This window comes from Lepisosteus oculatus, chromosome 14 (genome assembly GCF_040954835.1).
Source record: "Lepisosteus oculatus isolate fLepOcu1 chromosome 14, fLepOcu1.hap2, whole genome shotgun sequence".
Taxonomy (NCBI): Eukaryota; Metazoa; Chordata; class Actinopteri; order Semionotiformes; family Lepisosteidae; genus Lepisosteus; species Lepisosteus oculatus.
In genome coordinates this window covers 27,417,954-27,490,042 of record NC_090709.1, presented here as the reverse complement: position 1 = coordinate 27,490,042, position 72,089 = coordinate 27,417,954, and the positions used below count along the sequence as shown (strand labels likewise).

General features: G+C 44.6%; 2 protein-coding genes and 2 non-coding genes across 4 annotated transcripts; 1 reads left to right on the top strand and 3 right to left on the bottom strand.

Moving 5' to 3' along the window:
* The first annotated feature begins 10,035 nt into the window (after positions 1-10,035).
* On the top strand, positions 10,036-10,128 carry trnar-ucu (transfer RNA arginine (anticodon UCU)). The gene is made up of 2 exons: positions 10,036-10,072; positions 10,093-10,128. It is a non-coding gene; the product is annotated as a tRNA-Arg (tRNA).
* Positions 10,129-13,388: 3,260 nt separating this feature from the next.
* LOC138242538 (apoptosis-associated speck-like protein containing a CARD) lies at positions 13,389-16,231 on the bottom strand. The gene is made up of 4 exons (XM_069198071.1): positions 16,223-16,231; positions 15,064-15,211; positions 14,660-14,695; positions 13,389-13,663 (listed from the first exon to the last, which is right to left on the bottom strand). The coding sequence occupies exons 1-4, from the start codon at positions 16,229-16,231 to the stop codon at positions 13,389-13,391; spliced, it is 468 nt and encodes a 155-aa protein (XP_069054172.1).
* A 14,993-nt stretch (positions 16,232-31,224) lies between these two features.
* LOC138243015 (zinc finger protein 665-like) lies at positions 31,225-40,136 on the bottom strand. The gene is made up of 2 exons (XM_069198511.1): positions 39,522-40,136; positions 31,225-35,743 (listed from the first exon to the last, which is right to left on the bottom strand). The coding sequence occupies exon 2, from the start codon at positions 35,655-35,657 to the stop codon at positions 32,670-32,672; it is 2,988 nt and encodes a 995-aa protein (XP_069054612.1). The 5' UTR covers positions 35,658-35,743; positions 39,522-40,136; the 3' UTR covers positions 31,225-32,669.
* A 17,581-nt stretch (positions 40,137-57,717) lies between these two features.
* On the bottom strand, positions 57,718-57,789 carry trnah-gug (transfer RNA histidin (anticodon GUG)). The gene has a single exon. It is a non-coding gene; the product is annotated as a tRNA-His (tRNA).
* Between the last annotated feature and the right edge of the window lie 14,300 nt (positions 57,790-72,089).

Below are 72,089 nucleotides of genomic sequence, written 5' to 3'. Positions count from 1 at the left end.
TGTCCTAACTAATTGAAATGACCAAACTAATTGAAATGGTCTGATTCAGAGCCTGTGGAGTTTGTGCTAAGTAGAACGACACTTGAACCCTCAGCACCGTACTGAGCACAAGTTGAGCTGCTCTCCATCTTTGCTACCCACGGGATTTCATTCCAATGGAGCTCAGAGAAGGAGCTGATCTCCAGACAGTAGTGTTAAGTTGTCTGCAGCCTCATGCGAATTTCGACAATTTACCCAAAGTGTTTTCTATAGCTTTAAGGTGCAGTTAATTTATATAAAGGAAGGTAAGTCGTTTTAATGCAACAAAAGCCAGGCAGGAGTCAAACATACAATTTCCTGATCTGAAGTCAGATGCGTTATCCATTATGCCATTGGTCTTACATCGCTCAATTGCACCATAGTGACCTCAGTGCCACTAATAGTAATACATACTGTATTTCTGATTGAGCGCTGAGTGCAAAGGTTGAATAAGCTTTGCTCCTGCCATCGATTCGGCGTGAAAAAACACAGCATTAAAGTTTCACAGACAAATGCAGCATGCCGACAAAACCAATTTTAAAAACAACTATGGCACACTACAATTCGCACTGACTCTGAAAAGTGATCACGGCAGATGTTGTTCCCTGCATAACGCTGAAGGGACCAAAGAGCATTGCTGTTGGGAAGACAAAATGAGGCTTTTTTCTGCCTTGATGTTAAGCTAACAAAGACTATCTTGAAACACCTAATTCAGTCTCTCAACAGACTGTCAAGCAAAGTTTTTACCCATTGAACTCGCAATAGAAGGATGGTCTTAACCCACAAACACTTAGCAGCAGCAAAATTCAAAACTACCCCTGCGAAGAAATTACAATCAGAATACTGTTATTTTGAATACAATCAGAATACTATATAAAACACACCGCGAAGAAATTGGAGCACAAACCCATCACCTTAGACCACCCAGCCACACTCCCAACACCTTACTTTTTTCAGAGGACGCCGGGTTCAGCTCTTGGTGTCCGACGCTTGAAAACTACAGCACCTTCGTTTTCCGAGATGTTTCCTATCACTTCTTTGTCAGCTCTGAATATAGTTCTTCTTTGGAGCAGGCTTCAGACCTTTTATTTAATGTATAAAGGAGGGCGCATTCCTAAACGTGTAATTCCTGTTTTAGAAATGTTTTGGGCGGTGTGTTTTATATAGTATTCTGATTGTATTCAAAATAACAGTATTCTGATTGTATTCTGTAGACCTGTGTAGCAATCGTACTGGATGTGACATGGATTCTGAAATGTTTCTTGAAAAGGTATTTAGGGTTGCTTGAATCTATAACAAAAAAAGTGACCCGAAACTTCCTACAGATGCAGCCATTCAAAATGGGTGGGGTATTTCGCGGTATAAATTTTGAGCTTTTAAATTTAAACTGTGTATTACAGCATGTTAATCATCAGTCATTAAAAATTTGGTATATTTTATGAAAGCAAGATTGCTCAGTTGGACAAAAGTACACAACCTACCTTTATCAGAAATATTTATACATCAAAGCCTTTACCGAAGATATTACTAATAGTATTAATAATGAATGACTTTGGACAAGCTGTAAACTCAAAGTATAATTTCTTTAGCACATTTGTACAAGCACTTGGAATCTGTCCAAGCCCTACTTTGTCAGGCATTCTCTTTTACTGCAACGGACATAAAAACTCCCTTGCTTTTAACAGGGCGTTTCATAATTTCTAACTACGAAAATTATTTAAACTGCGACACTTATCATTCAACCAGAGCTCAAAATATCACAAGGATCCTCAAGAGCACAGCAAAGACTGTATTAAAAGATACTTGTATCAGATACATGATAATCCAGGCTTTTTTATCAACGCTTTCTTTTCCGTATACCAGATATTATGGAACCACTTCAGAAGGATGTCAGCCAGCCAGATTCCAGGAATCGGTACTTTAAAGAAAAAATACACACCGGTATTCCATTTCTCCCTTAACATTTTAAGCATCGAAGTCTTTAACTAACATGTGAAATAGCATGTTAAAAAGTGGTAGTTTTAAGCTTTTCTGCTAATATAATATGGAATCGCGTATCTAAAGAAATTGATAACGATATGATTATATTCGTGTACTGCGACATTTCTTTGAAAAAATAGAATAGCAATATTATGGATAATTAATTGACTTTTATATTTCTAAATATCACAACATGATCGAATTTAAGTCATTTTAATAACAATGAACAGTCACCTATGTGTTACAATATAAACATTTATATTGATTTAAATCGCGTTTTGATTTAAATCGCAAACGCGGGTTTAAATATATGTGTTTTTTGATTCACAATCAGACAAATGCAACATAAATTGATATATTTATCTTCTAAGTATCTTAATAAACTTTCAGCATAGCTTTCTCCCCGTTTAGATTTATTTTTCTTGGGATCTTGGGATCAAACGTGGAAAGATTAGATTGTAATCGTTTTTATTTTTTAAATACATTTTAGAAAAGTGTAATCTATACTAAAAAGCTGTACACCACCTGCTATAAAGATACATATTGTAATACTTTCGGGCTCAGATAGGACGGACACAAGAACTCAGACTTGCGGAGTTAAATCTCAACAAAACCACAACAAATCTCAATCTCTAGTATGAATTATTTGTAATACAAACCAAAAATAGCCCGCAAACTCACTCAAATTCCTCCAATTATCATAATCCTTATGCAAAACCAAACCCTCCTCCCATCCCTGTTTATCCTCTTTATCATAAACTAAATCCATCTCAATTTTCAACATAAAGCATTACACAAAATCAATACCTCAACACTCTATACTCAACAACGATAATTCACAAACAACCAGAACATGTAACTCCACATTCCCAAATAGACCTAATTTCCATAGCCCCATCCCCTAATGCAAAACCAACATCCCTCCCCTGTTCTCTCTCTCCGCTGGCGTTTGTAATCGTTTTTATTTTTAAATAAATTTTAGCAAAGTCATGTATTTTTAAAATCTTAAGATTTCTATATTTATGTCTTTATTTAGTGGTTTCATTAGTGACAAAGGCTAAACTTTCTTGGAAAAATGTCTTTTATGTAAACCATGTTTGCTATTAATTCATTTAGGGCTAGAATATGTTCATTGTTTTCCAATGAAAGAAGGGTTCCTTTTGCCGTAGTCGGGTTGACATTAGAAGCTTGCCACGCCCGGACTGTTACACCAACGCATTAGCATGTTAAAGCGATTTCATTGAGGAGCCTAGCTTTCTTAACTAGTAAGTAATGTACTTTTGGAGGGGGGAGGTGTCTTTCGCTGGAAAATCTTGCCCCCTTCTACTTTGAAAATACCTGTGAAACCGGTTAAATTCGTCACAGCCAGCACTCCCTCAGAAAGGGGGGTTGTACTTGTTAATGTCTTAGCCGGAACACATCATTATATCTCATTTTGTATTTCTATAAAAAAATCGTTTGCCCAGCCTAACACTATTGTTGTTATTGTTTTTATCCTGTAAAGCGCTTTGAGCAGCACAGCTTTCTCACCAGTTAGATTACTTTTTGATACCATCCTTACACAAAGTAGAAACTTCTTGTATTTTCCGATGACATACAAGTGGAAAGATTACAGATTTTAATCATCTTTTTTCTGAACCAGGGAAAATCTGATCATGTTTCTCTATAACAATAATAAAAAACTTTATTTTACATATCACCTTTAAAAGTGGCATCTCAAAGCAATACAGTAGATGTAAACCACAGATTACAAAGTAAATACCCAGACAAGCGCAAACGCGTTTTTAATAAAATGCTTTTATTCATTCAGCAGAGAGAGCATAAAACCTGGGCATAACAGCTGTTCCTTTTTCTGATCACCCGCTCTCTGGATACACGTCTCACCTGTCCTGTTCTTTGTTTTCCTAATTTGCTGATTATGCCTTCTGCGATCCACTCCTGTACTCACACCTAAAGAAGACTATTTTAAATTTATTTGCACGGTCCATTGTGCAATTAACACTTGTATGTGCTGTCCTTAAGGTGATATCACATAAAGGTGATATGTAAAATAATGTTTTTTTTATTGTTATAGAGAAACATGATCAGATTTTCCCCGTATAAGAAAAAAAAAGATCTAAAGTATACTAGTTTGTCACTAGTATACTTTTAATACAGTCTTTGCTGTGCTCTTGAGGATCCTTGTGATATTTCGAGCTCTGGTTGAATGATAAGTGTAGCAGTTTAAATAATTTTCTTAGTTAGAAATTATGAAACGCTCTGTTAAAAGCAAGGGAGTTTTTATGTCCGTTACAGTAAAAGAAAATGCCTGACAAAGCAGGGCTTGGACAGATTCCAAGTGCATTTTTGCAATTTACGTTGCATTGTGCTGCTATAATACAGTTTAAAATAATTAAAAGTCTAAACAGTATCAGCTTTATTTATGGGTTGCAATTAAAAAAAAGTCAAAAACCGCACTCAAAATGCAATTTACAGCTTTCTGGCAAGAGGAGACACCCAAATTAATAACGTAACATGCCACTGCATGAACAAGGTTATACTGCTATTTCCTTAGATACGCGATTAAAAAAATATTTTTTATTAAATTTTTAATAAAATGCTTTTGTTCACTCATAATCTGACAATTTCAGGAAGACTAAGGAAGGACTAAGGGAATTGTCATCTGTTGTGAAAGGTCTGTGAGCTCTGTGACTTTGAGACCACTTACTATCCCAGGTTGTTTGAATTGCCACAATTCAAATAGAGAAAAAAGAGCTGACTGACAAGATTTAAGATGTGGCTGTCAATGTTGGATTAAAAAAAAACACATTGCCCGACGTTAGTTGCATTGCTTGAAAAAAAAATTTATTTCGAGAGACTGGATAAGTAATTCAAGTGTTTTTTTTAACTTCCTGAAAAACAAATAATAATTTAACTATATGTGCAAATGTTTTATGATATAGTTCAGGTGGGTAGCTGCGTCAGCATGCGTAGGCTGCAAAGGAACAAGTAATAGGTTTATTCCATGCTGAAAAAAAGAAGAAAGAGAACACAACGTTTCGGCCGTGGAGCCTTCTTCAGGTGTCAAGTGTTAGGTGTTTTATGATATGTCGCTGTTGTGAATGTCTGTGGAGTGTATCTTATTTGCCTGTCTGTCCTGGCTGTGCTCTCTCGCTTGCTTGCCCTCCCCTTCTCTCTCTCAATTCAATTCAAGGTGCTTTATTAGCATGACAGATTGGTACAATCAGTGTGGGGTATTTACTTTGCTTTGAGATGCCACTTTTAAAGGTGATATATAAAATCAAGGCTTTAACTTGCTTTAACTCCGCAAGTCTGAGTTCTTGTGTCTGTCCTATCCGAACCCAAAAGTATTACAATATATATCTTTATAGCAGGTGGTGTACAACTTTTTAGTATAGATTACACTTTTCTAAAATGTATTTAAAAAATAAAAATGATTACAATCAAATCTTTCCATGTTTGATCCCAAGATCCCAAGAAAAATACATCTAAACGGGGAGAAAGCTATGCTGAAAGTTTATTAAGATACTTAGAAGACAAAGATATCAATTTATGTTGCATTTGTCTGATTGTGAATCAAGAAACACATATATTTAAACCCGCGTTTGTGATTTAAATCAAAACGCGATTTAAATCAATATAAATGTTTATATTGTAATGCATAGGTGACTATTCATTGTTATTAAAATGACTTAAATTTGATCATGTTGTGATATTTAGAAATATAAATTTGTTTGGTGCGAGTGAGGTTTTATTTAATCTCTGACACAGGGAAATGTTTTATTTTTTCAAAGAAATGTTTGTTGAAAAAAAAGTCATGATTCCAGCGGGATTCAAACACACAGCATGTGAGGTAGGAGGCAGGAGCCTAACCCACAGTGCCACCAGCAAGGTCACATGCAGACTGCTGAAAAAGCACTACAGAAACATTATCAACAGACAATGTACAGCGTGTACTATTCTTGTGTTGCGGTACATGAATATAATAATATTGTTATTAATTTCTTTAGATACGCGATTCCATATTATATTCCCTTTAAATCAAATTCTAAAAGTATGCTTGTTGACTCCAGTATCACATTAGTTAAAGACTTCGAAGCTTAAAATGTTTAGGGAGAAATGGAATACTGGTGTGTATTTTTTATTTAAAGTACAGAGAACAGCCATATACTGTATGTTTATGTTCCAAAATTAATATCGTTTATGGCCTTCACACACGTTACAGTATGCTCCTATTCTTTTTATGCTCAGGTACTAAGATTTCCCTTCAGTGGTAAAATTCCATATGAATATTCAATGCTAAAACGGGCACAGTAAAGACATTTACTGTAAATCTTTCTATGACCAACCAACGGACCACAAGTGCCCCTGTCGGTCAACCAATCACGTACCGCGGTATTTTGCGTCATCGCGCGTCACAATGCGCGACACCGTAGCCAATTACCTCCGGTACGTGTCTGTACCGCACACTTTGAATGGCTGCATCTGTACCTTCCAATCACTGATGTCGCTCTCCCTAAACCTTAACGTGATGTTTTGCAGATGTGCAGTGTGCCTTTACTCCTGTATTAAAAACGACCTCTGTTGTCGGGCGGAGTTGAAGGAGAACTAACTGCACAGAAAAAGTATGTAATGATAAAATGTTTCTACACTTCAGAATGTCCCTTTAAATCCCTGCTCACACACGTCGGTGTGGGGAGCGGGCAGGTAGAGAGCTTTTCCAGAAACTCATGATGTTTCTCATGGGGTGTTACCTGCAGTAGTATCTCTCTCCACGCCTTTGGAAAGAAAAGAGTGGCTCCAGTGCAAGGTAAGGTCAGAACAGCTGGTCTGATTGTCTTAGAAAACAAGAAATTAAAATCAACAGGGAAATTGAACAATACAGAAATCAGCTCAGTATACAATAGGAAGCAAGCAAACAAAATGCTCAGCAAAAATCGTAGATGAGTAAATTGGTGTAAAAAAAATATTTGTAAGCAAAGGAGAGCCCGTGCTGCGTGTGAAACACATCAATAGTTCAGCATTTCTGAAAAGTTTAATTGAATTGACAAAGAAATCCTCTCCTTAAACTTCAAAAAAGGATTATCTGTGGAGCCAGCAGGCATAACACTGCAGTTGCCCGTTTCTCACAGGTGTTTGAAGTTGTGGTAACATTTAGCAGGTTTGGCGCCGTGGCTTAGCTGGTTAAAACACCTCACTAAAAACCAAGAGGCCCTGGGTGCGAATCCCAGTGGTATCTATTCGTAGACAACAGGCCACTCATTGTCAATATTTATGGAGCTTAATTTAAAGACAATGGGAGAAGCATGAGTTACAGCTTTCTGTAGCTGTTTTATATAGCTATGAACAGTGGTGTGAAAAAGTGTTTGCCCCCTTCCTAATTTCTTATTTTTTGCATGTTTGTCACACTGAAAGTTTCAGATCATCAAACAAATTGAAATATTAGACAAAAATAACACAAGTAAACACAAAATGCAGTTTTTAAATGAAGGTTTTTATTATTAAGGGAAAAAAAATCCAAACCTACATGGTCCTGTGTGAAAAAGTGATTACCACCTAAACCTAATAACTGGTTGGGCCACCCTTAGAAGCAACAACTGCAATCAAGCGTTTGCGATAACTGGCAATGAGTCTTTTACAATGCTGTGGAGGAATTGTGGCCCACTCATCTTTGCAGAATTGTTGTAATTCAGCCACATTGGAGGGTTTTCGAGCCTTAACCGCTTTTTTAAGGTCATGCCACAACATCTCAATCGGATTCAGGTCACGACTTTGACTTGGCCACTCCAAAGTCTTCATTTTGTTTTTCTTAAGCCATTCAGAGGTGGACTTGCTGGTGTGTTTTGAACTTGAACTTGAACTTTATTGCCATATGTAACCGGTACTGGTACAATGGAATTCTTACTTACAGAAAGTCTCTCGATTGTAAAACAAGTGTAAAAAACAAGACAAAGTGCAAACAGTGCATCAAGACAATGTACAAACAAACAATAGACAATGTGCAAGTAAACATGTAGACAGTTTGAATGTAAACAATACACACATGTAAACAATGACTGGAGATGTGCAATAGATAAGAAATCATAAAGAGGTAGATGGTGATGGTGTAGGTGTGGTCCGAGGGGGATGGCTAAATGTGTTCGCCAGTCTCACTGCTTGTGGATAGAAGGTATTGAAGAATCTAGTGCTAAGAGCCTTCTTCATGATAGAGTCAGTGTTCACAGTCCAGGTTAGATCTTTAGAGATGTGAATTCCCAAAAACCTAAAGCTGGTGACTGTTTCCACTTGCGTTCCATCAATACTGAGTGGGCTGTGAGTGTATGGCCTGTGTCTCCGAAAGTCCACTATTAGCTCTTTCGTTTTCTTTATGTTCAAGTCCAGGTTATTGCTATGACACCACCTAAGCAGGTGTACAACTTCATCCCTGTAAGTGGACTTGTCATCATCACTGATCAGTCCTATTATAGTGGTGTCATCGGCAAACTTAATGATACGGTTGTTGCTGTATCTTGCTGTGCAGTCGTGAGTAAATAGGGAGTACAACCTTGGACTCAGACAGCAGCCTTGTGGGGTTCCAGTGCTCAGGGTGAGTGGTGTTGATGTTTTATTGCCTATCCGCACCACCTGTGGTCTCTCGATAAGAAAGTCCAGCAGCCAGTTGCAGACAGAGTTGCACAGACCTAATCCCCTGAGCTTTGTCACCAGTTGACTGGGTATGATGGAATTGAATGCTAAACTGTAGTCCACAAACAGTATTCTCACATACGAGTTCTTAGTGTCCAGGTGTTCCAAGGCTGTATGCAGAGCCAGGGAGACAGCATCATCCACTGATCTGTTATTCTGGCAGGCGAACTGCAAGGGGTCCAGGGACTCTGTGATGGAGGAGTTGATGTGTGACAACACCAGCTTCTCCAGGCATTTCATCACCACAGATCATTCAGAATCATTCAGGCATGTCACTTTTGTCTTTTTGGGGGTTGGAACAATAGTGTTTTTTTTAAAGCAGGTGGGGACCATGGACTGTGACAGGGAGGAGTTAAAGATGTCCGTAAACACTGTGGTCAGCTGGGCTGCACATGTCCTCAGGACGTGAGGTGGTATCCCATCAGGCCCTGCAGCCTTACGGATTTTCACCCTGCTCAGAGTCTTCTGCACATCCTGCTCTGAGAGTTTCAGAACAAACTCGCCCTGCACACTTGGGGTCTTCTCAGCATTGCCCGTGTTCAGAGCATCAAAGCGGGCATAGAAGTTTGCCCGCTTTGGATCATTGTCCTGCTGCAGAACCCAAGTGTGTTTCAGCTTGAGGTCACGAACAGATGGCCGGACATTCTCCTTCAGGATTTTTTGGTAGACAGCAGAATTCATGGTTCCATTTACCACAGCAAGTCTTCCAGGTCCTGAAGCAGCAAAACAACCCCAGACCATCACACTACCACCACCAGAAAAGGAACAACATTGGTATGATGTTCCTTTTCTGAAATGCTGTGTTACTTTTACGCCAGATGTAATGGGACACACACCTTCCAAAAAGTTCAACTTTTGTCTTGTCAGTCCACAGAGTATTTTCCCAAAAGTCTTGGGGGTCATCAAGATGTTTTTTGGCTCATCAGTGGTTTTCGTCTTGGAATTCTGCCATGCAGGCCATTTTTGCCCAGTCTCTTTCTTATGGTGGAGTCATGAACACTGACCTTAACTGAGGCAAGTGAAGCCTGCAGTTCTTTGGATGTTGTTGTGGGGTTTTTTGTGACCTCTTGGAAGAGTCGTCGCTGTGCTATTGGGGTAATTTTGGTCTTTAGAAATGGCTTTATAAACTTTTCCAGACTGATAAATCTCAATCACTTTTTCACACAGGGCCATGTAGGTTTGGATTTTTTTTCCCTTAATAATAAAAACCTTCATTTAAAAACTGCATTTTGTGTTTACTTGTGTTATCTTTGTCTAATATTTCAATTTGTTTGATGATCTGAAACTTTCAGTGTGACAAACATGCAAAAAAATAAGAAATCAGGAAGGGGGCAAACACTTTTTCACACAGCTGGCTCTGTGGCGCAATGGAGAGCGTGTTGGACTTCTAGGCCTCGATAGAATTAAGTCATTCAAAGGTTGTGGGTTTGAGTCCCACCGGAGTCATGTATCATTTCGATTGAACCTTTCGAAATCCTCTAGGGATTGGTGTTGATCAAGTCAAATACAGGACTTCTTAAGAGTCCACAGTTGAAAATGAACCAGCAGCCACAAGAAAGAAATTAGCACTGGACTGTGATCACATCACTCCTGTCCTGGAGTCCTTGCACTGGCTTCCTGTCAACTTCAAAATCCTCAAGCTCACCTATAAGGCTCTCCATGGCTTGGCACCTCAGTACCTGTCTGGGTTATCGCCCTACTCCCCACCTCACAACCTTCGCTCTTCTAATTGTGTTTTCCTATCTGTCCCCCAGTCCATCTACACTCTATGGGTGACAGGGCCTTCTCCTGTTTTGCCCCAAAGCTCTGGATCTTTATCCCCAAGGATATCAGAGAGTCACCTTCTCTAAACTCCTTCAAATCCAGACTCAAAACCCTCTTCTTTAGAAGAGCCTTTAATGAACTATTCTTTACCCCTCTGTTCCTACTGTATTTAATACCACCATATATTGTCTCCTCTAACTGTGTATTCTCATCCTGCTTATCTTGTGTATTTTTTAACTTTATTGTTGTCATTCTGTAAAGAGCTTTGAAAAGCCACCTCTAAAGGTGCTATATAATGTAAAGATTATTATTATTATTAATAATAATGAACAGTGCCTTTAACACTGAGCACATGCGGTGCTTCCTTGCAAAGGATTGCAAAGGTTGGGAATTAGCTTTTCACTCGTGTTGTTGAAGACCGTATCCTGGCTTTGTTGCAGGAAATGTCTGGATGCCATCACCGGATCAAGGAAAGGATCAGGGTTTTGGGAAGTCTTTTTGATGCCTGACACTGTCTGAACTCTTCACCATAGCTGGCAGTAGATACTAGTTACGAACTACAATTTCCAATAAACCCCCTAGGAGACTTCATGGGGGCATCTGCATCTGCCTGGCCGTGGTGACGTTACACAGGTCCCTTCCTGTGCTGGCTGCAGTCAGAGACACGTGCCGAGATGATGAGATCATCTTTTTTAAAGGATTATTTTCTAAAAAGTTAGTGAAAATATAGGGGTGTTTCCACAGGTTCTTGCATTTCGGGGGTAACTGCAGCTGGTATCGCGGATCTTCCTCTCAGCCTCGTACATCTTTACACTCATTACAGCTGATGTCACACTATCCCATTTAAAAACTGTCACACTCTGTAACACACACACAGGACTGAACAGGACAATTCCCCACACTGCAACTACACTTCACTGAACTCACACCACTTTGACACACGAGTGTGTTTTTCCATTTTCACTCCACGTTCCTGAAAGCTTCTTCAATTAACCCTTTATATACTTTATAAATACAAGTATGAATAATTTTGCACAGAAACAGGGGAACTGGCTCCATTACTGGAGACTGTGAAACCAAACAAACTCTCTCTGACTGCTGGACAGTTTCTCACTTGTGATCCCTAAGGTACTAAGGTGCCAAGCCTTGCTTGTATGTAAGCATGAGGATTTAGAAGTCGACAAGAAATGTGACAGGAAGCCAGTGCAGGGACAGTAATGTGATCACTTGCACTAGGCCTGGTCAGGATTCTGGGTGCCAAATTCTGGTCATACTGAAGTTTGTTCAGTGTGGATTTAAATACCCCGGCATTACTGCAATCAATACGAGAAGACAAAAGCATTGACCAACTTTTCAGCAACAAAGACAAAATAGAACATAGTCTGGTGGTATATCTGAGATGGAAGAATAATGTGTTTACAATATTTTGCACCCGAGAGTCAAAAATCAAGCAAGGATTGGATATAATCCTAATGTTCTTCAGTTTAGATTGAAGCTCAAGTACAGTACAATTCACAGACAGGGTTACTGCATTGGCTCTACAGAGTTCATGGGGCTTGTCTTGTGGCAGTTTTTAAAGGAAATTGTAAGTGACGAAGGGTTTTATATCAGAAATACTATTTAAGAGTGCAGAGACAGCTACTTTACTGTCAGGTTTAGTGTGGGCATACTGTAGGTTTAAGTATCAGAAATGGTAATTCAGTCCATGGGAATTTAAAGTTCACTGTGGTTCCTCTCTCTGTTACAAAGTGGTTATTTGCAGTGAGGTGATTGTTAAGTGGAGCTGCAACAGCACGCACTCAGATTTTCACAAAAAGGCAAGTTAGATAAATAGGGTGACAACTGTTTAGGTTGTTCAGAGCTGAGCTTGTTTTTAGGAACAGTTGTAGCTGAAGTGTTTAAAAGGCCCATTTCTTATGTCAGGCAATTAGAAGCAGTAAAACAGGTGTGATTGGTGGAGTGGTGGTTTTGGTAAGTTTGTGCAGAGAATTTGTTGCAAAGTGGGGATGAGGCAGGTAATGTGGTAGGGCAGTTAGGCTTGAGCAATCAGTTAATGGTGTAGAACAGCTGTCCAGGATTGTTATGGTTGTTCTCAATGATATGGGAGAAGTAGCTGGATCTAGCAGACTCTACTGCATCCTTGTACTCAGTCAACTGCTCCTTCCAGGAATGTAGATGTACATTCAAGCCAGAATGATGCCACTTACTGTACTTTCTAGTTTGTGGGAGACTGCCTTCATTGACTGCAGCTGGTCAGCCTTTATCAGAGCTAGTTTTAAAAGGTGCTTAGGTGTAAAGAGTAGTTAAATGAGAGGCATTAAAGGTTTGCTCCTTGTCATTCAGAGTATCACAGACAGGACAGCAAGAAAATGTAGATTTGGCCTTTTCTGGTCTCCTGTTGTGAAAGTGCGAGAAGAGCTGAAGAGTTGAAGAGTGTGAGACAGGGAATTCCAATCGAATGAAACAGCCAAGTGATCAGAAAGATAAGAGTGAAACAAAAGACACATGTGCAGTGATTCAGACAAAGGTACTTTTTTGCGAGTGGGATTGATAACAAGCTGTGTGAGACCAACGCATTTCAACGTGGCTAGTTAAAAATGTCAAACTGTAGAATATAAATTGTATAGAAATCAAACTAATTTGAAACAGAATAACAAGTTAAAATATAATCCTAGGGTGTTTCCAGAGCCACTCCTGCTCTCTCTCTTGCCTGCTGGGGAGTATAGGCTGGTTTTTACATTGTGCTGTCCTCCCTCCTCCTGGTCAGTCGTCAGGGTCCGTGTTCAGCTGACCAGGGTGTTTGTACCTTCCTCCTGCTCGAACACAGGATGGGGTCCCTCCTCTCAGCTTTGGTGGCTCCACAGTCGACAGCGGGCCGGGTGGGAAAGGGTTTCCTGTAAAGGTTTGTTCACCTCAGACCCGCGACTCTCACAAAGAGGGTGTTATGAAAACTCCTGTCCCTTCAGGTCTGCCATCAAATAGAGATACTCCTTTGCCAAGATCCTCAGGAGCTCATCCTTCCTCCTGTCCCCAGAGGAGACCATGGGACCCAACAGCAGCTCCCTCATTTTCTCGGAAGGGGTACCTCTGGAGCAGATCGTACTGTACTCCTCGTGGGTGATGATGTTTTTTTGTAGCAGGCTGTCCAGGATGGGCTCCACCCTGGTGACCCTTCTGACCAGCTCTGTGTGGTGTCTGTCCACAAAGTGACCTCCTACTGGAGGAAGAGAGGCGACCACAAGAGTCACAGTTTATTAATTAGTCACAGCAAAATTAATCTATAATTGTCATCAGCTTCAGATATGATCTCACCCTCTTAAATAGACTGTGCTACTGTGGGCATTCCAAGTGACTCAACAGCAAGACAGCTACTTCTGAAAACACCAGACTCAGGATGGGTTGTGAATGACAGGCAGCTTAGCGACTTGCAGGCTGCAAATACAGCAGGATGTTGCCCAGTGGAATTATGGGTAGTGTAATTTGCCATGATAGCACAACATTTTTGAGTTGTGTAGACACATTCCAGCTGCTTCTCTTTACCCAGTTTCTGTTAACACACTCATACCCAGGTATGTTTCTGTTCGGAAGGTGGGAGATCATAAATCAAAAATAAAAATGCCATTATTTCTTATGGGAAAAAATCCACCCCGTTCTGAACCGAAGCCAAGTTCACTCAAAACCCACCCTAAACAACTAATACCATACAGACCATTACATAGTTCAGTGAATAATGCAGTTCTACTCAAATAAGCCAACTATAGCTGTAAAATAATTAATGATATTATATTTACATTTTTCATCCTTTCACTATAGATCGCTATCATAGTGATCGGCTAAAATGATGTGCATACTGTTGTTGATTATTATACTAAATAATCTTTTTCTCTTCCTTAAGACCATGAACAGCAACTACAAAACAAACACAAAAAAAACTGGACATGCAGGCAAGTAGGGCTCAGTAACAGCTATCGCTCCGGGAGTCAGTGGGCTAAAGTAGCAGAGGGTGATTTAACATGGGTTCCTCATGGCAGGAAGCTGTATCTTTCATGTGACAAGTCTTTGTTTTATTCAGAGAAAGTCATGCCCAAGACACTGACAACCGAGCTTTGTATAACTTGCATAACGCTTGTGCTCTTCAAGAAGCAGGCTGGATTGTGTTGAACGCTCACTAGTTCACACTCAGCTCCCCAAAGAGTTAGGAACTGAAACTCACCACGGGCTGTTGGAGGAGCCACTCCTTCTACAGCATCTGTGAAAGAAACGCAGAGCTTGAAGAAACTAAAACAGCTGAAAGTGAAGTTAGTTTTTTCCTCTATGTTTTAAACATTATCTGTGATAGGAGGCTGTTAAACTGCTTGGATTGAACAGGGCAGGATGACTTATTCACACACCAGACTCACGCAACACAACACACCAGACACACTCGCAATATACCAAACCTATTACACACCATATCCACTCAACAAAACACACCACACACTCACAATATACTATAACTATCATTGAATCACTACCCACTGAACACAACACAATACACACTTCACACACTCAATTGTAGGACCACGCTTATGGAAAAAAGGGTCATTTGTGGTCAATGACCCACCTGGAAGGTCCCACCTTCCAGCAGCACTTTCCCAGACCAGACTCTCAGTTCTTTACTCTCCGATCTAAACAGCTCCAGTTCCAGCTCCTTCACCTCCTTGGAAAGTATGACTTCAAAGGTCCTGTGGAAGTTAGGGTCGTAATCTAGGAAAAACAAGTGTTTCTGGAAAAGAAATAACATGCCTGATGTAAAATTCACACACATGTAAATCTCTATATGGGTCATAGGAACAGTCCATGATATATCTCCCCCTGTACTTGCAGTGGTCTCAATTAATTTTTTTAAAAACGTATTCAACTTTGAAAGAGTCTTTTCTTTGTGGTTCATGATAGGGAACATAGCAGCTCCAAAAATCTGTTGAATGTTAGTGCAACTCTCCAATGTCCAAGAAGTTTAAGATATTTGTGTTTGGATCAAGTTCACATGTCAGCCTCTGTGTTTTTGTACTGAAAAACATTTCATTACCGTTAATAGAAAGGAAAAAAAATTGTCCTGAAGTTCAATGTGGCCCCTAAAGTTTACAGGAGAAATGTGCAAAATGTTATCTTTGTGCTCAAGAGTGTCCTGTCCTGACAGATCAGTTGTGTTCGTGTGCAGAGTCATGTCTGCAGGTACAGAGCCTACCTTTGGCTGGACTGTCGATCCCTCTATCCCACATGATAGGCTGTATTCCGTTGACTCCAGGACACAGTTTGAAAAAGTGGGAATGAATTTGTACCCAGTGTACTTCGATTTCACCTTCGTAATGAACATGTGAAAGTGTCAGTCTTAATGGCAACATCAGGAGAGCTGACAATGTTTTACAGTTGTTATTTGAAGTCAATGGATTTGAGAAAGTACACTTTCTGACATTGTGTTTGATTTTTCAGTTAGAATCTTTAGACTCTACTGTTATATATACTGTATCCCTAAAAGGAGCTCCATGGGCTAAAACACCTTGTCTTGTTTGTAATTTTTCTTCTTTGCTTATGGACTCATTCCACACATCCCACTAGACAAAAGGACACCAGGAGGAATCCTTAGAAACGCTCACTGACAGACTGTAGAATAAAATGCTATCGAGTCTCTTTCTCCCTCTTCCAGACTGTTGAGGTAATAATTTATTTCTGTCTGGGATTGAAGATCAGGACATTAAAACGCTCCGTGTGTCTTTGAAGAGCTGCCTGGTCTCACCTCTTCCATGTTGACATTGGAGGACAGTAGCAGGACAATGAGCTTCTGCCTGGAAGATAGTTTCAGGAGCAACAGCAGCAGCTGACCTCTCACCTCCACTTTAAACCCAAGGATTTTCAGTACGATGGTGAAAGGAGAGAATCTATCCACTTTGACTTCAACATGGGAATCTGTCACTCCCGTGGGCTGAATGATTTCTGTATTTCCATCCAGTCTGTGGGCCACCTTCAGCTGAGCCCAGATATCTGTGACAAGGAGGAGACAGGAAAACCCCACATTAGACTCAGCTTCTTCATAAGACACAACCCCTTTCTGTCCAGAGAAGACTCAACTGTGTGTGATCTACCCCAGTGTGCAGTGGAGCCCCAGCTGTGACTGATCTACACCAGTGTGCAGTGGAGCCCCAGCTGTGTCTGATCTACCCCAGTGTGCAGTGGAGCCCCAGCTCTGTCTGATCTACACCAGTGTGCAGTGGAGCCCCAGCTGTGTCTGATCTACCCCAGTGTGCAGTGGAGCCCCAGCTGTGTGTGATCTACCCCAGTGTGCAGTGGAGCCCCAGCTGTGTGTGATCTACCCCAGTGTGCTGTGGAGCCCCAGCTCTGTCTGATCTACACCAGTGTGCCGTGGAGCCCCAGCTGTGTCTGATCTGCCCCCAGTGTGCAGTGGAGCCCCAGCTGTGTGTGATCTACCCCAGTGTGCAGTGGAGCCCCACCTGTGTCTGATCTACACCAGTGTGCAGTGGAGCCCCAGATGTGTGTGATGTACCCTAGTGTGCAGTGGAGCCCCAGCTCTGTGAGACTGTACCCCAGTGTGCAGTGGAGCCCCAGCTGTGTCTGATCTACCCCAGTGTGCAGTGGAGCCCCAGCTGTGTGTGATCTATCCCAGTGTGCAGTGGAGCCCCAGCTGTGTGTGATCTACCCCAATGTGCAGTGGAGCCCCAGCTGTGTGAGATCTACACCAGTGTGCAGTGGAGCCCCAGGTGTGTCTGACCTGGTGAGGTTTCAGAGTGGGGAAAGCAGACGAGCTCCAGCACATTACTGACGGGACAGTTGATGTTGTAGGTGGGGCTGACAGGCTGCAGGCTGCTGAGGAGGGAGGGCTCAGCTCTGAAAGGCTCAGTCCAGTACTGCACTTCGGCTGGCAAGGCCATGACAAACCTCAGGCCTGTGATACTGCACGCGTAGCAGCCTCTGCTGCTGAAAGCGAAACTGCAGAGAAAACCCGTGAGCTCCAACTGCACGTCAAGACCTCCGGACCAAGCAGAGACGTTGAACAAAGAAAAAGAGCCTTCATTGGGTGTAAGCAAAGATGGGAAAACAAAAGCCAGGAGAAAGGAGGAGGTGGGCAGGGGACAGGCAGAGTGGCCAATCAAGTGGTGCGAGGTTGAGAGAGGTGAGGGCAGGTGTGAAATGAAATCAGCAAACCAATATAGAGAATTAGAAGCAAACAACTCTGTAGACTTGTGGTCTGTGTAGACACCAGTGTGCATTTTCAGTTTCAGAAGGGAAACTTTACAAGGCGCTTTCCAGCACACAGAACAAACAGCAGACAGCACATTGCCTCTGTACCTGCATCTCACACAGCTCCCGTCAAGACTAGTCTGAGGACAGAAACTGGAGTGTGGAAGCACAGGAGGTGTCTGTGAGACAGAGTAGGAAGAAACATTGGCTACTGAGTATAAAACAATGGGTACAGAGAAGGGTCTGTACTGGACCACTGCTCTTCTTAATTATATATGTGATGTAGTTAGTGGAGTACCACAGGGGTCTGTACTGAACCACTGCTCTTAATTATATCAGTGATGGAATTAGTGGAGTACCACAGGGGTCTGTACTGGGACCATTGCCCTTAATTATATCATTGATGTAATTAGTGGAGTACCACAGGGGTCTGTACTGGGACCACTGCTCTTAATTATATCATTTATGTAATTAGTGGAGTACCACAGGGGTCTGTACTGGACCACTGCTCTTCTTAATTATATAATTGATATAACTCGTGGTGTACCACAGGGGTCTGTACTGGGACCGCTGCTGTTCTTAATTATATATGTGATGTAATTAGTGGAGTACCACAGGGTCTGTACTGGACCACTGCTCCTAATTATATCAGTGGTGTAATTAGTGGAGTACCACAGAGGTCTATACTGGACGACTGCTCTTAATTATATCAGTGGTGTAGTTAGTGGCTTACCACAGAGGTCTGTACTGGGACCACTGCTCTTAATTATATCAGTGATGTAATTAGTGGAGTACCACACGAGGCTGTACTGGACCACTGCTCTTCTGAAACAAGGTACTACATTACAAAAATTGTGGTGGGGATGTGGAACAAGCTGCACATCCATGTTGTTGAAGCCCATACCCTGGATTCTCTTAAGACAGAGAAAAATGATAGAGTGCTAAAAAATCGTTAGGAAATGGGTTTATCAGGATATATAAACACTTACCTTGACTGTGCCATCTTCAGACATAGCTACCCCAGCCTCAAATCCCGCAGTGTGAGATCGCTCAGTCTCAGGTACCCCGGACAGAGGCAACTCAGATGTCCAACTTGTGGAAACTGAGAACTGAGCAGTGACAGGAGTGAGATCTACCAGGGAGGACGATCACAGCACTTCAGTTGTGAGACAATATGTAAATTCCAATGACCTTGTAGGGAAAACCGGTTCAGGGACGCCAAATATGTAATGTAGTGGCTCTCTGAAGGCACCAGTTCTGTAGGGTTTGGGCATTTACTGAGACAATTATTAATTGTAGCAGTAAATCACAAAGTTGATTCTTTTGATGGCTTTAGAATCCAACCATGCGACATAACTCAAACAACGCGCACACACAGGTACTAATACACGAGGATACATTTATTAATACATAGAATATGCATGTAAAACTAACAGATCTTATCGAGAGGGTTATCAGAATACAAAAGATATATATTCAATCAGTTACAAAGTGTTATACATATCAAGAGGACATACGTTCAGTATATCATCCATTTAGACCGTTTCGTAAAGTGAACTTGGTTACAACTTCTACATTAGATACTCAAAACAAGTACATAACTCTTAGGAATTAAATTGATATCAACTGGTTGGGATAACAATTGAATTCTCGAGCTGTAATGCATTGAAGTTGAATACTCATCCAATCTTTGGGGATTCAGATCTCCTGCGGACTCAAAGAAACAGTTGCAGGCTGTTGCTGTCCAATCCGCGCTCTCTGGCTCCGTGCCAGGCTGTGCTGTGCGGCTTGCGACGGTGCGCTGCTGATGCTCACTGACCGGCTAGTTGGTGTTGTTTAACTAGCACAGTTTGTGCACAGGAGAAAAGATGACTGTGGGTCCTAGCAAGTCAGGAAGAGGACCGGTTCGTTCCTGATGAAGAGCTAGTTCTGAATAGTGATTCAGCTGTCCACAGTTCCGACCTGTTCAGGAGGCCTGCTGCTGGTTACTCTCTGGCAACCTCCACTCTAGACTCTTAGAACAAAGGAAAGTTCTGGCACTCGGACACACTGGCCGTTCCGTGGTTGTCTGGGCTGAGTCTCAGGATGGTCAGGAGGCGCGCTGCGAGAATGTCCTGCCCTTGGGAGCCTCCTGCTCCTGGGCCGTCCTGCCCTGGAATTCTCCTTTGAATTCCCTTTAGAATTGTTGAATCTGAATCTGAATCTGAATCTGAATCTGAATCTTGTCTGAATCTGAATCTGAATCTCCCAGGCTCTCTGTGTTGCCTGTTTTTACCTGGAAGAACTTCAGCTCATTGATTGGCTGAAAGTTCCATGGGCATCAGAGTCCCACGTGGGTTACTCGGCCCTACCAGTCCCTGATTGGTTGATCAAGGTGAGATATGAGTCACTTACTCCTGACACTTAGTAATGCAGTCCAGATGTCCAACTGGCACTCCCTAGACAGAAAGGCGCCAATGGGTGACCATTGATCATGATAGCCAGGCTTAGCTAAGTGCATCCCCCTTTGGGAGCTGTCCTTGGACCTTAAATCACCTTGCATGAATGGTTTCTCTGTGGCTGCACCACAGAGATGAACAGAGAAATGAGGCCTAATTTGGGAAAGCTCAGAAACACTTAATTCTGCCTTATTATTAAGCCTCGCCGCTACAACCTGCTCCTCTAAGACTCTGTCTGGGTGGGGGGGATCTGTCTGTAAGGTGTCTCTTTTATCATGTTTGCAACGTTTTCCATAGATACTTCATTTCATACCCTTTTTCCCCCCAAATGTCCTCTTGATCTCATCACCCCCCTGTCCTCGAACCCACCCAATCCTAGATGGCCAGTATCAGGGTTTCAACCCAGTAACTCTAGGCTGGCGGCAGGACCACAGGTTATGTTATGTAGTTTACAGTCATCTCCCAGAGTCACCTGGGAGCCGAGCAGTAGACAGCTCCATTTTTGCTACGTCAGGAGCCAACAACTTACCGGCTGCCAGTCACATGTGACTCTTTCGGCGGTAGTTACGGCAGCTGACTGGACCCTTTCTTGTAGTGTTGTCAGGCCAGTGGAGGTGTCGAACATTACATGATACGGCAGTCCTATTAATTGATGCCAACATTAATTCACCTAAGTAAATTATCTGGACTATGTGTGATCATCCTCCCCCTTCTATACTTGGCCCAAGGACAGCCATGTGGTTAAAGGGGAGCTGCTGTCCCAATTCTCAGACCAGTTATTACATCTCGGTAATAAAATATACTTACGATGCAGAACAACAAGTCGCCGTGTTGTTGCAAACTCGCATTCAAGATCCCACTGTAGCGGCAATGCTTGTTAATAAGACAGAATGAAGCGTTGGTATGCTTTCCTAAAGGAGGCCCCATCTCACCCTCCATCTCTGTGGTGCAGCCACAGAGAAAGTATTCATGCAGGCTGATTTAAGATGTTTTCTTTTGATAAGGAACAAGCTCCCAGACTGGGATGCACTTAGCTAAGCCTGGCTATCATGATCAATGGTCATCCATTGGCGCCTATCAGTCTAGGGAGTGCCGAATGGACATCTGGACTGCATTCCTAAGTGTCAAGAGTAAGTGACTTATATCTCACCTTGACCAACCAATCAGGGACTGGCAGGGCGTGGTAATACCACGTGGGTCTCCAATGCCCTCCAAACTCTCAACTAATCAGCACACATCTGGGTCTTGGTCAAAAAGGGAGCGCAAGCTCAGATCGGGGTTCTCCTTGGCCATTTTCGCGCATCCTCAGAGACAATCACGTGACAACTACTGTTGTCTGCAAAAGGACTTGGACTTTGTTCTAAGCGCGAGGCCGAGGATCCCGTACGTACTAAGAATTCTACCAACGTGAATGCTCCGCTTGATCAACGACAGCCTACAGTTGGACCGTCGTCGACAACCTGAATAGCTTATTCAGAAGCAGCGCTGGACCGGGAACGAACCAGCTTCTTCCCAGGCAAAAGAGTGACTTGTGAGGACTCGCAGTCACACTCTGTGCTTAGAGACTTTCTACTACCCAGCCGGACTGCTGGTAGATCCCCTCGGAGCAATGACTGCCCTGCACGATGCAGTCAGATTCCTCCGCCCATCCTACTCCGAGCTGCACCTTGACTGGTTGGCCAGTAGCCAGAAGACGCCGACACAATGCCCATTGGACAACCGCTGGAACAGAGGCTGCAACAGAGCCTGTCAGCTGGTTGGGTGTTCGTGCCGGGAAATTCCAAATCCAAACACAGTGGATAAGTAAACCCCATGTTCTACATTGCGTCTCGAGAATGTACAATTGTACCTCAACACAAGTTGTTATCAATTTAATTAATGAGTAATGTATTTACTTCCGAGTTTAGAGTAACAGTGGGTAATAACACTGATTAGCGATTTGGTAACCGAACGATATATATTGACATATATTCTCTGTTGTGTATCTCTTTGTGTTTGCATCTCTTCGAGATTATATACCTTGTATATTGATAACCCTCACAGTAAGGTCTGCCGCTCGTATCCAGGCAGAGTAGTATATGTTTGGTGCACAATTTATATTAATAAATGTATCTCGTGTATTGAACCAGTGTGTGTGCGTTGTTATGTAACGAACAGTTCTTTCCGGACCCTATGCGGACGACACAGTCCAACGGAGTGGGGGAAACACTAGGGAAACGTCATGCAGGAAAACGGGGCTGAAGACAGGGGGGCGTGTCCAAGGTGCGCTGGTGCACGGGGGAGGTGTGGCCGAGGCGAACAATCCAAAAGAGTAGTCCTTAGGGAATATCCAAAACATAAGGGTAAGTCCAAAACCAGGAGATCCGTCAGAACAAAAAATTAAAAACCACGAAGACCGGGTCGGAACCGGCGGACGGGGAACAGGAACGGGAACAGAGGTTTAAACCTTAACGGGACCAGGCGCTTCCAGGTCCCGGACTCGCACGATATGGAAATCAGATGCAGAGCCCGGATGAGCGTCAGCGCCTGGCTTTTAAGGTGGGCTGGGAATAGGGAGCAGGTGCATAGAATAAAGTCTTAAGTGAAAGGGCTGGAGCACCCTTAAGGAGGGGGAACTATAATCGTGACATGTTAGTTGTTCTGACGATTGATTTCCTAAAAGCCCCAACAAACAACCTTGTGATTACTGCTACAATTAATAATTGTCTCAGTAAACCCATCAAACCACTACAATGTACTGGAGTGTCCAGTCAGTGTGTCTGTATGAACCCCTCTCTCTCTCTGTCTTACAATGTTAGTGAATAGGGAGGACAAGTTAGGCCATGAATCAATTAAAAAAATGCATGTCGAATGTCTTATAACCCCTCTAACATTGACACAGGAGCAGGATTTGTGGCTGCTGAGGTTCAGAGCCTCACATTGTCTTACAAAAGTGCTCATCTGTGTGACAATGAACCCTTTCTCAGTCTGTTTGGGGGGTGGGGCTCAAGCTACTGTCTCCCTTCCTCAATTTAACATCTGATTCGTCCTCACTACCAGACAAGGCTGAAGAGCTCATGGATTTAAAATGAATATTTAACATGCTGTGATATGTAAATATAACTAATATAAATGTCAATATAATATACATACTCATGAGAAGTTATCATCAGTGAATGATTATAATTATAAAAATCTATTGTACATAGTGGCTTTAAAATCTTTGTATATACAGTTTCAGATTAAAACAAAGTTTTTGCATATTTTGTTCTTTATATATGGTTAAGTCGGGGAACCAGAAGAGCGGGTAGGGTTGTAACCCCGGCATCCTGGCCAAATTTCCCATTGGCCCTTACCCATCATGGTCTCCTAATAATCCCCCTCTCTGAACTGGCTCCATCCCTCTGCTCTCCTCCCCACTGAGAGCTGGTGTGTGGGGAGCGTTCTGGCGCACTATGGCTGCCGTCGCATCATCCAGGTGGGGGCTGCACACTGGTGGCGGTAGTGGGATTCCCCATCTGTGGAATTCACATCTCTAAAGATCTAACCTGGACTGTGAACACTGACTCTATCATGAAGAAGGCTCAGCAGTGTCTTTATTTCTTGAGGTGCCTCAAGCGATGGGGGATGCCAATACATGTGTTGGTGAACTTCTACCGCTGCACCATCGAGAGCGTCCTCACCAACGAGATCACCGTGTGGTATGGCAACACCTCTTCGCGAGAAAGAAAGGCACTGCAGAGAATGGTCAATATGGCCCAGAAGATCATCGTCTGCGGTCTCACCGAGATTAAACAGCTCTATGAGGACCGCTTCTGTGGTAGAATTCTGGCCATCACAGTGGACAGTCACCACCCCGGGCATGAGCTCTTCACCCCAATGCCCTCAGGCAAGAGATATAAGAGCATATGGACACTTACCACTAGATTCTTCAATAGCTTCTATCCACAAGCTGTGAGACTGGCGAACACATTTAGCCATCCCCCTTGGACCACACCTACACCATCACCATCTACCTCTTTATGATTTCTTATCTATTGCACATCTCCAGTCATTGTTTACACGTCTGTATTGTTTACATTCAAACTGTCTACATGTTTACTTGCACATTGTCTATTGTTTGTTTGTACATTGTCTTGATGCACTGTTTGCACTTTGTTTTGTTTTTTACACTTATTTTACAATCGAGAGACTTTCTGTAAGTAAGAATTCCATTGTACCAGTACCGGTTACATATGGCAATAAAGTTCAAGTTCAAGTTCCATTACCTGTAAAGCACTTTGAGTGGAGTGTCCAGAAAAGCGTTCTGTAAGTGTAAGCTATTATTATTATTATTATTATTATTATTATTATTATTATTATTATTATTAAAGAAGCAAGATCACAAAGGAAGTGACTTAATTCCAGCAAAACACATATAAATCAAGTACGCTTATAGCGAGGGCTTATTATATTATTACATTTTCTGAACGAGATGTCCCAACAACTTCTTAACAGAACAGATTATTGCTCACCACACAAATCACTTTTTTTTCCCCATTAACCACGCCTAATAAATGCTAAAACATCGCATTTTCTGTCACGCCCTCTGCAGCCAGAGGGAGCTCCTTCTCTATCCTGTCCCTTGTTTCCGGCCTGCAGTCCTTTCTGTCCCTCTCTTTCCCTTGGGCTATATATTTCCGGGTCTTGCACTCTGTCCTCGCTCAGCATTGACGTTCGGATGTCCTGAGACCCGCCTAGCACCAGGGCGCCCCACGTCTGCTCCCTGAGGGCATAGGTTTCTATACGGCATTCCTGAACTCTTTGCACTAATGAGCCCGGGCCTTTTTCCCGTCTCGCCGCTACGCATATGGGTCTTTTTCTGCTCTCCTGCTCCCCACAGTTAGTCCCTTTGGACATCCGTGACATTTTCACAGGAAAATTAGTTAAGTCTTCCCGGTCGCACAGAGACGAGCACATATCACATATCAAAAGGCAACATTCCGTTAAAACAGATACCAATGATGAAAAAAACAATCCAGTATAATGTATAATGTAAATGTATATCCAATAAATGTATAATCCTTGCTAATATTCCCAAAAAACATCTAAAGCGGACCACCATAACGAGCAGTTGACATCAGTGATGTGCAGTGTTTCTCTAATATAAGTACACATTTAAGTCGATGTTAGTCCGAACGACATGTTTTCAGCCCTGTTACTGTCTTGCAGATGTTTTCAGCACCATAACCCGTTGCTACCTCACACAATAATAATCAACTTTATTTTATATAGTGCCTTTAAAGGTGGCATCTCAAATCATGGCTGCCTATTTCAAGAAATGCCCTGGGATTGTTAATGACCACAGAAAGTCAGGACCTCGGTTTAAGTCTCATCTGAAGGACAGTGCCTGTTTACAGTCCAGTGTCCCCCTCACTATACTGGGGCATTAGGACCCACACAGACCACACGCTGAGTGCCCCCTGCTGGCCCCACTAACACCTCCTCCAGCAGCAACCTTAGTTTTTCCCAGGAGATCTCCCCTCGAGGTACTGACCAGGCTCATACCTGCTGAGCTCTAGTGGGGGCTGCCAGTTGTGCTGCAGAGTGATATGCCTGCTGGTGTGAGTAACCTCTCCAAAGAGATGGTAAATGCAATTAGTGTTATACAGCAGATTCACACAGGAAAGTTCTAAGTTCCCATATTTGGAGTTGTTTTTTTCTTTCTACTATAGATTTCTTTGTAATTGACCACGTTCTTCTTAAGAAGCAATTTTATTTTATATAGACAAACAGAAGTAAGAGAACAGAAGATGTGAAATGAGCTGGACATTTTGCGGTTGTAGCATTCATGTCAAAAGGTCAATTCATATGCTTGAATTATCCTTTAATACTGTTGCTAAGCAAAAGGCATATGAGCAAAGGCAGATAGTTCACTGTATTATATACTTGATAAAAGATAAATGCTAAAATTCTTCCTCAGTTGCCAAACCAGCAAGGGAAGCAATAGGTGAAGACACTTTCAATGAATGACTTGTTGAAAACGGTGAGAATAGTTGTCTCTACCTTAAAGTAGCTTCCTAAGAAAGAAGAGTCTCTATTGGCCTTTTTTTATAGATCGTGTCACAACATTTGTCCCATTTTAGGTTTTTGTCAATTACCAGTCCCAGCAGCCCTATCACCCTGCCACTCACAGCTGGCAGCCTCCCCCACTGGAGCTCAGCACGTGTGAGCCTGGTCAGTACCTGGAGGGGAGACCACCTGGGAAAAACTAAGGTTGCTACTGGGTAAGGTGTTAGTGGGGCCAACACGGGGTGCTCACCCTACGGTCCATGTGGGTCCTAATGCCCCAGTATAGTGACGGGGACACTATACTGTAGACAGGCGCTGTACTTCGGATGAGACGTAAAACTGAGGCCCTGAAACTCTGTGGTCGTTAAAAATATAAAAACAGTAGTGTCATATAATACATACCTAATGTACGCACAGAAGATGGTAGTGTTAGCTAAATATAAAAAAAGTACACAACCACCTTTCACAAATATTTTACACGTCGGAGTCTGTAAAACCATCTGTAAAACCTTCGGATGAGATGTAAAACCGAGGTCCTGACCTTCTGTGGTCATTAACAATCCCAGGGTGTTTCTTGAAAAGAGTAGGGTGTAACCCCGACGTCCTGGCCAAATGTCCCATTGGCCCTTACCAATCATGGCCTTCTAATAACCCCCCTCTCTGAACTGGCTTCATTACACTGCTCCCCTCCCCACTGAGAGCTGCTGTGTGGGGAGCGTTCTGGCGCACTATGGCTGCCGTCGCATCATCCAGGTGGGGGCTGCACTTTGGTGGCGGTAGTGGGATTCCCCATGACCTGTAAAGCGCTCCGACGTGTAAAATATTTGTGAAAGGTGGTTGTGTACTCTTTTTTATATTTAGCTACCACTGCCATCTACTGTGCGTACATTAGGTGTGTATTACATGACACCACTGTTTTTATATTCAGCTACCAGAATTGCCCTTTAGATTTTCTGTATGGGTGTAAACCTGAAAGAGGCACGTTCACAAGCTGCAGTGTTATAATAAACTCTCTTTTCTTTGCACAGAGCTCCCCGCTGCAGAGGGGAAAGAGACTCTCGGGGGAACAGCACACAGAGAGCCGAAAGAGACAGACTGTGCCCGCGATGAACATAGATCCTGAGAGAGAGAGACACCTGGACCCTTAATAACTGGGGACTTTGCAGGCCAGTTTAATAATGTGCGTACGAAGGAAATTGCCGAGAGGTTTATTGAACTGGATTCTGTCTCTCCTCGTGGGCCCCAAGAGAATGAACTGGCTGTTTCGAATGCTGTAGATGAGAGACCCCGAATTACTTCCACTGGGGGTCATGAGGGAGAGAACGCAGGTCCGTTTGGGGGGAGAGAGCAGGATCGTCAGGGGGAGCGTTCGCAGAGTGAGAAACCCCAGTGAGGCCTGAGGAGCCAGGGGAGTCCTCTGAAGCCTGGCTCGGAGGGGTTGGACAAAAATTCATTGCAGCAGATACTGCGTTTATGTCAGTCCAACAATTCAAAAGAACACCAGCACCTTCACGCAGGAGAGAGACCATTCATCTGCGGTCAGTGCGGGACCAGTTTTATTTGCTCGAGTGACTTAAAAACCCACCAGCTCATGCACGCAGGAGAGAAACAGTTCAACAGCGGTCAGTTGTTCACGTGCAGTCAGTGCAAGAAGAGCTTTAGTACACCAAACCTGTTAAGAAGTCACCAACGCGTTCAAGCAGGAGAGAGACTGTTCGGCTGTAGTGAGTGTGGGAAGTCGTTTAATCATTTAGGATTCTTAGAAGAACACGAGCGTCTTCACACAAGAAAGAGACCATTGATCTGTAGTCAGTGTGGGCAGTCATTTCATTGTTTAAAAGCCTCAAAAAGGCACGAGCGTCTTCACACAAGAGAGAGACCATTAATCTGTAGTCAGTGTGGAAAGTTATTTAAATATTTAGGAAGCCTAAAAACTCATGAGCGTCTTCACACAGAAGAGAGACCATTCTTCGCCTGTAGTCCATGTAGGAAGTCATTTAAATATTTAGGAAGCTTAAAAACGCACGAGCGTCTTCACAAAGGAGAGAGACCGTTTATCTATAGTCAGTGTGGGAAGTCATTTCAATATTTAGGAAGCTTAAAAACACATGAGCGTCTTCACACGGGAGAGAGACCTTTCATCTGTGGTCAGTGCGGGAAGTCATTTAAAGTTTTAAGAGCCTTAAAAAGTCACGAGCTCTGTCACGCAGGAGAGAGATGGTTCATCTGTAGCCAGTGTGGGAAGGCATTTCATTGCTTAGAAAACCTGAGACTCCATGAGCACCTTCACCCTGGGGGGGAGAGACCATTCGTCTGTGGTCAGTGTGGGAAGTCATTTAAGACTTCAGAAAACTTAAAAACTCACGAGCATCGTCACGCAGAGGACGGACCACTAAACTGTAGTCAGCGTGGGAAGTCGTTTAATTGTTTAAAAGCCTTAAAGAGCCACGAGCGTCATCACACAGAAGAGAGGCCATTCGTTTGTAGTCAGTGTGGGAAGTCATTTTAAGTTTTAGGAGCCCTAAAGAGTCATGAGCTCCGTCACGCAGGAGAGAGACGGTTCATCTGTAGCCAGTGTGGGAAGACATTTCATTGTTTGGAAAACTTGAGACGCCAAGAGCGCCTTCACACGAGAAGGGAGAGATCACCCGTCTGTAGTCAGTGTGGGAAGGCATTTAAGACTTCAGGGAACTTAAGAACACACCAGTGGCTTCACACAGGAGAGAAACTGTTCGGGTGCATTGCGTGTGGGAAGAGTTTCTCCTGCTCGTCTACCTTAAAAAGGCATCTGCGCACTCACACGGGCACCGGAGAGAGACCATTCAGCTGAAGCGCGTGTGGGAAGAGCTTCCGTGCAGCGGGGGACTTAAAAGTCCAACAGCACCTTCACACGGGAGAGAGGCCATTCAGCTGCAGTCAGTGCGGGAGGAGTTTTACTCGGTTGGAGCACTTGAAAACCCATCAGCGCAACCACACGGGAGAGAGACCTTTCAGCTGCAATCAGTGCGGGAAGAGGTTCACTCGGTCAGGTAGTTTAAAAATGCACCTGTGCATCCACTCAGGAGAGAAGCCGTTCAGCTGCAGTCAGTGTGGGAAAAGCTTTACTATATCGATGCAGTTAAAATGCCACGAGAGGATTCACACAGAGGAGAAGCCCTTCAGCTGCAGTGAGTGTGGGAAGGCATTTAGGAAAGCAGTCTCCTTAAGAAGGCACCAACACATTCACACGAGAGAGAGCTATAGTTGCAGTCGGTGTGAGAAGGCCTTTAGTACATCAGAGAAACTGAAACAGCACCAGGTCCTTCACAGGGGCTACATATGCAGTCAGTGTGGGAAACATTTTACTCAGCCAGCACACTTAAAAGCCCACCAGGTCATTCACACAGGAGAGAAACCATTCAGCTGCAGTCAGTGTGGGAAGAGGTTTCGTGTGAAAAATAACCTTGGTAGACACCAGTTCGTTCACAAGAAGAGAGACCATTCATCCGGGAAGCGGATTAGATAGTCAAGGGGCCTAAAATCCACCCAAGAAAGAGAGTACATCAAGCCGGTTTAAAAAAAAAGTGCCAGCACCTTCATACAGGAAAGCCTTCTGTAGCCAGTGTGGGTTTTAGATCATCGAGCCACTTAAAAAGTTACCAAAGCAAGAAATTATTTTATGTTGCCAATAAGGTGTGCAATCCTAATAAAAATGGGTCAAAGAAATGTTGTGTCCTATGTTCATTTATTGTTTCTCGTCTTTTACATTCACACAGAACCTGTGATGTTTTATAACAAGGTCATATGGTGTTACTGAGCAGTAAAATCACTATGAGGTTTGTTAAATAATGCAATCTTATAATATTGCATCGTTACCCAAAATGGCTGAGGTGGGATCTCTGTTCTTTCCGTTACTGTTTTTTTTTGACGGTCTTGCGCGGAGCGTTCCGCACAGGAACTCGGACAGCGTTTGGATCGTCTTCCGGCTCGTCCAGCCTCCGGTGAGCGCTCGTGACTGGTGAACAGGGTGGGGGGAGTATCGTCATCCTGGAAGATTCCCTGCCCGTCACGCCCGAAACGCTTCACGTTAGAATGAACTTGGTTCCCCCAGCATGCCCTTGTATGTCCTGGTCTTGGCCTTGTCCACTAAGGGGTCGGATAGACCCCCCAGCGTAACATGAGGTGGGGCTGCACATTGGTGGTGGTAGTGGGATTCCCCATTACCTGTAAAGCGCTTTGAGTGGAGCGTCCAGAAAAGCACTATATAAGTGTAAGCAATTATTAATTATTATTAAAAGTCCAGTAAGACGAAATGAGGGGAGGAAAAAAATGTTCCTCGTCTTTCTGGGCCCTCTAGAGGTGACGATCAGAACCGCAGGATGAGGGATTCCTCTGCTCCGTCATATAAATCTACCAATTGTCCGATTAAGTCCTGCGGCGGAGCCGTTGGCTTGGTGGCTCAGGATCTGCGCCTGTGGCTGGAGGGTTTGCCGGTTCAAATCCCGCGGCCAGCAGAGGAATCCTACTCCGTTGGGGCCCCCCCTGAGCGAGGCCCTGAACCCCAGCTGCTCCAGGTGGCACTGTACAATGGCGGACTCTGCGCTCTGACCCCCAGCTTCTCTCTCCCTGTCTGTGTGTCTCCTGGAGAGCAAGCTGGGGTCTGCAAAAAGACAAATTCCTAATGGAAGAAATTGTATAGGGTTAATAAAATGATGTTATTATTATTATTGAACCCTCCGACTGTGACTCTCTCACCTGCCGAGATGGTCTCAGGGCTCTGGTCTCATACAGGGCACAGTCACAGCACGCAGTACATTTCGGCAGGTAAGAGAGTGTGGAACACTCCATGCAGACTGTCCGTGAAAAGCAGTAACAGAAAGAAAAAACAAATCCCACCTCCGCTGTTGTGGGTAACGATGCAGTAGTACAATATTGCATTATTCCGCAATCTCCCAGTAATGCCACTTCATTGCCATATAACACACTATCGCCTTATAATAAGACAGCCGCATTTTGACATCTGCGAACATAAAAGAGAAAAAGAAATTAACACATGGCACAAACAGTTATTTGACCCATTTTTATTAAGAGGAGGGCGGCAGGTAATGTGGACCTCACGGCGACTGGCAAAATAAAATCAGTTTTTTTATCAAGATTTAATACATCTTGCACGACCGAGCCACGTTATGCGATGCGTAGCTTTCTCGAAGTAATGGAAGAAAACTAGGAAGAAAAGTTAAAATAATTACAGCATAAAAGGTAAAACTACTATACAAACAAGAAACACGTCTAAAATGATATAAACCCAAGAGACGCATACATTTGAAAGACGAGACATTTTCGACATCAGGAAAAGCGAAATTGGTGCCTTTTATTTGAACGTGGAACACAGCGTTCTCTACTGTTGGTATAAGGCGATATAAAACGTTTACTCGGGTTACTACGGCAGAAAAAGTCCGGTCCGTTATCGATGTTCTCCAAGACTGTCCGAGGCCTCAAAGCTAATCAAATTTGTAGATGATACCAAATGAGAGTTGCAAACATTTTAAATAAAATTCAAGACTAAGCCAACATTTTCCAGAGGATGTTTAATGTAGACAGGTGCAAGGTATTGCTTGCAGGCTGTGAGAATAGAGACTGTAAACTATAAATACAAAACAGGACACACTGGTCTAGAAGAGTCCACTGTACTTATGCAGGAGATGTCCTGTAGTTTTTTATGTTCCGATATATTTACATCTTCAAGACAATGTGGGGAGGCAAATAAGAAAGCTAGCAACATTTTAAGATATAGTTGAAAGGATGGAATTTAATCAAAGGATGTTAAGCGAAAATTGCCTGATTAAAATGTTAAAATGATAAAAATTGTGGTCAATGCCATATATAAAAGATATTGCTGCTCTGTAATCATTTCAGAAAAGAGCAACCAGATCCATTCCAGGGCTTAAGGGAATGTCCTGCCCTGAGAGGTTGACATAACTGAATTTCTTTAGTCCTGAAAAGAGATTATCGTGATGGTCTCCAATACAAACATTCAAAATCATTAAAGACGTTTACAACCCAACGGATTTCTTCAGATTAAAACAATGAAACGCAAACTGGAAATTGGACACAAATGTAAATTACATGGACTTACATTTCAATTGAGAACAAGAGGCGCTTCTTTAATTCTTTAACAATCTACCAATAGGCCTCCTCTCATTTGATGAAGGGTTAGTTCTTTGGCTGATTCATTTATCCATTTATGCAGAAGGTGTTCAACTGAAACAATCTGATTGCACTTTCTTGCTTAAGCAGTGTCCAATCCAGGATTTGAACCCCAAACCTTTCAATTATGAGTCTGGATCCCCGCCACAACTCGGCGGTCTCCCCGTGTGAACGGGCCGCTGCTTTTTCGATTTTCCCGAGGCTGCCCACCCCTCCGCCGACTCCAGCCGAGCGGTTCCACTCATGCGGAGGAATGTGCCGTGGGAAACCGCCCCCCACCCTGACCTGAATCCAGCTCTCGTGCGCGGACACGATGGATTGACGGTTCGACCCTCAAGTTGCCGGGCTGCCGCCAATAGCCAAACGGGCTCTCTTCTTGTGTCTCAGAGAACCCTGGTGGCGCCGGAGGTCAGCGGGCCGCCGGAAGCTCTTCCCACACTGCTCGCAGCCGAACGGCTTCTCCCCCGTGTGGGTGGTCTCGTGGGACTTCCTGTGGCTCGACTTGGCAAAGCCCCTCCCGCACTGCCGGCAGCTGAAGGGCTTCAGGCCGGTGTGCACGCTCTGGTGGGCCTTCAGGTAGGCCGCCTGCCCGAAGCCCTTCCCGCACTGGTCGCAGACGTAGGGCCTGCCCCCTGTGTGGAGGCCCAGGTGCGTCTTCAGCCGGCCGGCGGTGCTGAAGAGCTTCTGGCACAGGCGGCAGGCGAACGTGTCCCGAGCGTGGAGGCGCCGGTGCTTGTTGGCGCAGGCCCGCCGGGTGAACCGCCTGTCGCACAGGCCGCAGGCGAAGGGCTTCTCCCCCGTGTGGCGGACCTGGTGCTCCTTCAGGTGGCTCGAGGTGAAGAAGCGCTTCTCGCACAGGCTGCAGACGAAGGGCCTCTCCCCCGTGTGGGCGCGCCGGTGGGCGCGCAGGCCGCCCGCCGTCGAGAAGCTCTTCCCGCACTGGCCGCAGCGGAACGGCTCCCCATCCCCCGCGTGGCGCCGCTCGTGGCGCCTCAGCGTGCCCGCACTGCCGAGCAGCTTCCCGCACTGGCTGCAGACGAACTGCCGATCCACCGCGTGGAGCCGCTCGTGGCCCCTCAGCCCTTTCTCGCTGCTGAGCCTCTTCCCGCACTGGCCGCAGACGAACCACCGCTCGCCCGCGTGGAGCCGCTGGTGCGCTCGCACGTGGGAGGGCCGTGTGAAGGCCTTCCCACACAGGTTGCAGCTGAACGGCTTCTCCCCGGTGTGACGGAGCCGGTGACTCTTCAGATGGGTGGCCGAGAAGAACCTCTTCCCGCACGCGGCACAGCCGAACCGCCTCTCCCCAGTGTGGCGGAGCTCGTGATATTTTAAGGAGCACAGAAAGGCAAACGTCTTCCCGCACTCACCGCAGCTGAGCGGTCTCTCCCCCGTGTGAACGCGCTCGTGCGACCGCAAGCCCCTTAAATCCAGAAACGCCTTCCCACACTCGCTACACATGAACCGTCTGCTCGTGTGAACCCGCTGGTGACTCTTTAAGTCCCTCTCGCTGCAGAACGCTTTCCCGCACTGACTGCAGCTGAACGGTCTCTCCCCCGTGTGAAAGCGCTGGTGGGCTTTCAACCGGCTCGGTATAGCAAAGCTCTTCTCGCACTGATCGCAAGCGTGACGCTTTCTGGGGGGCGCGGGTGGGCGCGCCGCCGAGCCGTTTGACGGAGTTAAACTCTGCCCGCTGCTGAATGCTTTCCCCCCCGTGTGCTCGAGCTGGTGGGCTTTTAAGTCACTCGAGCAAATAAAACTGGTCCCGCACTCACTGCAGCCGAACGGTCTCTCCCACGTGTGAACGCGTTGGTGACTTCTTAACAGGTTTGGTGTACTAAAGCTCTTCTCACACCGACTGCACGTGTACAACTGGCGGCTGCTGAACTGGTTCTCTCTCGAGTGCATGAGCTGGTGGGTTTTTAAGTCAATCGGGTAAATATAACTGGCCCCGCACTGACCGCAGACGAACGGTCTCTTCCCCACGTGAAGGTGCTGGTGTTGTTTTGAACCGTTGGACGGACATAAACCCGGTAGCTGCTGCGAGGAATTTTTGCCCACACCCTCTGAGCCAGGCCTCGGATCACCCCCCTGGCTCCTCAGGCCTCTCTGGGGTTTCTCACTCTGCGAACGCTCCCCGTGATGATCTTGCCCTGTGCCCCCAAACAGACCTGCGTTCTCTCCCTCGTGACCCCCAGTGGGAGTCGTTCGGGGTCTCTCATCTACAGCATTCGAAACAGCCAGTTCATTCTCTTGGGGCCCACGAGGAGAGACAGAATCCAGATCATTAAACCTCTCGGCAATTTCCTTCGTACGCACATTATTAAACTGGCCTACAGAGTCCCCAGTTATTAAGGGTCCAGGTGTCTCTCTCTCAGGCTCCATGTTCATCGCGAGCACAGTCTGTCTCTGTCTGCTCTCTGTGTGCTGTTCCCCAGTAGTCTCTTTCCCTTGTGCGCCGGTGAGCTCTGTCTGCTGCATCAGACTGGAGCCCCACCCCTCCTCCCCTTTTAGTCTCTGCAATGACAGTCTCTCCACTTGAACAGAACAAGGCCTAATTATCATCATGCGCTGTAGGTGCTGCTCTTGCCCCTCCCTGTCCTGACTCTCCTCTGGGTGCCGTGACTCAGTACTGTTCCCTTCACCAGGTACATCAGTCTGCTGCTCTGCAGTGTGAATCAACTGGGGCTCCCTCTCCAGCTCTCCGAGACTAAAACCGTCCAGATCATTCAGTTGTTCCTCTCTGTGCCCAAGAACAGACACACACCCCAGTTCATTTAATCTTTCAACACTTTTCTCAGTGACCAGATTATTAAACCTACGTGTGAAGTCATCAGATACTAAGGGATCATATGAATGTTTTAGACTCTGCAATGAGAGTCTCTCCACTTGAACAGAACAAGGCCTAATTATCATCATGCGCTGTAGGTGCTGCTGTTGTTCCTCCCTGTCCTTACTCTCCTCTGGGTGCTGTGACTCAGTACTGTTCTCTTCACCAGGTACAGCAGTCTGCTGCTCTGCAGGGTCAGTCAACTGGGGCTCCATGTCCTGCTCTGTAAGATTAAACTCACCCAGTTCTTCCTTGTGCTCTTGTACAGAGACACGGCCCAGCTCATTACAACCTTGTGTAATATTGTTTGTGTCCAGATTATTAATCTTCTCTGTAAAATCAGCACATACGAAGAGCCCAGGTGTCTCTCTCTCAGGCTCAGTCTTCATCGTGGGCACAGAGTCCAGATCCTCCACCCTCTGTCTGCTCTCTGGGTGCTGCTGCTCACTGAGTGTCTCTTTCCCTTGTGCTGCGGCGAGCTCTGTCTCCTGCATCAGACGGGAGCCCCCCTCCTCCTCACTGTGCTGCTGTTCAAGAGGAGCCCTGTCCCCAGAGTCAGGGAGAGCGCTGACCTCTGACCCTGCAAACACGGGACAAGAGAACAAGACCTTTAACACCAGCTTTGCACAGGGTTCAAAAGCCAACATCCCATTAAAAAAAAGCTGAAAAACATAAAATCCGAGCTAGGAAAGAAACTTACTTTACGGATGGAGGCTATATTGGCAAGCCTGATGGCCACAAAACAGTCAAACAACACATGAGCTGTTCGATCCCAGAGAAAGTGAATGAAAATACAAATAAAAGGAGGCAAGGAGGCACACCTCTGCCCAAGTGAGGTTCTGGGAACTACAGGAAACCCAAAAGGTTAGCCCTAAACACCAAGAACGCCGACATGAAACCCCAGTGTCTGTAGTCAACTTCCAAGGCAAAGTTATACTCTGGGAAGGACAGATTACCCTGTAAGCACATTGCAGGAAAACAAAGATACACCTTGCAGGACATTTTGTCTGCTCAATTTTCCTGCCATTGGAATTTTTTGGGGACAGAAAAGGCACCTAGACACGGTCCAGACAGACACATCAATAAAAGAGACTAGGAGGAATCACAAATTGCTCATAAATTACAATAAAGGAGGAAATGCCCATTAATTTGAATACAGTAACACCATGGTACAAAATTTCACTGAGACTTAATTGAGTAGAATTTCGTTATTCAAGATTTCTAATCATCTTTGTGCGTCTTGACCAAGGCAGCATGGTGCCTCTCTCTAAACACAGGGAAATGTAACTAAAGAGGCCCCCTCTGATAAGAGACATCACAAAGATGTATCAAAGCCGAACAATGGAATAATTTATTATGCAAATGGGCTCCAGCCAGTCTGTTTCCTTTCCTAGACCATGCATTGCCCAAAGGAAGGCCAATTGGTGATGCGGTCTCTTAAAAACTGTCAAGGAGCTCATTTTTGTTAGGTTTACTCACTGGCTCCTCATCTCTCTCCAACTAAAACTGGCAATCAGACTTTTCCCCAACCATGTGACTGCAAGCAGTCCTACCCAGGACCTTAACTCTTCAAGACTCCAGGCAGGGAGTGAAATACAAAACTGAGGCCAAGATGTCCTTTCGGCAACAGAAGAAATCTTGTTTTCGCCTGATGAACGGAATTAGACAGTTGGGACTCTTTTGGTCAACATAGCTCTCTCTCTCTTCTGTCTGCAGAACCCTCCCAGATTGGGGACCCTCCCAGAATACAGCCACTGCCATCTCGGACCCTGGACCAACCCTAAGTTCCCTCTTATTTAAGCCCAAGCAAAGACTTGTCCAATGGATCTTTGAGTATAATACTTCTTTAATCACTTTATAACTCTTAAGAGTTGAACTATGATTCCAAACCTGTTTAATGTTTAGTTCACGGGAGTAAAAGCATATTTACTTGTAGTTCAGGCGGGTAGCCGTGTAAGCATGCGTCAGCTGAAAAGGAACACAAAGTGAAACCCCGCCCAAAGAAGGCTTCACAGCTGAAACGTTGTACTTCCTTTCTTCTCTTTTCAGCATGGAACAAACCCAGTACTAGTTCCATTGCATATTAACTTGTATTTGAGGATACATGTGATAGAATTATATTTGTTACAGCTACGGTTACGGGGGACTAGGATATGTCTGTAAGAAGTCAAATAAAGCATCTGAGGCCTGACAGAGTAAACATTTCCCATTTCAAAGCTGAGAGGACGTCTGCTGAGATGTGGGGGTCCTCTGATAAAAAAAATGAATTGGAAATTTGACTTTGGTGTACCTCAATTAAATTGTGGGCTAATGACTGACAATGATCAGTCCACAAGGCACACCACATAACATCCCATTTAGAAAAAGAAGAGAAGAGAGAGGAAAACAGAGGTCAGGAGAAGGTGGAACTTGAAGGTTGTGCCGTGCCCTACATCATGATCATCCAAACCCACATGAAACATAAATATTTGAACCTTGCTAGAGAAAGACCGCGTGCCATTCTGTATTTCTAGGGAACTTGGGTTTCCTTGGTAAAAGATACCTTAGAGTTGTCTTTCCTTCTTATGGATGCATTTATAGAATAGCGAGACAGTCTTCCATGCATTTTGTGGCATTTGGGTTTGCAGAGAGAGAGATTTAACTACAAGCTCTATTACATTTACTGAGAAGCCTGTCTGTTACGGTGGCCTCTGTGGGCATTACTTAAGAGCTCAATACTAACAAGAAGTCTGAGGTTATCTCAGTGGTTAGGATGTAAGGCCTCTGAAACGTCTTGTTTGTACATACTGTAAATATATTAACGCGTGTGTGGAATTGTTGTGTGTAGCGTATAGTTTGATTTTACCACTCAGGTATAATCACTAACAAGTTTGGGGGTGATGAATAGTTATTTGACTTATTGACTAAACCACTTAGTCAATTTCTGAAATTCACCATTTGGATCAGTGTTATACAAGTAGACCGTAAACAGATTTAATTTCCGATGTTCAATTGCTGGCTAAAAGTAATCTCAGAATCTGCCGTTACTACTTCCAATTGTGACAATCAAGGGGGGAAAAAAGCCCACATTACCGACAATGACACTTAAAATAAAACCCATAAACCATATTTAGGAACTGAAATCTTAACAGCATGAATAACTTGGGTTGTTAATATCCTGAACTACAAAGTGCACGGTGATATGCTGCTTTATTAAATAGCTGACATCCCTTAAACCTCCAATTATAATTAATATTATTCACATTCCACCTCTAAAACACAACACGCTATGGTGCGAAATGCTTCACATTTAAATGCTGTGAGTAAACCTCTTCCCCCAACCAGTGGCTTTTACACATTTGCTACATACTTTGTAAAGTCACATGGGCCGGCCCGGGATCAAATCCCACTGGAGCACTATTCCATTCATGTCATTTTTATATAGCGCCTTTCACAACAAGGGTGCCCCAGGGTCGCTTAACCAAGCAAGCGCCCATCCGTGTTGTGGATACAGAACAGAAGACCTGAAGACGACAGAGAAGAGGCACCAAAAACTCCTTAGTAAGGAGAAACAAAACCTCTGGGGGTCCACCCTTCGGGCATGCTAACATTATAGAATTATAAAAAAAAGCCCCAACGTGGGCCCATGGCCCCCAACACACATGTGGGCACTTGTCTTTAGCAAGGGGTTTTCAAGCATCTACTTTGTTCTGCAATCTTAGTTTGCAATCTGAGAGAGAGGGGGGTTCATACAGACACCCTGCCTGGACACTCCAGTACATTAACACTACACTGCACTGAGAGAGAGAGGGGTTCATACAGACACACTGACTGGACACTCCAGTACATTAACACTGCACTGAGAGAGAGAGAGGGGTTAATACAGACACACTGACTGGACACTCCAGGACATTAACACTGCACTGAGAGAGAGAGGGGTTAATACAGACACTTTAATGTACAATTGTCACTGTTTTAATGTACAATGCGGTACATTAACACTGCACAGATGAGATAACGACCTGGCTTTTGTGTTAAATGGATACATAATCCCCCTACCAACGTCTTTCCAATTCATCTAAGAAGTTTAATTGTTTTCACATCGAGAAAGCGTGTAAATGGATTAGAAAACTATAAAAATAAAGACAGCAATAATACTTGGGCCAATCTTAACAGAGTTTCTGCCCAAACGCACACAACAGCAACTATTATCATATTACCAGACCACAACAGCTCAGTCTGCAGCAAACCAACCCTCTGCAACATCACACACCTCTCCTACCTCGTTCTGCATCTCTCCACTACAGTTTCAACAGTGAGGAAGTTAAAAACACCGTTTTTAAACACAGACACTACTACATACAAGCCACTGCACGTACCTGAGAGCTCCGTCTCTTCTTTTATCTCTGCAGTGATTTCACAGGGAAGCGTGTGTCCAACACGATCTGTCTGTCCCCGATCTCCTCCTGCTCCTGGCTCCTTCTCCCAGAACCGCAATCTCACCTTCAGCCTCTCGTTTTCCTACTTCATCTGCGCCATCTCAGTCCCGAAAGTCTCCTCCACACACTGGGTGATCTTAAACACGGCCCGTCTCACCAGGATCTGGGCGACGCCGCGGAGTTTGTCTTGAAACTCGTCCTCCGAGTCAGACACCCCGTTTTGGAAAACCTCCGAAACTTCATACACTATCGATTTGAGCAACACCTCTATGAGACAGCGAAGCTCGTCTTCCTGCGTTGTCTGCGCGACTTCGGTTCCGAAATCGTGTTCGACAGACGTGATTTTAATCACGACCCGTCTCGCCAGAACCTGGGAGATCCGGCGGAGTTTGTCTTCAATCGACTTGTCGGAATCATCTGTCCGGTTTCGGAAAACTCCCGAAACTTCGTGCACGATTGATTTAAGCACAGTCTCCATGAAAGAGTGCGCCTCAGTCTCCAGATTAAGCAGCAGATTCTCCATCTCTTCAGAGTCGATCCGGACGACACAGACAATTGATGCAGCGGCTGTACACACGTGGGTTTAAACTCAGAGGAAGCGAAACTTGGTCAAACAGGAACAACAGAGGACTTCCTGTTTGTCAGCGTCACTTCCTTAATGACTGTTGCTATGAGCGACAAAAAATCAGTTCGGCTAATAATAATAATAATAATAATAATAATAATAATAATAAAGTAACCTCTCAAAGCGCTTTACAGTAACAAAAAACATTGATAGGAAATAAAAGAGTTTGCTCAATTACAAACAAGGGTTTAGAAAGCCCTACACCCTACATTGAGGCAGACAGTAAAAGGCTTTACTGCTTATTACAGGGCACACACACACACACCAGGGCCTATGTCCTCAGAAGCCCGTTCACACTTCGGTACCAGTATGTTTTTGGACCGCGGTAAAACTTGAGAAATGGTCTTTGGACTGTTTGGGGTTCTTTTAGAAACAAAGGTGAAGCCTGCATCCAGATGCGATTTACACATTGTGTACAGGGGCAGTGTTGGGCCAGCGGTAAGTCTCTGAACCCATGACAGATGGGTTGCGGGTTCAAGTCCATGCCACAGTCATCCCCCCCGTTCCAGTCAACCCAACTGGGACAAATATTTCTATTTGTTACAAGGAGTTTTTAAACAGGTGTTGGAGAGGGGGGCCGCATACTGGTCTCTCCAGCGTAAATAAATCTCTCTCCTACTGAGCCCCTTAGTGTTGATGTTATCGTACCCTTACCTCAAGATCTGTCTCTGCGGAGAGAGGAGGGAGGAGGGGGGAGTCCTGTAAGACTCGTCCTCACGAGTTCTCTCAGCACGAGACTTCAAGTTGAAAAGGACCAGAATTGGCTACTTTATTGATCCCCTGAGGGGAAATTGCAGTGCAAGAGCAGCACTGTCAACACAGCGACAGAGTCACGAAATGATACAATAATACAACAACACAATACAGTCAGTGAGAAGCGCACTGAGAAGAGTCGCTCACAGTCCAGAATATACAGAAAACAGAACAGTACACAAAAAGTGTATCAGAGTGTCAGTCACTGCACTGTCCACAGCTTCAGTCTTGTTACAGCCATAGAGCAGGAGACTGTGTTCAGTACAGCTGAGATTGTACTGATAACACTGTCTCCTGTCTTTCAGCTGCTGCTGTCAGTAATTCGTACTTGTTGTGTTTTTACATCCTAGGAGCCCAGACTCCTGGCTGTAGAAGCACTGATGTCAGATACACTGCAGCCCAGGGTAAGTGTGTGTGTGTGATGGGTCCTGACAGGGGTGGGAGACCTCTCTGACTGCAGAGATCCAGTGAAGTGTAAATTCTCTACTGTGGGAGTTCGCCCCTGCCACCCCGACTGCACGTTTGTCTCTGCAAAATCAACGCAGAGAGTGGTGGGAGTATGGAACAAGCAACCCATCCATGCTGTTGAAGCCCAAGAAACAAGTTTTAGGAGACTGCCTTATTCATCACCTACTACTTACCAGACAGACTGGATAGGTTTTGACTGGCAAGAGGCCTTTTTCCCTCCTCGACATTTTCTCAATTGCAGACACAATTGCTCGAGCACGTGGGCCAGTCAGACCTGAATTAACAAACCAGTTTAAGGGAGACCTTTTTCGACACGTGATGCCGCAGCTGGGTAGAGGCCAGCTGCGGGCGAAGGGGTGTCTCTCTGACCTCTCTGCGACCTCTCCTGTCCTGTCTTTCAGGAATCAGAACAGATCGACGGTCACGATCGCTAAACCACTCCGGCCCTTCCTTGTTTGTGTCACACCCAACATCCCTCCCTAGAGGGCGCTCCACTGCTCTCATTATTGTCTGTGTGATTAAGCTCTCCAGGTGTACCCTTTTAGAGTTATTATTTAAAGACCAGCTCCTCCAGTCCTCGGGGCTCATCATTAGGGTAAGATGTCGCGAGGCCCGCCTGGCACCAGGAAACCCTACGTCCGTCTCCTGAGGGCGCAGGCCTCATCCCCGACACCTCCCGCTTCCTGAGCCCGGGGTCTGGAGGATCTCACCCCATCACCCTTGGACCTCCATGTTTTGTTTGTCCGTGTGCTCCCCCCTCCCGGAGATTTTAACTTTGTCGCATCCCAGGATAGATTCCTTGTTGATGGACTCTCAGACTGTGCCCTGACCTGCCCTTGGACCTGTTTGGATTTGGATGCCGTTTTGTCTTCCCCGTACACTGTCTCACGGGCTGTCACTATTATTTTGTGCACTATTAAACCCCTGTGTGTTCCCTTTTACCACACCTCCTGTTTTCTCCAGCTCTTACCACATCACATAGGGTCTTCTATAAGATCTGACACGGATTTCAGTCCGTGTTCGTGACAGTTTGCCTCATCTCCCCCCTTTTCAGTTCCCCCTTAAAAGCCAGACGCTGACGCTAATCCGGGCTCAGCATTGGTTCCGGCATCATGCGAGCTCGGGACCCGGATGCGTCTGGCTCCGTTGTGGTTTTTAGTGCCTGCTCCCGTTCCTCCCCTGCCGGTCCTGACCCGGTTCTGGATTTTAATCGTCTGTCGCGGATGGATCGCCTGGCCTTGGACTCATGCCCTGTTTTGGGATTTCTCGTTTGACTCATCGACTGGATCGTTGGCCTGGGCCACACCTCCCCCGACCACCAGCCCTCCTTGGACACACCCCCTGTTTTTATTCCCCATATCCTGCATGACCCTTTTGCCCCAGTGTTTTCCTCACTCAAACCCGGATTGTGTCGTCTGCATCGGTTCTGGAAAGACAGCGACACGCCATCAACCAGCTCTAAAGAGTAGAGACAGGTACTGAAGGGAGTCTGGACTATTGATGTGTGTATTGTAGCGTTTACAGGTTCTTCTCAGGACAAAGGACCAGTGGAGACGCGCTTCACGAACCAAGCGATAGCTTTATTCTTTTATCAACCGCACAAAACCAAACACGGGATCTACACGCACATGAGGAGACTGACGGAACACGTACACATCGTTAGGGTGGTAATTACTTAACAACAGGCTATACGCTTATGAGGCTACACAGGACACTAGAACTACTATGACACTATTTACACATGCAGGGTCAGCTGCTGGTCATCGTGTTGACCCTCAGACTCTCCCCGGCTACAACTCCCAGCCTGCCCAGCGGTACTATGAGCGCCTAGAGGTGCTTCCTCCTCACCACCAGGCGAGGGCGTTACAGTATATATATATACACACACACAGATGGCACTGGATCTGATATTCTCTGGCCTTGAATCGTTCTTTTTCAGTTTTAGATGCTCTTTGAGGTCGATTCACAGGGTTGTGTCAGCTGGCAAAATGAGGGAGTTTCAGACCGTGAAACATATCGCTCACATGCATGAGGAATGAGAACGGAATCTGTAGTGGCACTTTTCCCTACCTTTTCCTTCGTGTCTCAGAAAAAAAAATTAAAATGGACTTCTTTGATTGCAGCTCCAAATGCTGCATACGTTTTTTTCCGTTCTCTGTGCTTTTAAGTCATATATTCCAGCAGCCGTATCACCCTGCAGCTCCCAGCTGGCAGCCCCCCTCCACTGGAGCTCAGCAGGTGTGAGCCTGGTCAGTACTTGGAGGGGAGACTCCTGGGAAAAACTAAGGTTTCTGCTAGAAGAGGTGTTAGTGGGGCCAGCAGGGGGCGCTCACCCTGCGGTCTGTGTGGGTCCTAATGCCCCAGTATAGTGACGGGGGACGCTGGACTGTAAACAGGTGCCGTCCTTCGGATGAGACGTAAAACCAAGGTCCTGACTCTCTGTGGTCATTAAAAATCCCAGGGGGTTTCTGGAAAAGAGTAGGGGTGTAACCCCGGTGTCCTGGCCAAATTTCCCATTGGCCCTTACCAATCATGGCCTCCTAATAGCCCCCCTCTCTGAACTGGCTTCATCACTCTGCTCTCCTCCCCACTGAGAGCTGGTGTGTGAGGAGCGTTCTGGCGCACTATGGTTGCCGTCGCATCATCCAGATGGGGCTGCACATTGGTGGTGGTAGTGGGATTCCCCGTGACCTGTAAAGCGCTATATAAGTGTAAACAATTATTATTCTTATTCATCTTTTCCTATTTTCTGCTCTAAAAACTGTTCTCTTCCTTTAACCTGACAGGTAGTGTTGAACTCGGAGGTTATCGTTTTTGCTCGTTAATGCTTGTATCTCTGATTTCTCATTTCGTTTCTAAATCTGAGCATTATTGTCTATAGAGAATGCCTGTCGTCTGTGAGCGGCTGTGCCTCTGTTAGTTAGCAGTAAAGTTCAATGAAGGCATCTTTGGACTCTATGTAAATAATTTGCGGATAATCAGGTGTGGTTTCTAATTATTGTTAATAAAATTATTTTTGCCTGATGTTTGTCTCCAGTCTTATTACTCTGCGATTAGTCTGAGCCTGGAAAGAACTGGTGAACAGCTGGTCCAGTGGTTCAGGTCCAGTCTCGTTAGACCAGGAGGACAGCTGGTCCAGTGGTTCAGGTCCAGTCTCGTTAGACCAGGAGGACAGCTGGTCCAGTGGTTCAGGTCCAGTCTCGTTAGACCTGGAGGACAGCTGGTCCAGTGGTTCAGGTCCAGTCTCGTTAGACCAGGAGGACAGCTGGTCCAGTGGTTCAGGTCCAGTCTTGTTAGACCAGGAGGACAGCTGGTCCAGTGGTTCAGGTCCAGTTTTGTTAGACCAGGAGGACAGCTGGTCCAGTGGTTCAGGTCCAGTCTTGTTAGACCAGGAAGACAGCTGGTTCAGGGTTCAGCTCCAGTCTTGTTAGACCAGGAAGACAGCTGGTCAAGGGTTCATTTCCAGTCTCTCTACACCAGGAGAACAGCTGGTCCAGTGGTTCAGGTCCAGTCTTGTTAGACCAGGAAGACAGCTGGTCCAGTGGTTAAGGTCCAGTCTTGTTAGATCAGGAGGACAGCTGGTCCAATGGTTCAGGTCCAGTCTTGTTAGACCAGGAGAACAGCTGGTCCTGTGGTTCAGGTCCAGTCTGACCCCCAGTTTCTCTCTCTCTCCCTGTGTGTCTCACGGAGAGCAAGCTGGGGTCTGCGACAAGACAAATTCCTAATACAAGAAACTGTACAGGGCCAATAAAGTGATCTGATCTTATCAGTCAGGTGAGGCGTGACGGAGCAGAGAAACTTCGGTTCAAAAATGTACTTGTCGTCCTGCGATACCGCTGATCCCCACTAGAGGGCCACCCAGAACCAGCACATGCAACCCTCTGTCTCTCTCCACCTCCGATATCCGCGTGAGAATGCGTCTCATTTCGTGAGCACCACCGGTGCCGCTAATTCAGTAAATACTCCCGCAGCTGCGTGGGCGTGGGGCTCAGAAACATGCCAACGGCTCTTCTAGCTCAGGCGCAGAGTTTCCTTTCCTTTCCTGTCAAATAGAGAATGTGTTTTTTTTTTCTCTTCTTCTCTTCCTTGGAGTTTTAACGTTCGCTGTTCACGGGAGAAGAATTAAAATCCTCTCCAGCTACGCGGGACGATATGATGTCGAGCGACGTTGACGCTGAGTGTTAGGTGCAAGGGGAACCCCCGCACCGTTACAGAGCATACGGAGGAGAGAGAGCTTCGTGATCGAAACGCTCCTTCTGCTAGGTAATTCTGACCTGCACACTAGACTTTACTGTGAGACTGTGGGTAATTCTGACCTGCACACTAGACTTTACTGTGTGACTGTGTGGGTAATTCTGACCTGCACACTAGACTTTACTGTGAGACTGTGTGGGTAATTCTGGCCTGCACACTAGACTTTACTGTGAGACTGTGTGGGTAATTCTGGCCTGCACACTAGACTTTACTGTGAGACTGTGTGGGTAATTCTGGCCTGCACACTAGACTTTACTGTGAGACTGTGTGGGTAATTCTGGCCTGCACACTAGACTTTACTGTGAGACTGTGTGGGTAATTCTGGCCTGCACACTAGACTTTACTGTGAGACTGTGTGGGTAATTCTGGCCTGCACACTAGACTTTACTGTGAGACTGTGTGTTTCCTGTGTGTCTGTCACTCTGTCTATCTTACCAGCTATCCTTAGAACTGTGGCTTACAGCCCTCAGACGTGAAGGTGATCTTTTCATTTTTTGATTCTGTTTAATGTTGTGTTGCATTGTGAAATTCACGTGGAGGAGTGGCGGAGCTGAGCTGGAAACTGTGGTCGGAAGGTACCAACCGCAGCGTGTGAAGAGACCGAGATTAACCGCTGAAGCTCACAAATGTTCACAAGATGGGGGGAGAGCTGTAAGATAGATTCAGCAAAGGAGAAATCTATCACTTTCCACTGCAATTTCTTTAGGAGACACTGTCCTACTGTCCCCAGTTACTGTCCTTCTGTCCTACTGTCCTCAGGAGACACTGTCCTTTTCTGCTACTGTCTCCAGTTGCACTGTCCGCAGAGGACACTGTCCTACTGTCCTCAGGATGTCAAATGTCCTTTTCTGTTCCTTAATTCCTCTACCTTTTAATACTCCAAAGATTCTTCATTTACTTAAAATGAAGTTAGCGTTATGCACAAAACAACGGCATTTGACCACGTTTAGCTGTTACAATTGATCTTTAAAAGAAAATACTCGGATGCACAAAATGCAAACATTTAAAACACGAATAAATACATTTACTGTACCGTTTGATCATTTAAACAGAATCAGAATATTTCTTCAGTTCATACAAAATCTGTTACGAGTTATACATGCTGCATTACGTCACTGAACATATTGTGTATATGATATTTTTTTTTTGTATTTCCCTGTTCTTTAAGTTGAGCTCGTCTTCCAATGATGAATAAACCTAATATTACAATTATGTTCAAAAACAGCAGTTTTTCTATTCTAGAAGACCGCCTGTTAAGTTTGGTGGGTACTGTATTTCTTGTATGTCTGTGATTAGTAAGAATAGTTAATAGTTTTTTATAGTTTTAGTTTCACTGTGTTCTACATTTTCAGAGGACTGCTTTGAGTACACCTGAAGGTGATTTGAGTTCATATTATTATTCATATTAGTGAGCTGCAGCTTCCTAGCATAATAAGTTCTCTTTAATGGGGAAAAAACGGTCCTCAATCGTCTATTATTTGTTTGTCAAAATGACAGCCTGCGTGCTATGTGTTATGTTGAATATTTTCAAGCCGTAAGTAACTTTGTGATCCGAACCGCAGGTGAAATTATTACTGTACATGCGGTTTATTGATGACATTAAAGTTCAGCACGAGTGACGTCTTTGCCTCTAGAGAATTCGTTCCGTTGATCTGGAGAACTTCGCTTTTCTCCGTCTCCTGTTTTTAATGTTTGGGAACTATTGAATGTGGCGCTACCTATCATATTCTTTTCACAAGTAGGTGTTGAATTGCGATATTATTATTATTATTTTTCTTTTCAGGAAAGCTTTGCTGAAAGTACACCGTCTGAAAACATGATCAGTTTTGATATGGCCTGGAACTGGGTGAGAGAGAGATTCTCTCTCTCTCTCCTCATTAAACAACAACAACAAAAAACTGAGCCAACCTGTTCGACTGCTCAGAGCTGTCCTCACCAGTTGAAGGCAGCTCTTTGTAATGCGCTGACCAATAATGTAAAACCACGTTTTAGAAATTCCTTATATGTTAATAGCGCACCTGACCAGAACATCGTGAGAAATCAAAACGGCTTAAGGAAAGCGGACAGATAGATGCTCACGGAGACGAGCAGGAACCGACGAAACCAAGCACTAATGATTGATTTGATCGATGGAGGCGTTTATCCAGAGCAACATACTGTACACTTGACCCTGTTTCCATAGTGGGGGGGGTATATTAGGGAGGCAATGTGCGCCCTGCTCCGGGGTGCCACAGCACTGTCCCACTGAGGATTTGAACCTGCAACCCTATCGATTGCTGCCCCGCGAAGAGCACAGTATACACGGTATAAACTGGGATGGGACGGTTTCTCTCGGTGACACTTCTAAGGTTTTCCTTAATAGCAAACCAGTTCTTTTATGTCCTCTGGGAAGCTGTTCAAGAAGTCCTTTTTTTTTGTTACGGGCTGCTTTCTGTCCGGGTCGGACATAATTGTCATTGTTTTTTGTATTATCAGTGTTAAATATTTGTGACTTTATATTTTTTTCCTCCTCCTCCCGGAGACCAGAAGTGTGTAACCCCTCCCCTCCCCAAACCCCCACCCCCCCCCCCAACTCGTGGGTATTATTAATTCGTCAGATTTTATTTTATTTATTTTTATCCTGCAACCTTTCCGGAAGGGCACAATGAGAGGGGGGGAAATAGTGTCAAACGCAGCTCCGACTGGAATGACTTCAAGATTCTCCTCCTCAAATGAACCAACCCGTTCAGTAGCTCCGAGCTGCCCTTGCCTGGGATCATCTGAGCCGGGCAGTCGCAAGTATGAAAGTAGGTGACATACTTTCACTCACCCAAAAACCTAACCACACAGTCCCAACCACTCCCCCTTCACAATTCAATCAGGTGTGTGTGTGTGTGTGTGTGTGTGTGTGTGTGTGTGTGTGTGTGTGTCCTGCAGTCGTGAAACCTGATAACAGTGGAGCAGTGATGGAGAACAGTAAGTTTTTTTTTTAATCTCTCCTGGAAATATACCTGTCAAGGAAGCCACGAGAGAGTGCTCTAACCTGAGTAAGGTCTTTATCTCAGTATTGCAATACCGGGAGCCCTGCAGTCACTCTCTGCAGAGTGCGTCGGAGACTCAACTTGTTATGGCTTTTTAGAAAGATGTTTTAATGCAAGGGAAAGACAAAACGGATCACACCATAGAAACAAAAAAAAAAAACCGCCAATATATATTTTGCCAAGCTTATCAGTTACCCTCGGCTAATTTAGTCATCTACACGGTACGTACTGTGTTTACAAACTGTCTTCTAAGAATCTGCAGCAGTTGAACCCTTGTTATATATTTCCCTAAAGCTCTTTACCTTTTAAGAATCGATTTACTTATTAGATTTCCATTTCAAACCACCGTTTCTCAGTGTTGGTATGCTCTCGTCGAAATTGTTTCAGGCGATGTGAACCGGGGTTACAGATGAACCCCCTTTTTGTTTTTCTAAAAGCGTATCATCAGGAGACCCTTCGAGGTGTGTTGAAGCGCCGCGGACACCTTCCGTTCCGATAGAAGAAACAGTCCCGCGGTTATTAACAAGGGGCGGGTGCGTCGCTAACAAAGGCTTGGATCCGATAGGCACGGAGATACATTGATTTCATGTATATAACGTGCTGCGACGCCCCCCTTTTTTTTCATCGTACTGTAACGCTTACGGCCGACAAGCACTGTGTAAGAGCCGGCGTACCAGAGCAGGTGACGTCACCGCCCTTCCCTGTGATAGCAGGACTACAGCTACTGGGCTGTAGAGAGATCTCTCTTTAGCTCACGGGGCTGGGTCGCTGCAGAGAGACGCGGAAGTCCCGGGTTCGAGCCTCCAGTCGGGATGGGGCTGACCAGATGCGGCAAGGGCGCCAGCCTGAGCCCCCGTTGCGTTACAGTACTGTGGGGTTTGAGCCAGTTTTAATCGGCAAAGGTAGATACTTTATTGATCCCGTGAGGGGAAATTGCAGTGCAACAGCAGCTTAACACAGCCACAGTGTAACGAATGATACAATAATAATAATTATTAATAATAATAATACAATCAGTACAGTGAGGGGTGCACTAAAAGCGTTACAGTCCAGGACACATGAAGAACAAACTAGAACAGAACAGCACACAGAAAAATCGTATCGCACATATGAATATAATATAGATGTAAATATAAATGTATTATTGCACGGGTCCCTGGCGTATATTGCCCCCCCAAGAAAACGGTTGTAAACAGGGAAAAGAAAGAGAACCGATGTCGCAGTAGATGTCTAGATGCGTTCAGTCCAGAAATGGGTCCCTGTCAGTGTGGCCTCTGCCCCGACGCAAGGCGGAGGCGTTGTACAGTCTGAGGCCAGAAGGACCTCCTGTAGAGCCCCCTGTCGCACCGGGGGTGGATCAGCCTATTGCTGAATGCGCTCTTGTGCTATTTTAATTTTAAAAAAAAACTCCAGTCGATACTCTGACCGCTCCCAAATCACTAGAAAGATCTGCTGCTCAGGATCTGCGCTCTGTGGCTGGGAGGGGTTTGCCAGTTCAAATCCTGCGGCCGGCAGAGGAATCCTACTCCGTTGGGGCCCCCCCTGAGCGAGGCCCTGAACCCCAACTGCTCCAGGTGGCGCTGTACAATGGCTGACCCTGCGCTCTGACCCCCCAGCTTCTCTCTCTCTTCCCGTCTGTGTCTCCTGGAGAGGCAGCTGGGCTCTGTGAAAAGATCATTCCTCATGCAAGAACCTTTCTAGGGTTAATAAAGTGACGTTATTATTCTTGAAACCACAGGCAGGGCAAGGAGAATGAGGAACTGTTCGGGGTACATTCCTCTGACATACCTGAGTTCATACCTCAGTCACAGGTAGGCGTGGTAGTTACCTGCAGGAGAAACACGCCCTCCCCCCCTGCAAACCTATCTATGCTCGACAAGTTTCTGTCTGCAGAAGCTCGGAGAGCCAGAAAATCTCAAAATCCCATTCCAGCGGTGACAATCCGGGCGATCTAGGTGAAACCCGAATGAGTGTGTTTAGTTTCTATGGTGTTGATTCACTCAGCATCCATTACGGTGTAGTGGATGAGCTCAAGTTATAATAATTCCTTACACTTGTAGGGTGTTTTTCTGGACACTCCACTCAAAGCGCTTTACAGGTCATGGGGAATCCCACTACCGCCACCAGTGTGCAGCCCCACCTGGATGATGTGACGGCAGCCATAGTGCGCCAGAACGCTCCCCACACAGCAGCTCTCAGTGGGGAGGAGAGCAGAGGGATGAAGCCAGTTCAGAGAGGGGGGGTTATTAGGAGGCCATGATTGGTAAGGGCCAATGGGAAATTTGGCCAGGATGCCGAGGTTACACCCCTACTCATTTCAAGAAACACCCTGGGATGGTTAATGGCCACAGAGAGTCAGGACCTTGGTTTTATGTCTTGTCTGAAGGACGGCGTCTTTTTACAATCCAGTGTCCCCAACCCAGTGACAGCCCTAGGGCTCTGGGTTCAATTCCTGCGGTGCTGTCTGGGTGGAGCTTGCATGTTCTGTTCAGGTTTTGTGTGTGGATTTCCTATCACAGTCCAAAGACACACTGGTAGGGTAGAACCTAGGTTAGGGTAGGCTTCTGGAAAAATTGGAGTGTGTGTGTGTGTGTGTGTGTGTGTGTGTGTGTGTGTGTGTGTGTGTGTGTGTGTGTGTGTTTGTTTTTGCGCCCCGTGATGGACTGCTGTCCTGTCCAGCCTGCTAGGATAGAATCTGCCTCTCCTCTGGGTCGGATGAAACAGTTAAAAGAGGATCGATGTAAAACAATTAATTAGTCAATAAATTAGGAGTATTTGTAGTTACAAACCTTATGCTATTGGGCTCAAGTATGGAGTGAATCTATCGTTTGCACCTCAACAAGGAAGAGAAGTTGTGAGTATAAATGCCTGCCGAGTTCCTTTTCAGGGGGGGTTAGTGGATTACTTTGTCTGATGTTGAGCTGGGGGCCAAAAAGCCACTGTATGCACACTTTACCCCCCCCAAAAAAAATCACTCTGAATATGTTTCACCGGCATGTGAGAGTTCTCACACGGCACTGCGTTAGCACGGACGTTCATTTTTTAAATACGTTTAGCGAAAGAATTCCGGTTTTACCAGGATGACCGTTAAAAAAAAAAAAAGGATTTCAGTGAGAAAGGTGACAATAACTGTGAGGGAGCAGTCAGTCGTATTAGATCGCACCAATTGTAAAAAAAACAACAACAAAATTGTCATCTTAGATGATGGAATGATGGAATTAAAAAAAAGGGGAAAAGAAAATTATTGGGAAGTTTAAGCGATAATAATTGTTGGACTGGAGCAATAGATCAATACACATGAGGTGAATGGGTAGTCGTAGACTATCTATAATAGTCTACACCAGCAGCCATATCACCCTGCAACTCACAACTGGCAGCCCCCACTGAAGCTCAGCAGGTGTGAGCCTGGTCAGTACCTGGATGGGAGACCTCCTGGGAAAAACTAGGGTTGCTGCTGGAAGAGGTGTTAGTGGGGCCAGCAGGGGGCGCTCACCTTGCGGTCCGTGTGGGTCCTAATGCCCCAGTATAGTGACGGGGGACCTGTAAACAGGCGCCGTCCTTCGGATGAGATGTAAAAACCGAGGTCCTGACTCTCTGTGGTCATTAAAAATCCCAGGGTGTTTCTCGAAAAGAGTAGGGGGTGTAACCCTGGTGTCCTGGCCAAATTTCCCATTGGCCTTTATCAATCATGGCCTCCTAACAATCACCCTCTCTGAACTGGCTTCATCACTCTGCTCTCCTCCCCACTGAGAGCTGGTGTGTGGGGAGCGTTCTGGTGCACTATGGCTGCCGTCGCATCATCCAGGTGGGGCTGCACTACCAGGTGGTGGTAGTGGGATCCCCCATGACCTGTCAAGCGCTTTGAGTGGAGTGTCCAGAAAAGCGCTATATAAGTGTAAGCAATTATTATTATTATTATTATTATTATTATTATTATAATAAGGGACGAACACAATAATCAAAGTCTCCATTGTTTTCCCTCTTTGTAATTGTGCCAGCTCACCTGCAGGTGGTGCTGTTGGGCAGGCGGGGCACAGGGAAGAGCTCAGTGGGGAACACCCTGCTGGGCAGGACGGAGTTCCCCTCGGTGCTCAGCTCCACCCCCGTGACGACGCGTGCGGGAGTGCCCACGCGGCCCGCGCCGGGGGGAGACGGCTCCACGTCGTCGACACCCCGGACCTCTTCGACGAAGGTCTCCCCGATCGCCAGGTCCACGTCCGGGACTGCCTGGCCCTGTCAGCCCCGGGGCCCCACGCCTTCCTGCTGGTGCTGCAGCTGGGGCGTTTCACCAAGGGGGAGAAGAGGATTGGGGGGAAGATGAAACAGGCCTTCGGGCCCGGGGTCACCCGGCACGCCGTGGTCCTGTTCACCTACAGCGACGACCTGGGAGGAGTCCCCGTCGAGGACTTCCTGCAGGGGGCCCAGGCAGGGCTGAAGGCTCTGCTGGAGGCCTGCGGGAACCGGTACCACGTCTTCAACAACCGGGACGCCGGCGACCACCGGCAGGTGTCCCAGCTGCTGGACAAGATCGAGGAGCTGGTGCGGGAGAACGGGGGCGCCTACTACACCCAGGGGACAGGCCCCGGGAGACGCGAAGAAGACCCCGCCGCGGACGGGCGTCCCCTCATCGAGGAAGAGAACCCCGGCGAACCTGGATGTGGGGGGGGCTCCGTCTCGGGACCCGGAGGAAGGGAGCAACCCGATCTGGAAATTCTTCTGCCGATGTGTCGCGTGCCTGCGGTCCTTCAGAAGGAGGAAATGTCCCGGGAGGAGAAGGCAGCAGGGACTCAATCTGTTCTGCTGGAAGAATTAAACGCGCGATAGTAAGAGGAGCACCGGTCTGTCGGCGCTGCTTTTGCATGTGCGCCCCACCCAAAACTGCTTTCTAACGTTTGAACCTGTTCTCGTTTTTTTTTCCCTGTCCTGCGTCCCCCCCCGCCTTGATTGCATTCCAGAAATCCATGAACCGCCCCCCCCCCCCGCCCTGATTTTAAATGAATGTTGTTGTGGTTTTCTTTTTTTACTTCTGTATAAAATGTTCCCAGTATCGTTTCGGACCACAGATGCCCCCGCTACCCGCACGTACGAGCATGTATGTGTTGTGTAAGTTGTGGAAACCCGATATTGTGTCTGCTGATATGAGAGAGAGAGAGATTTGGATTGTTTTTTCCAGTGGTGGATGTTATTGGGGTTTTTTCTCCTCTTTCCTAGCCCACCCGAGCTGTGTTCATAGAAGGCTTCTTCTCCGTGCAAAGGGGCGCAGAAGGGGTCTCGGCAATGCCCCCCACCCCAAAAAAAAAAACAGCACAAGGTGGGAGAGGTCTGGGAGGAGAAGCCGGATGATCACAGGACAGACAGACAGAGAATGCACACTCTTAGTGGGCTGGTTTTCATAACAGCTCCTACCTCCAGGCAGTAAGACTCCTGAACAGCCCACCTGTAGCTCCTTCAGCAGATCACCCGTAATGCCTACAGGGACACAGAGTTTTCACTGTATTCAGCATAACTGCACTACTTAAACATAACGTACCACACACCCCCTTGACAGATCGCAGCTCTGTTGATATTGAGCCCGGGCGGAGTTCATTTTATTCAGTTTCTATTGCGCTCTGATGGTCACGGCCCCCATCCTCTCCGCCAGAGGGCGCTCCAACCTCCTCGCATTAGTTCTCTTAATGACTGCCTGCAGTATTGCCTGGTGTGCCTTGTTTCAGCTTCACTATTTAAGTATACTCCCCCGCCCCCAACCTCCTGTTAATGCTTCCCGACCCACTGAGCTCCGTATTTCTTGGTCTCTGGTTGTCTCCCGATAGATGTCCCGGCTATGGACTGCTTCCTGACTTCCCTTTGGACGTCCCTGGATATCTTTGCCTACGGATTTTCCCTACTTCACCGTAAGCCCCAATAAACCCCCCCGTGTGTGTATTCCCTGAACCCTGTCTTTTTCCCGAATCGCCGCTTGGCGTGGGGGGGTCTAAACTCCACTCTCCACGGGAGACCGACCCGGCTTCCGTGATGATCATGTCTTCTGTAACCTCCTTTTGTAACTTTTTAAATTTGTGACAATAGCCCTGAAACTATTCAGCATGTGTTTTGGTTATGTCCCGGGGTAAAAAATGTTCTGGATTAAGTTGCAGACTTCTATTTAAAAAAAGAGAGAGACCAATAGTAGTATTTGTTTTGATGGGAAAAGGTGGGAAAAGTTTCAGCCCCATCGAAAACAATATTAAAATTTTGTTTGTAATAAATTTAATTATTATAACGGCACGTTATTATATACATAAAATGAAGTGGTCTGGAAAGAACCCTTTGCTTGAGCATTTTAAACTGGATGTACGGGGGTATTTGCAGATTTCGAAGTGCAAAAATCTGAAAGCGGTGTGGGCATTATTTCAATATAATGCGTTTAATCTTTTTTCATAACTTGAATCTATGTAGTAATATGTACCCCTGACGATCTTTTTGTCTTGAATTGTTATGTGTACGCTTGTTTGGATTGTAATTTGTGTTCTTTTGTTAAGCATAAATAAAAACAACTTTAATTTTGTCCCCCTCCACCGGTGAGCCCGCAGAAAAGACGTTTCGTTGCCCGCAAACTACTGCTGCCCGCTGTGTCGTTGTGCATTTAATTAAACTTTGGCAAAAAAAAAGTAACCCCGATTACTGAACCTCCGCCATGCTTCACTGTAGGGAAGGGGTGAGACGGTGTGCTTCTGCCGCCCCAGCTTCCAAAGAGCGAAGGGTAAGCAAATACAGCAGACTTCATCTGAAATACGCGATTACAGCGCATATTACAAGGTATTATTGCCATTTTGAATTTTAAATTACATTATAATTATTTCTTCGTAGCCTGTTCTTCAAGAAAACACTGCACGGGCGAAACTTCTTCGAAATCTACCACCAGGACAGTAAAAAAGAAAGCGGTAAGACGGAAAAAAAGAAAAGTTTATTTTGAAGTCTGTTCTGTGACTGATGAATACTACTGTGTGACTTTATTTCTTACATGAATTGTTATTTTGCCACAGGCCGTGGGTCTCTGCTCTCGGCCACTGGCCAGGGTGCCAACCTGTAGAAGCAGCACCTGTGTGGAGACTTTTCGGCAGCAGCGGGAGCAGTATGACGCATTACTGGGGAGGATTGGGAGGCTAGAGACACTCCTGAAAATGCAGAGGAAGGAGACAGTATGTTCCAGCAGTCAAACAGTTGAGCAGCTGTCTCCCGAAAAGTGCCTCTCCCCGCCGCGCAGGTTGCAATGCCTGGCGGAAGCTCTGCCCCCCGCAGAGCATACACCGCCTCAGGACACTCCATCCCGGCCTCTCCGCTCACCACCGTGCAGGAATTTGTTGATGCTGTCCCCGCCGTCTATCTCCCCCCAGGAAGCACCGTTTACGGAGCGGAATTCACAGACGCCAGTGGGACGAATAATTCTCCCAGATATCCAACTGTTACCCATCACTCAGGAGATGGAGGGGGGATTGTACTTGTAGTGCATCAGCATAGACGGGAAAGCAAGAGCCGACCGCTACGCCGCCCTCGTGTTTTGAAATCTTGTGACTTTTGAAATTTACTGGGGGTGGACCACGTGCCTTGCCTTGCAATCTCCGGGAAACCATTAGTAGCATGGTGAATCGGAGATTCTCAACCCTTACTTCGTGCGACTGGAAAATAATTCATGATCAGATCAACGAAATGCTTCGTAGAAGGAGGCGCTCTTTTCCTCTAGTCTAACAGTCTGTCCACAAACAAAACATTCCTGTTAGACAAGAGGAATTGAAAAAAAACAATTTTGTCAATGGAAACCGGTGTGTGTGTGTCTCTCTCTGCTGGATGTCCCTCTCACTCTCTGCTGAATGAATAAAAGCATTTTATTAAAAACATCTCCACATGGCTGAGGTCTGCGTTTGGGTCCTGGAGTAGGACTTTATGTATTTGTAGGATTAGGGTTGTTTTATATGTATAATTGTAACTATCACTTGTACAAAAACATCAATAACATCTTGTTGTAACCGTGGAACACACAATGTCATGGTAATGCATGCCTGTACATCTAAAAAGGAAAGATCTGCCCTGACATTGTATGTGTAAAAATAGGCAGTCCTGACGTATGCCATATTTTATAAGGGGGGAATGAAGTAAGAGACAAGATGTAAAAAGGGTTAACTTAAGTCAATTCTGCCTGAAAATTAGACTTCTAAGCAACAGGGGTTTATGGCAGGAAAGCGGGTTAACTGATAAGGATTCCAGATGCGAACAAGGAACCCCCTGGGGGCATAATCTTAAACTGACCATTTGGCCAGGGCCTCTTAACTGGCCGAATACCATGACCCCCCCTTACCATAACATCGAATGACGTCTGAAGTAGCAAGCAAGAACTATATAACCTAAAAGTTTGTACCGGCACATCGAACAACATTTCGGTTTTGTTGTTTCTTGCGGGAAACAAGACTTCAGCTTTATTGTTCCTTGCATGCAATAAACTCATCTATTTTTCTTCATCTTGGGATCAAGAACCTTATTCCTTCTGTTACAACAGTACCAAACGCACGTTTCTTCTGTAACCGGAGCCGATCATTTGCAATTGGGCTGTGCCGACAGACCAGGACGAGCTCTGTCGGCTCAAAAGCAGTGCAGGACCTGCAAGTACAACAGAAAGATTAGCATCCAGCGGGGGCCTCTTAGTAAGCCCAAGATCTCATCAAGAATCGGCTCCAGCAACAGGGCTGGGCCCATTGTTCCATTCTCCGACCACTCTCGGTGTAAACAAGTCCCTCCTGGTCTCTGCTTGAAATGCACTTTCCTGCGTTTGCTTTGGTGTAACTGGCTTCCCCTGCATGGGCGAATGTGAAGAAGATCCTTAGTAAGTCATTGAAGAAAACCGAGAAGAGGTCGGAGTGGCCTCTGTCGTTCATCAGCGATCCAGTCAGGCAGTACTCCTCTGGAAAGCGCCGTTCGTTCACATCGATTGGCTTTTTTTTGCCTTCATTCGTGCAAGTAGTAAAAGCAGACGCCCATATTCTGCCGTGACCCGGATTTGAACCAGGGTTGTTGCGGCCACAACACAAAGTACTGACCACTATACGATCACGGCGAGTTACAGATACACACGTTGCAGGGTGGAAAAGGCTGTGCTCTCTTCGTGTGACATAATTCGGAAAAGTCCTGACGTTGCATTTCAACTGAGCCCCAGTATACATCGACTCTTCGACAATCTGAGTGACAACTCTCTTGCGTGTTTTCTCATATGTAGTTTGCTTGCATGATGCCGGGAACAGCGTGGTTGTTCTCTGCCATATGGTCTAGGGGTTAGGATTCCTGGTTTTCACCCAGGCTCGACTCCCGGTATGAGAACGTGTCGGTTTTGCCTCCTGCTTTCCAAAAGATCAGCACCGTGTACGAAGGAGCCGCATTAAAACCACTCGAACGTGCAAAACGTGACCAGGGTAAAGTTAGCTTGAAGTTAGAGAATGATTTTGGCGCGCCTGTAGGGCTTTCGCGAAATCTCTTAGAATTACAAAAACACATGCTTTGTGTATAAAATACAGTGTGAATGCTTTCTCAGCCTTCACTTTGTCATCTTTATGACGTTTTTTTGACCACACTCGAATATTCTTTTGTCCATATTTTCGCAATGGAAGCATAGAACGCCTTCAAACCAAATGCATTTTAAAGACCACGACTTGTGGATATTTCCACAGTCTCAACACCAAACTATCAGTGTGCTAATTATCTTTTTTTAAACCTCTGGTTTTTCATCGATGCGTGATTACGCACGAACTGGAACCCGGGGAAAGCTGTGTGCACACATTCACAACACAAGAAATACTGTTCAATACTGTCAATATGACCATAGGAAGCAGAACATCGCAGTCTCCAATTACCCAGACTGTAAGCACGGGAATAAAGCTTTGTTTGATTTCTGAAACCCCTCCTTTACGTCCTGTTTTCATTCAGGTAAGGGTCAACTATATTGACAATACTACTGACAGCAGGAGGATTAAAATATTCTTTACTCAGCGGCTTATTAAAAACAGCTCCCATGATGTTTCAAGAGACTTTTTATACAGAACACTGACACAGCTTTGTGTTCTGAATCTTTTTATCGTGCTTTTATTTAATGTGGCACAATGCACTGGGATAGGGGTATTCTGTTCACAAACCAATAGCATTTAAATCACAGCACCCACAATGCTGAATGTAAGTGTTTCGCACACTAAGCAGGTCCTCTGACTTTTCCCAGCTTTGTTTTGGGTTGTGGCCCCTTTATTTTTTTATGATTTTCCAAAGATAACACTAAAGGTAACACACTGGGATAGGTGGGTCTTTTTCATGGCTCAATAGCAATTCAAATACAACAGCCACACTGCTGAAACCAAGTGTTTTACACACCAGACAGGCCCCCGAACCTCATACAACCTTGCTGTGGCTGTGGCCCCTTTCTTTATTTTTTATGATTTTCTGAAGATAACACTACAGGTAATACACTGGGACAGGTGGGTCTTCTTCATGGCTTCATGATTTTTTGACTGTAATCAAGTGTTGTGCACACAAGGCAGGCCTCCTGACCTTTCACAGTCATGCTTTGTTGTGTGAAACTTTAATTCTCTTTTTAGGATTTGTTGAACATCAAAACTTCCAACTTCCACCGAGATGAATGGGGTGCTCTTCAATAGCTTTTTCATCTATACACACAAGCGTATATAACCAAGACACTCAGAGACACCTGCACCCCCCTCCTGGACCACTCTGGTATCAACACCCCCAAACCAATCCATACCAGCTAACAAGACTCAGAATCGGTGCAACCCTCCAACTTGGACCAAGAGCAGGATGGGACAAGAACCTGTACCACACTACGCACCCCTCAGACCTGTGGTCAAGGGCTGGTGGAGTAGGGAATATGATCAACGAATTTCTGAAGTTTTCTAAACTCGAAAAAAAAATAGTTGGAATGACAAGATGTGAAGGAACAAGTAATAGGTTTATTCCATGCTGAAAAAAAGAAGAAAGAGAACACAACGTTTCAGCCGTGGAGCCTTCTTCAGGTGTGAGAGAGACAGGGCAGTAGGCAAAGGTAAAGTAGCGGGAGAACAAAGGTTGAGAGGGAGGAGGAGTGAGAGGCGGGAGCAGGGGACAGAAAGAGAGGCCAATCAAGAGGTGTGAAGTCAGAATGGGTGCAGAGAGGTGTGAAATGAAACTTCCAATGAATGGAGAAAATTTAAAAGAACAGTAATCTGTCGTTAAGGGAAGGGAGAATGTGTGATCCTAGCTGCAGAATAATTTTAGTTTCGGTGGTCTTTCTGATGTATGAGTTCGGAAAACCGTCTTTGAGAACACAGACGGAGAGATTAGAGTGGTTGTGGCCGTCAGAGGTGAAATGAGAAACAATGGGCTTGGAGAGATCTTTAATCTTCACAGCCCTGACGTGTTCTCTGAAGCGGTCTCCGAGTCTCCTTCCTGTTTCCCCAATGTAGATGGCTGGGCATTTACTGCAAGAGATACAGTAAATAAGGTTGCTGGAGGTACAAGATGCTGTCTGGGTGATCCGGAATTGTCCTGAGGGGCCTTGAATGAGTGTGGTGGTGGCTGTGTACTTGCAGGTGATACAGCGAGCTCTTTTGCAAGGGAAAGTGCCTGGTGTGGATGGTTGCTGAGGGCGGTCAAGGGAGCTGTGGACAAGGAGGTTACGCAGATTAGGTGGTCGGCGATATGAGATGATAGGGCGATCAGAAAAGAGGGCCCCAATGGAGGGATCATCCTGTAGGATGGAAAAGTTCTGGTTAATGGTCCTAGGGATAGGAAGTGTGTTAGGGTGGTAAGGAAGCACCAAAGGAATGCGGTTGTTACGGCGGGAGTTCCTGATCGGGTTGATGGTCCGGGGGGTGTTTTTGGCTCGGGCAAGGGCCCTGTCAATCACACTGCTGGGGTATCCTCTGTTGATAAAAAATGAGTACATTTCGAGGGCTTGGTTTTCGAAGTCGATGTCGTCGCTGCATAATTGTCGTAACCTAAGGAACTGTGAAAAAGGAAGAGAGTTTTTAGTATGGTTGGGGTGAAATGAGCTGTACAGGAGGCAGCTGTGTGAATCCGTGGGTTTGTAATAAAGTGGACAGTCGGGGGTAGTTGATAGACAAGTGGATGTCTAGAAACGGAAGAGTGGTGGAAGAAATGTTAACCGTATATTTGAGGGACGGGTGGAAGTTGGTGAAATGGTGCAGGAAAAATTCAAGCTGATCGTTGGAGCATGTGGCGGCACCGACGCAGTCATCAATATATCGTTTGTAGAGGTCAGGGACATAGCCAGTGTAGGAAGTGAAGAAGCGTTCTTCTACCCAGCCGACAAAAATGTTGGCATAGCTGGGTCCCATTCTGGTGCCCATGGCAACTCCACTGACCTGTTGGTAAAAAAGATTATTGAAAGAGAATGCGTTCAGTGTGAGGACCAATTCTGCAAGGCGTACCAGGGTGTGGGTGGGTGGATCAAGCACTGTGCGTTTGTCCAGCGTGTGCTTGAGGGCTGTAAGGCCGTCATTATGGGGAATGACGGTGTACAGAGATGTGATGTCCATGGTAAAAATGTGGCATTCGGTACCCTGAAATTGGAAATCATTGAAAAGTTGGAGCGCGTGGTTGGTGTCTTTGATGTATGAGGGAAGATCTTCAACCAGCGGTCTCATGAGGCTGTCGAGAGAGGCTGAGATGTAAGTAGTTGGACAGTTACAAGATGTGGTCAACACTGTCAAACAGAGTCCTTGGAGAGGATTGCCCCAGCAACAAGAAATGGTTATCAGTGATTTGGCATGAAGATAGAAAAAAAGTAAGAACCCAAGTGCTTAGGATGCAGAAAGAGGAGAGTATTGGTAGAGATTCCAAACCAGATGACAGTAAACAATCTATAGTCAGTATTTCAAGTCAAAGTGAGGGACATAGTTTGGAAGGCAACACAGAGCTCAGAAGTTCATCAGAAGATACAAAACATGCATGGGCAGCACACGGCAACACAGACAGTGGTGACATGTTAGAGGGAGAAAAAAAATCTGTGTAGAATCAGAAAAAAAGCCTGAAGAGCACAGTGAATATTCCCAGGGCGCAAGCTCGTCTGGGACGTCACCTCAGGATAAAAGGGGATTAAGAAAGATTATGTCTGTGCCTAAAACTTTCAAAGTATGTCTAAGGGCTGAACAATGGAGAAAAATAGCACCTCTAAAAGGTACATCTAAACTAAGACGACCATGGAGCCAGATCTTATATAGGGAGTTCATGAAGATAAATCCTTGCTGCCCAATAGCCTTCAAATACCAATACATCAGGAAAGAGAACAGCAGAAAAAAAAAACTTTCTGATGATAAAAGCAGTCTGTACCTTCAGGTCCTGCAATGTAAAATACATAATGACAACAAGACACAAACCAATGGGCAATGATGACATCACAATTGATGTTGTACAAGTAGGGCAAATACAGCACAGTAAAAGGGAAACAATTTCAACAAGCACGTCAGCCTTATCATAGAAAGATTGCCAGACCCTCACAAAAAGAATCAGCAATGTATACTACAGGAACCTGAGCAGAACTCCGCTTGCTGAAATTGCAGCAGGCAATTTATCTAAACCACTAACACAGAATGTCCTGAAAGTCATTTCATCAGAGTTCAGGAACAGTAAACGCATTCACTATGATCCAGTGATTGAATTACATATGGCACAAAAATATATGAAAGCATGCGACTTCAACACTGTCCATTTTTCATGATATATACAGATTTTGCAGTTAGACACATTTGCTGCCTATCTTTACACAGAACAGAGTATGTGAATTCTTATTGCCCATCTAAATATGAAGGAGAAAGTCAGCCTTTACCTGGATGCGACAGGAGGGGTAGTCAGAAAAATTCCATCGGAGAACAAAATAATTTTGTACTACAGTCTTACGTTACCTGGAGGTGGAAAAGAAAGCCTCCATTACCAGTGTCTGAAATGTTGACAACTGACCACACCATTGTCAGTATAGAACGTTGGCTACGTAAATTCATGTTTGACATCTCAACATGTACTACCAAGAGAGTGCAGCATGTAGAAACTGACTACAGCTGGGCCCTGATTCATAGTGTTTTTTTTTGCCTTCAATGGGGACACCATCCATGCATACTTAAATCGTGCAATGAAAGTCTGCCAAGGCAAACTTAAGTACACAGAACTTCAGATGTTCACTGTTCTGCACCTTTGCTCTGCCCATGTCATAAAGGCTGTCTCTCAAGCAATTAGTAAAAAAACAACAGACAAAGGACTGCGAGACTTTGCAACATTTTCCTTTGCCATCCTACAAAACAGCACAACTTTGAGTGTCTCCAGAAATGTTTTCAAACACATGTGTACTGTACTCTCAAGCAGAAGGTTCACAACTGAAGTCCAATCTAGTGTCTGCCTCCTTAACGCTTACATTTCTCAAACAACCACACCAGACCAGATGGAAAAGGAAGCAGAAGTCAAAGACACAGATGAGGTACTATACCCAAAAATGAGAGGCAGCCTGGGCTGCTCTCCTTTCGCTGTGGAGTTCAAAGGTATTTATGAAGACAGCATATCAGTTCAAGGACATGATGACTATGGGACACAACACAATGTGAACCCCTATTTCTGTGAAGACATAATTAGATTTCTGTTGCAAAGATACATGGCATTATTTCCACTGTGGAGTGGAATTTTGTTGGGTGACCTGACAAGATATGCTTCAGACAGCAAAAAAGACATATCAATGTCAGAGGTAGCACAAACAAGAGCCACTAACTGTCATGTTGAGACCTGGTTTGGCATTGTCAAGCAATCAATACTTCAGCACAGGAGGAAACTGAAGCCAGCAGAGTTTATTACGATGATGAGAAAATCCCTCTAGGGTGGTACAGAGAACATATAATCCAAAATGATCTCCCCAAAAAGGTTTTGATGGCACCATTGATCACCACTAAAACACGTCATGAACATGCACAGGAACAATGGGCAAAGAGAGCACCAGGTGTAGGCAAAGAAACAAACTTCTTTTTCAGAGCTTATGAATGTCATCTTCTACTACTGTAGGTGTTCTTTGTCGTTTCTCTCTAACTTGTTATACTTGTTGACAGTGGTGTGTAATCTCAATTTTCGTTATGTTAGCTCCAGTGATCTCTTGTGTATGCTTTTGGCTTGGTAAATCTTTTTTAGGTTAACGCCCTTTGGAACATCAATCTGAGTGAATTAGTGGTTGCAGTTTTGCCATCCATGCACAGTGCAGACACATATATTCTCAGACACTCGGAGTTTGTGTCTCTGAAACCAGATGAGTGGCTCATAGGCGAGGTGAGATGAAAGTGTTTGATTGCAAGGTTTGTTAAGGTTTCTGAGCTTTTGTGTAATCAAATGTGTGTGAGTGCGTGAAATCATATCTTCTTCAATTGTATTTGCTTTTTCCATAAGACCATTGAGTGTTACTTTCAAGTAGTGAAAGAATCCATGGACTTGGGGAAGAAGGTTTTCCTAACGAACCACTACACAACTAGTGTAATCATAAGTGGGAATAGAGAGCACATGGCTAGACAACGTTTGTCCAAGGTAAGGAGATCAAACACAAATGTTGATGGATTACATTAGTGAGAGGCAAACATGGTTTTTCACTAACTGATGATTGTTTTATCAATAGAGAAACAAGGAGAGCTACAAGCAATCAAAACAGGTCACAACTGTGCCCATGGTGCTGCCTAAAGAAACTACCTTTATAGTCAGAAATCAAAATTCAAAGGTAGCACACCATCCATGTGAGGCAGCCTGTCGTGCTAATCTCGTCATTCTTTTCATTACAGGTCAACTTTGAAAACTATGAAGCCATAATTAGTTTTTTTTAACACTGGTGTCCATGGAAGTTGTTGGTAAGTGTGGTGCAGGTAATCCAAAACAGCGTAGGTTTATAATTACACTTGGAACCATAACACAGTTCAAGTGATTATCCCTGTTGCATCTAAAAAAATTACTATGTATTGGTTCCTCTCCTGTTAAAAAAGGCGGACATGGATAGTGAGTATCCAAGGCAATAGTGACAGTGCACTTTTCCTAAAATATTATTGTGAATACTGCTGTGTAATAAACAGAAAACCAAGTGTCATGAATTGCACCCCCGCAGGCAGGCGGTCATGCATTCCCACGAGCTCCTCCCATCCCAAACGTGCACGCACCAATCTTTCCTCTATTTAAACCCTCGCCAGACCCCCTTTCAGTGCTCACGATTGAGATCTTCTCCCTGAGCTTAGTTCCTAGTTTACATTCTGCGATACTACTCTTTGACTCCTGGATCTTGACCCTGCTGTTCTTCTGCTACGTCTTTGCCTCCCGACTTTGTACCTACGCGCCTACTACTCTCTCCTGGATTTTGGACCCTGCTCTTCCTTCCAGATGACGCCCACGCCTACCGATTCTGTACCGACGCTCCTACTACGACTACCCGGATTTTGGACTCAGCTACTTCTCCGACTACGCCTTCGCCTATCGTTACCCTTCCGAAGAGCTCCGCATAGAATCCCTATCCTCCGCAGTCACCCCCTCCGTGACACCAAGCAGGTCAAAGTGTCATGTAGGAAAAAAAAAGTACTGTTAGGTCATTTCCTGACTGTCTTTGCTGAGGTTTGGAAAATATTACATGTTAAATAATATATAAATATAAATAAAATATTTAAATATTAAAAACTTTTGTTTCCACAACATTAAACTCCTGAAACTGCCTGTGTGTCTGGCCCCACATTAAATGCAACTTCATGTCTGATGATGGGCCCTTTGTTTCTTGCAGTATCTGTGTGCTCCATCCCAGAAAGTCTTTGTGGTCGACCCTATGGGGAGTGACGAGATGGCGGACTCCACTGCAGCGGCAAAAAGTTTCAGGTAAGAAATCAAGCATTGGTTTCGTGGTGAAACTCTGCACGGGCACACATGCATTTCACATTCAAATTCAGCATGACAAATATGTCCTCATTTATCAATAACCTATTATTTTGATTCACAGGGATTTTCAAGATGTGAAGGAACGTCCTAGGAAAAGAAGACTGTTTGAATATCATCTGGCACCCAAGCGTGATTGGTCACACCAAGCAAGCAGATGCCTCAAGCTGTGGGGTCTTTGTGATGCAGGTCAGCATAACCTTTCCATGCAGAAATTTTGGACTGTCTCAAAACTATTGTATGAGAGATTTTTAGGGAAATAATAATTGTGACAAACCTTCGTCTGTTAGATGGGCGCAGACATCGTGAACAATTTCCTGGATATTCCAACATACATCGAGATGAACAGCAGCGCCAAAGAAATAAGAAAGTTGCGGGAAGACCTGTCAATCAGAATTCTTGAAGCTTCAGGTATTGTACCATTTGATCATCATTGCCTGCGTTTATTGGTGTATGTTGTTTTCCTGAAGCATGTTCTGTCTATGTAACAAGTCTGAATGAAAAAAGATTCTCGATTTATTTATATGCAGAACTCATTTGGGTATCCTTTTTGTACTATATAACACAGTGATGAAAAGTTAATTAAATCACATTTCGCACAGTTAAAATTCAATGACACTTTGGCCTTCATCGTGGTTGACACAACCACAGTCTGGGAAAAGTGTGGGTCTTGATTGCCCATAGTGAAACAAACTGGTTGAACATGGGTGTGTTATCATGTGCCCCCTTAAAGTCAAAGCAACAAAAAAAGGGTAACAGGTGTTGACAGGAGTATTCTGAGACATGACAATGTGCGGTTTAAGAAGCAGTAGAACACCTAATCAGGAAAGTGCATACGAAAAGGTCTCTATCAAATGGTCTTCAATTATGCAACAATGATCTGTAGATAACATTGGAGAAATCAGTCTATTTGGCATGTTTATTATAGCTCCTCTCCAGGACATGTGTCTGATGTGTGGAGAAAACACTGGTGCTGCAGACAAACTGGGAAAGTGAACATCATTTCTATCTGTATGTGTAATTGTTATGTCCCAGTGTGTGGTCTGTGTTTTTTTATGTTCCACACTGCTGACCCTTTGATTGTTCTCCCTCCCTCATTGGCCCACCATTACACCACTGTTCTGTATGACATCATGATCAATCAGCTTCTCAGCCAGCGTGCATCTTATTCACTATATAACATGGAGGTTTTCTGAAGGAAGAGCCTTTCGTTTGACTTTGGTCCTGCTTGGTTTTGCTTTGCTTCATTTAGTTGTGGTTATCGCTTTGTTTTGCTATTGTTTTGGCTTTGTTGGTTTGTTGTTTTCTGTTCATTTCTTTGTACTTTCGTTTGTTTGTGTTTGTCCTTGTTTTGCCATTATCTTGCCCTAACATGTTACATGTTCAACCTTTATGTTCTTTTGTACCCTGTTCCTGTCGATTAGTCTCGTTTTCCATTATCTGTATTCCTAGTTCACTTGTGTTTTTGTGTAAACTTTTGTGTATAAGGTTAGTTCAGGTTGTTGGGTACATTCTACACACTTAAATGATTTTGTATTAGTAACAATAGTTAAGTACGGGTGAATGCCATTTTTCTTGTATGGTTTTGAGTAGTCAGGGGAGGTTAGCTAGGGTGTTGAAGACGCAGAAGACCGTGTGTTTCGGGTTTTCTTTTGCAGTCAGGTTAGCTTTCCCTCACTTTTTTTAGCCAGCTCCATTTTGTTTGGTTATTTTCTTTTCTTTGGCACCACTCTAGTTCCCTTACCCCTGTGTGTTATCGTGTCTTACCAGTCACTTATTTAACTTAAAATCATCACCCACCTTTGTTATTGTGCTTCCTAGTCACTTACCAGAACCCACCTGCTTCCAAAAGAATTATTCTAAATGTTACACCCCTTTACCCCTAGATACTTGGGGTCGTAACATTATTATGTGTAATGTATGCACATAATAACAAAACATGCCAATGAAATGTGATAGCTGAACTAATATAAGGTTTACTCTGTGTAGGTCCAGTGTGACAGTTGTGAAAACTGGTTCCATGAATTGTGCATCTCAAAAGAAGAGTATGAAAGCACAAAGAATGAAGTAACGTGGATATGTACATTTTGCCAACCCCAGTTTGGTGAGTATGCTCTGCATGCAAACTATCACTATGAAAGGGTTTTTTAAGCAGGACATGTAGTTTTAGATTCAACAGAAACATAGGATGACATTTTTCAGTGGATGTTATAATTGTTTGTTATTGTTAGGAAGTTTGAATTTCAGGGTTATGTTCTGGCATTAATGGTTCTATAAATTAGAGATACCTTTTCAAAAAACACTCCAAAGAAGGCATAAAAAGGCATAAAAGATTATTGATAATCTTTGCAATTTATTACATGACACAGGCATCTCGAAGATAGAATTACTGTGTATCAGGTTGATGATTAGATATGGATGCATCAAATCAATTACTAGGTTTCTTTCCAATAATATAGAAACAAAGGCACGAACATGAACACCTTAAAGAGCTTGCCATTTAGCACAGAAACAATATAATGTCTTGCTATAAAAACACAAAGTAAGAAAAAAGGAGTTTGATCAAGAGAGATCTGTCAAATTCTGCAAATACCTAGATCTTGATCTGTGACCCATTAATACTCTTTGGATTCTTTGCAGTTCGTAACCCTTCTTACGGTTTTATATTTCAGGCACTATTGATGAGTGAGCAACCACCCCCTACTCCCAAGCATTACATAAAAGACATGCTGGAAACTCAAGAAGACTGTCAATGTGTTCTCAGCAGAATTCAACTCCAAAAGACATGTAAGTACAAGTTTCAATATTCCCCCAAAAATCTCTTGGGTAAGAGTAAACTTTCAGACACTTTGCGAAAAAATAATGAAAAACACCAGAACACAAAAAAATCACTAGAAACCATTTGTTATCTATTGCCAGAAACCAAACAAAGTATTATGAAAACGGTAAAAAAGTTCATCATAACACAACACAGTCCCTTTTATATATGATTACTACACAGTGTTAACATCAAAGTAGTAGTGCAAAGAATTCTAAATCAACAGTATGTCACCATGACATGATTTATTCCACTCCGATGTAAGAAAGATCAAAGAAAACTGGCTTCTATCCAACAGAGGTGTATCTAACGTGATTCCTTATTAGGTTACCCAAATAGTACCATCTCTACAGTACCTTTCAGACAGGACACAGTACTAAAAGGATTCTAACCGAAAGAATAAAACACAATCACATCATCGAAGTCCGAACCCCACTGACTTTCAATATCATACCGTGTACATCTCCAGGCTTGGAGACTCATCAAAAAAGAACAGCCTATACACCAAAATGATCCTTTTCTTCCAGTAAGATTATGGCATTTGCAGGATGCTGTCTAGATCAATAAACAGATTACATTAATAATAGCGAGCAGGTAGCAGAGCATTTAGGCACACAGCCCCTAAATTGTAGAAATATGTCATACCTTATTAAGGATGCCCCATACCTACAAGCATATTTAACAATGCTGTAGTCTTCTACATCATCTCTGTAGTCTTATTGATCCTGAGTGATCTAATTCTTTAGGAAGTGCAGAAACAGATATCAGGTGGGTAAGTAGACAACCACGTTGCAATTGTTTTTTCTGTGTCTAACCCATTTTTTTTCTCCACACCATGCCTGCCACTGTTCTCTCTTCGGTGCCTTTGGTTGATATTGAGCTCTGTTCCGCATGACAAGGGATCCTCCTGGATTTCTGAAGCAAGGAACCCAGCCGATATGAGTCCCTACAAAACTCAAGATCCTGTACTGCTCAACCCAGTGGATGGGACATACTCAACATTAATATCTAGCCTGACATAATACAGGCAATAGAATTCACCGTGTCAATCTGCATGGTGGTGCATGTGAACTGTTTCTAGTAACTACTTGTCATACCTGGAGGGGAGGTCAATCATCAGGCCTTGGACCCCCAGAGATTTTTTTGATTTTCTCTCCTTCGTGCCTGATGGTTACACAGTCACATCTGCATACCACACCTTCACTGTGATTTGCTACAGATACAGCTTATTTAAAATGTGAAATTAGGAAAAACTAAAAGAAAGCGTGAAATAAAAAGAATGTCAAATCTAAAATTTTCAGATGTTGTGATGAAGCTTTTGACTCATGAATAGCACCCCCCCATCCCAGTGTAATGCATGTTTAATGGTGCCGTATTGAAAAAATAATTAAAAAAAAGGTTTCACAACCCCAAGCAAGGTTGTATAAGGTGAGGGGGACTGTCTGGTGTGTAAAACACTTGGTTGCAGCATTGTGGGTGCTGTAGTTTAAATGCTATTGGTTTGTGAACAACATACCCCTATCCCAGCGCAGAATGCCACATTAATTAAAAGCATGAGAAAATGAGATTCAGAATGCAAAGCTGTATTAGTCTTCTGTGTAAAAAATCGGTTTGAACATCATTGGAGCTGTTTTAATTAAGCTGCTGAGTAATGAATATATTTAATTTTCCCGCTGTTAGCACTATAGTGTATATATAGTTGACCCTTACCTGAATGAAAACAAGACATTAAGAAAGGGTTTCAGAAATCAAACAAAGCTTTATTCCTGTGCATACAGTCTGGGTAATTGGAGACTGCGCTGTCCTGCTTCCTATGGCGATATACTGTTTTTTTTCACACAAAGCCGTATTGACCAGTATTTCTTGCATTGTGAACGTGTGTACACAGCAGTCCCCCGGGTTCCAGTTAGTGCGTAGTTACACATCAATGAAAAACCAGAGGTTTAAAAAGATAATTAGCTCACTAATAGTTTTGATGGCTTAAAAATGACAGTGAAGGCTGTGAAAACGGTCACAATGTAGTTTGCACACAAAGCAAGTGTTTTCATAACCCTAAGAGGTTTTGTGAAAATGCTACAGGTGTGCCAAAATCATTTTCAAACTTCAAGCTAACTTTAACCTGGTCAATGACAGTACCTACAGGCTATCGATAGGTTTGCTGGCACTGTGGGTTTGTTGTTCCTGACAATGTGCACGCTGAGAAATGCGCACAGACTGGCTTTCTTTCGGAATGAAAATGTTACGGCTTGTACCTCATGTAAACACAGTTTTAACCATTAGCACACTCATATATATCCTGAATCAAGAATGAATATGCCCTGGAATCCGCTGTACCACTTCAAACTGAAAGTCAGATATTTAGAGTCTTGGTAAAGACTTTTTACAGGAAGAGATGTCATGCTTCAGCTGCTCTGGCCTGCAAAGTACAAAGGGGCTTCATTTGAAATACCCGATTGTATTTCAAAATCCAAGGTATTTTTGCTGTGCTAGAATGTATAATTTATTATAAATGTTTTATTCACAGCCTCTTCTTCAGGAAGCCTCGCACACACTAAACAATATTCAAAGACTATAGGAACGGTAAAAAAGAAAGCAGTAAGATGGATGAAAAAAGATTTTGACGTCTCTTCCGCAACTGATGAATACTCCTGTGTGATGTTATTTCTTACATGGATTCCGTTATTTTGCCACAGGCTGTGGGTCTCTGTTTTCAAAAAGAGCAAGTAAAAAGTTTTGTAAAAAGAGCAAGAGCACCTGTTTGGAGTGTTTACGACAGCAGCGGGTCTCCAAACAGAACTTCATCTCCTGAAAAGTGCCCCTCCCTGCCACACAGGTTGCTGTGCCTGGTGCAATGCATATCTCCACACATCCCTCCACCCCCAGCAGAGCACACACCACCTTAGGACACTCCATCATGTCCTCTCTGCTCACCACCACCCAGAAATTGGCTGATGCCATCCCCACTGTTTCTCTCCCCTCAGGAAGCACTATCTACACAGCAGAATTCACAGATGCCAATGCCATGTACAGTTCTCCCAGATGTCCACCTTTTGCCCATCAGCCAAGAGGAGTGGGGGATTGAATGTGCAGTGTGTCGGCACAGAGGGGACAGCCAGAGCCGACCGCTACGCCGCTCTTCTGTTTTGTAATTTTGTGACTGGGAGTGAACCACATCCGTAAATGTTGACTGGTCCAGAGGGAAAAGGGCCTTGCCTTGCATTCTCCGCGAACACATAGGCATGTTGAATTGGAGATTCTCAAAACTTACTTTGTGTGATTGGAAACTGATACATGATAGGATAAACAAAATGCTTCAAAGAAAGAGGTGCTCTTTCTCTCTGGTTTTAGTCTGTGCAGCAATAAAACAATCAGATTAAACAAGAGAGAGTGTGACGTTACTTTTCGTCAATGAAAAAACAGTCTTTTCATGTTTATTTAAGTGTCCTTCTTTCATTTGGATTGTATGAAACAACTCGGGAGTTATTGTTATGATTACTCTATTATCGAATCCTCAACTCATTCACTTGTTATTTTGGGAACATTTTGACATGTTGCTTTTAGCCGTCGATACTGTTGAATTCGCTCAGTTTGTAATGTAGGGTGCTCTGAACAAGTTA

Excerpts from the sequence above, each read along its gene's own strand:
- LOC138242538 (XM_069198071.1), bottom strand. Across the intron at positions 14,696-15,063 it reads TGGGAAAGTGCTGCTGGAAG|ATGCTGTAGAAGGAGTGGCT; the intron begins GTGGGACCTTCC and ends TTTCTTTCACAG. Across the intron at positions 13,664-14,659 it reads GGCTCCTCCAACAGCCCGTG|TAGGAGGTCACTTTGTGGAC; the intron begins GTGAGTTTCAGT and ends CTCTTCCTCCAG.
- LOC138243015 (XM_069198511.1), bottom strand. The coding sequence starts at position 35,657 with ATGCAGGAGACAGAGCTCGCCGCAGCACAAGGGAAAGAGACACTCAGT.